General features: G+C 35.8%; 3 protein-coding genes and 1 non-coding gene across 5 annotated transcripts; 2 read left to right on the forward strand and 2 right to left on the reverse strand.

Moving 5' to 3' along the window:
* The first annotated feature begins 19,892 nt into the window (after window positions 1–19,892).
* LOC141669561 (small nucleolar RNA R71) lies at window positions 19,893–19,999 on the forward strand. The gene has a single exon (XR_012553835.1). It is a non-coding gene; the product is annotated as a small nucleolar RNA R71 (small nucleolar RNA).
* An 8,702-nt stretch (window positions 20,000–28,701) lies between these two features.
* LOC141664481 (uncharacterized) lies at window positions 28,702–34,756 on the forward strand. Its single transcript, XM_074470433.1, has 9 exons — window positions 28,702–29,200; window positions 30,065–30,198; window positions 30,480–30,641; window positions 30,747–30,852; window positions 31,172–31,357; window positions 32,440–32,599; window positions 33,391–33,716; window positions 34,093–34,182; window positions 34,416–34,756. The coding sequence occupies exons 2-9, from the start codon at window positions 30,190–30,192 to the stop codon at window positions 34,469–34,471; spliced, it is 1,095 nt and encodes a 364-aa protein (XP_074326534.1). The 5' UTR covers window positions 28,702–29,200; window positions 30,065–30,189; the 3' UTR covers window positions 34,472–34,756.
* A 217-nt stretch (window positions 34,757–34,973) lies between these two features.
* On the reverse strand, window positions 34,974–37,251 carry LOC141664480 (putative RING-H2 finger protein ATL21A). The gene is made up of 2 exons (XM_074470432.1): window positions 36,444–37,251; window positions 34,974–35,683 (listed from the first exon to the last, which is right to left on the reverse strand). The coding sequence occupies exons 1-2, from the start codon at window positions 37,114–37,116 to the stop codon at window positions 35,226–35,228; spliced, it is 1,131 nt and encodes a 376-aa protein (XP_074326533.1). The 5' UTR covers window positions 37,117–37,251; the 3' UTR covers window positions 34,974–35,225.
* Window positions 37,252–37,433: 182 nt separating this feature from the next.
* Window positions 37,434–41,112, reverse strand: LOC141664482 (putative F-box protein At3g61730). Of its 2 annotated transcripts, XM_074470434.1 has the most exons (8): window positions 40,994–41,112; window positions 39,831–40,030; window positions 39,687–39,731; window positions 39,189–39,353; window positions 39,001–39,048; window positions 38,502–38,672; window positions 37,883–37,990; window positions 37,435–37,782 (listed from the first exon to the last, which is right to left on the reverse strand). In XM_074470434.1, exons 1-8 carry the CDS (start codon window positions 41,080–41,082, stop codon window positions 37,700–37,702), a joined length of 909 nt encoding a protein of 302 aa, XP_074326535.1. In that variant the 5' UTR covers window positions 41,083–41,112; the 3' UTR covers window positions 37,435–37,699. The 2 variants fall into 2 exon arrangements, with proteins under 2 accessions (XP_074326536.1, XP_074326535.1); XM_074470435.1 differs by lacking the exon at window positions 39,001–39,048 and having other exon boundaries at window positions 37,434–37,782.
* Window positions 41,113–72,089: the final 30,977 nt, after the last annotated feature.

Here is a 72,089-nt window from a genome sequence, read left to right on the forward strand (position 1 = left end):
CCAGATAGTCTATACCAATTTCACAATAGCATCTTTATTCAAACTGAGGTCAACCCATATGGCCTTCAAAAGATAACAATGGTTACCCGCTTTTCTTTCCTAATTTGGTAATGACAACAGAGATGTTCTGGAAGATATTGGTCGTGTTCAACGTGAACTTCTTCTTAATAAATCCTCATTTACTTTTGTTGTTTATCTCAACAGTCATCTCAATGTTGGGATATCTTTCATACCTGGCGTCTCCCTTTCTGGGTAACATGCCACCGGTCTTACATATACTTCACATTCTTGAAGGTCACTTCCTTCATCCCATTTTCCTAATATCTTGTTATTCTGTCTCCTCAGTCCATCCGTGTTTTCTTATTAGCCCATCGATCTATCTCGAAGTGTCTTCCAATACTCCCAACTTAAAGGGAATACAATATACATATCACTTATGCCTTAAACCATCAACTTTAACTCATGGTGAATCACCCTCATCCCGATGATTACATACTTTTCTATTTCTATTTCTATGAGTCTTTAGAGTTTCCTCATACCCAACTCCCTTATCATTCCTCAAACTTTATTGCCTTTATATTCCTTTTCACTTCAGTTTCTTTTATTTTCATTTCTATTACAACCATTTCATGAACCAACACAACATAAGCATTGATTTCAAACATCACGTCGTTCTAGAATTCTTGTCCTCCAGACGAATCTTGACAACTTTTACAACTTAGATTCATAGCTCATCATACTCGTCCGCCTTTGTTCTGGCTCTAAAGCTTTTACACTATCTCTATAACCTTGGGAATTACTTTCCCGAAAACAATTGACTGAACTTTAATCAGTTTATTATAACCTCTGGCTCCATGCCTTTCTTGGTCTTTCACCAGCGGGTGGCCTCTCTTTTAGAAAGGTAAGTGACAAAAACAGTCTTTTTCGCTTCATAAATTATTTAGAATCTCAAATGGTTCCTATATTTCCTTTATCCAGGCTCTTGCCTCGACTGGGTCACCTTGTTCCTTGGAACTCTGAAAGCTTAGCGACTTAAAGGTCATGAAAGAACTTCCCACCGCATTGATTCCTCAGGGTGGTGGTTGGGGTAAAAGTATAAGTTTTGTTTAGGCAGGTCCATGAATTGCCCCATAGGAGTACCGTCCCGGTTCTCCCTATCTTGCTCGACTTCGGTTTTCTCAGTATAAAATGTTTTCTCATCCTCCCCATAATCGGGGTCATCCTACATATTTTAAATCCTCATTTTCCACTTCATTAAGTTATGGGTTCCTTCTATCTTGATGGCGTCCTCCCTGACTATCACATTCAGGGTTTGCCCTAAATCTTATTCCTCGAACTATGGCTTTCACCTAATATCTCATCCTTAAGCTATTGAACGTTTGGAACCCAAATTCTGTAGGAATACCTCATTATTCCCTTATCCTCTTTCTCGGTATTAATATCTTCTCTATTTGTTGGCTCTCTGCCTTCATTCATCACTTTTTCTTGGCACAATATGATCTTTCCAATAATTTGGGCTGTATTGCAATCTCAAACAGCTTTTCGGTACCGGCTCCGGTTACCTTCACTTCTATTTTCATTTTCTCAAAATCTCTTATCAACTCTCCCAAAGACATTTTCATCTTGAGTCTCTCCTTTATACTAAGGGCATTAGCCACCATTTCGGCTTTCCCTGGATGATAAAGAATCTCTTAATCATAATCCTTGATTAGCTCTAACCACCTCCTCTGGCGCATGTTGAGCTCTTTCTGCGTGAAAATGCACTAGAGCACTTATGGCTTGTGTAAATCTCGCACTTCTCTCCATACAAGTAGTGCCTCCAATCTTTATGGCAAAACTATTGCCACGAGCCCAAGCTCATGGGTGGGGATATCGAATTTTATATTCCCTTAATTATCTTGACGCGTACGCGATTACCTTGTTGTGCTGTATAAGAAGCACCCTAATTCCTTATACGAAGCGTCACTACACATCACAAAATCTCCTTTTTCCATCCGGCAACGCCAACATAGGGGCCGTCACCAACCTTTTCTTTAGTTCTTAAAAGTTGTTCTCGCATTTCTCTGTCCATTCTGAAAGAGATATGTCCTAAGTCCAATCAGTATGAGGATTTAGGAATAACTTTTATGTAATCTGTTTTGATTTCATTGATAATTAATAAAAGACTTGTTTTGTTTTTTATTACGGGCTCTATCTATTTAAATGTTTAAATAAGATATACCATAGTTTAGAGTAAAGCTTTTTATGGATTATGATGAGATCATAATAGTGAGACCTAAAAGATGATAACTCTAAACTTAAATAGTTCCCGGTCATAGGATTACTAACTGGTAATTAATAATCCGGAAAGATTGGTACATACTATGCTTGCTCCCTTCAGGAGGATGTCTGTTCTCATAGGCATTTGTGTGGTGACACTATAGCTAGTATGTAGGTGCTTATTATAGAATAAGTTCACTGAACATGACTCGCACAGCTGAACAACTGATGGAGTTCACTCACGTGTCAGCAGTTGTTCACATAGTGATAGTTGTACAAGTATCCTTAGACTTGAGGTCATCGTAGTCATCTTGTGTACACTGAACTATGCTTTGGTTTAGTTCTTAGTCTCCAGGGAAAATTATTAGGGCTCTACTGGGTATAGGAATTTGTACACGAAGATAGTGTATGACCAATAAAGGATCTACCCCTTCCAGTGAAGGAAGAGAATGTTCTAAGCTGATCCACTTATGCTAGTTCAGGAATCTCTGGCCAGAGTGAATGAAATTAGAAAGGAGTTTCTAATTTACATAGAACTGAGCATAGTGAATGGAAAACAAATGATTAAATTAGATAGGCTTGACACAAGATCCATGCCTTGTATTTAATCAGGACATTGGTGGGTAGAAGGAGTTAATTGTACGGTAACTATTCACTGACAGGTTCTTGGTATTCTAAGCAGTGAATTCATATTATCCGGATAGTCGCGATATGTTGAGAAGCATCACTCACGATGTAGAATAAATATAACTAATCAGTTAATTATATTTAGTGAATTTTAATATTCATATAAATAATTAATAAAAGTTTATTATTATTTATTTCTACTACCGGCATAATATTGAACCTACAGGGTCACACCATAAAAGAATATTTTCTTTGATGAAAAATGAGAGAGATAATTATTTTCTAAATAGTTAAGAAAAAAAAAGGAATAATGATTAAAATAGTTTTAATTATTATTAAAGCATTTTATGAAGATAAAATGTGGGGGTTAAAATATATAAAGATATATTATAAAACCCTAGGAGAGTCCTATAAATAGAATCAGATGGATGGCTCATAAGACATAACACACACAATTTTGGTTTTGTGAAAACCCTAGCCTCCATCTTCTTCTTCTCTCTCTCTCTCCAAAAAACTCCATTTTATAAAAGCTTAGTTTTATAAAAAGGTTCATCGAAGCGGATTGTTCTTGGTGGATACCGGTAGAGTGCTTCACACACTGAGGAGCAACTGCTAGCACTCCAATTTTATAAAGCTTCAATTCACGAGATATGGTTTTGATTCCTCAGTTTTTCCCTTTTATACGTTTTTCTATATGTGCGGTATATGGTTTTTACGGAATAAATGTTATTTCGCGCTTCCGCTCATCCGTAAATTCCTTCATTGGCATCAGAGCTAGGTTCTGCATATAGAGATTCATATAAAAAAATTCAGATTTTTTAATGCATGTATGGATTTATTATGATTTTTGCAAGTTTATTTGGATTTAATTATGAATTAATTCGAAATAATTTTTGCATGAGATTTTGACTACTGATCTGGGTTCTACAAGTGTTGTAGATCATCTAGGTATTTTTTTCATAATTTTGTGATGTGTAGATTATTTGTTATGAATTTTTAAAAATTGTTTTAATTAAAATTCATAAAATAATTATGCATGTGAATAATTATGATTAAAATTTGCACAAGGACCCATGGCTGATTTGGTATTTTTCTGTTACTCCCTGATTTGAGAAATCATATTATTTTGATTTTTATTAATTTATTAATCAAATGTTAATTAATTTATTAATAATATAATTAAAATAATAAATTAATAAAGAGTTATTAATGAGGGAGTAAAGGGAAAGGGGGGTTACATCTCCTAAATTGTAACAGCAGCAGAAAGGCAACAGGCTTTAGCAGGGAAAAAGAAAGAAAAAGAAAAACCTGTTATCGGTTGGCTGCTGCACGCGCGTGCAGCGCACGCGGGGCGGGGGGGTGTGTTGCGCATTCCGTGAATGCGTTACACACTGTTGCGCATTTACGGAATGCGTTACACGCGTAAATGGCTCAACAGTGTTGTAACGCATTACGTACATGCGTTACAACCCGTATGTCCACATTAAATTTGATTTTTTGGGAGTTTCGTAACTCCGTTTTGGGCGTGCAATATATCGTTGGATTCGTTTTTCCAAGACGGATCTAATGGAGTGGTCAAATATTTTTTATATAAAAGTTTTGAACTGTTTATATTCCCGAAAGTGTTTTAAAGCATGTTTTAATTGTTTTAATTGCTTTTAAATGCTATAATAAATCCATACATCATTATATCAATGTGTGACATGATATTAATTGCATGCTTACTTGTTTATTTATTTTTATATATGAGATATATGCCTGTGTTTACCATGCGATGATAGATTTAGGTGAACTTAAATCAATATAAGGCGTGCTCTAGAAAATCTAGAATATGAATTGTTTCTTGCCTTGACAATAATATTATGAATACAATCATGAGATTCTTGTGTTTATGAAACACGTAATTAAATATGAATTTTCAATTTTGAGAGAAAGGATGATTCTGTCAACAACAGATTTCTATCTATAAGAAAGGGTTATTAAGTGACGCCTCTTGACAATGCTCCACCCAATCTGGGAATCATCTGATTATCGATTATTGATTTGAAATATTTAATTTAAAAGGAAGAATCTCTTTATAATATGATTATGATTGTAACGTAATATAATCCCTCTAAAATTAAATAATATCAAGTAATAATTGGCCATGACACAACGGGCTTGTGTCGGTCATAGCCTTCCAACATGATAGAAAGTGGTTCTTATATTTTAAATCATTGTCGTTTCGTGCTACAGCCGAGGGCTTTGATTTCGAAATAAGAAATACTTGTCTATTACATAGAGATGTGTACATTGAATTAGAATCTAAAGGTCGTTACGTGCCACAGCCGGGGGCCGTTGGAGACTGATTCAATTGTACGGAATGTTGGGTTAGACTTGACTTAGAATATTGAGTTTGTTGTGCCACAGCCGTGACTCAAGTATTCAAGAGGCTAAAGTTTGATTAGGGAATAACATAAGATGTAATTGACAAGAGGTGTCTGCCTATTGAACATCACATGACGTTTCGTGCCACAGCCGAGGTTGTGTGATGGAATGTAGGATCCCTATTCCCACTAGCATTATGAATGCTTAATTTTTCACGTAGGGGGTTGAATAAATTAGATAAACTAGTGGGAGCCACTTATGAATAAAGACCCGATTCATATAGTGTTTTGAAATGAAATTGAATATTTGCTAAGTGTTGTTATGTGTTTATCATTCACAGATTTACTATATTCGTTATGTCTTCTGCACTATCACTCCGGAGTATACTAGATGCTCACAAGTTTACTGGTCCTAATTTTGCTGACTGGCTTCGAAACTTGAGAATTGTTCTCAGGGTGGAGAAGCTGGAATATGTGCTTGACTCACCTAAGTCTACTGAACCTGCTAACGATGCACATAATGATGAACATGTTGTGTATCGTAAGTGGATAGATGATGCAAATATTGCTCAATGCATCATGCTAGCTTCCATGAACATTGAGCTACAGAAGCAACATGAGCATATGGATGCTCACACTATCCTTATGCATCTACAAGAGTTGTATGATGTGGCAGGGAGGACAGCTCGATATGAGATATCGAAGGAGCTGTTCGGTTGTAGGATGTCTGAGGGATCATCCGTGAATGACCATGTACTTAAGATGATCAATTTGATTGAACGTCTTGGACAACTTGGTTTTGCCATGGATGGGGAGCTGAGCCAAGACTTGGTCTTGCAATCACTTCCGGGTTCGTTTTCGCAGTTTGTTGTGAACTTTCATATGAATAAGTTGGATGTCAGCCTGGCTGAACTCCACAACATGTTAAAGACTGCGGAATCGAATTTTCCCCCTAAGAAGAGTTATGTTCTTCTAATTGGTGAAGGTTCCAATCCTAAGATAAGGAAGAGGAACCCTTCCAAGAAGAAGAAAGTAGGTGAAGAAAAGTCGGTTCCACCAAAAGCTGAAGACCCCAAGAGCAAAGTTGTTTGCTTTCACTGTAACAAGGTGGGGCACTGGAAGAGGAACTGCAAGGTTTACCTTACAGAGTTGAAGAAGAAGAAGGGGAGTGAGACTACCGCTTCTGATTCAGGTATGTTCATGATAGAAATGAATATGTCATTAAGTCAAATTTCTACTTGGGTATTAGATACCGCTTGTGGTTCTTACATCTGCAATTCGTTGCAGGGACTAAGGAGAAGTAGGACTCTTGAGGAAGAGGAGGTGATTCTACTGATGGGAAATGGAGCAAGAGTTGCTGCTGAAGATGTAGGATCATTTCATTTACATATGCCTATGGGCAAGACTATTGTTTGAAATAATTGTTATTTTGTTTTCTCAATTGTAAGGAATATAGTTTCTATTCCTATATTGGATTTGGATGGTTTTTCATTTTATTATTAAGAATAATGAATGTTCTATCCTTAGAGATAATATTCTTTATTGACGTGGTATTTTAAATAATGGTCTGTATGTATGTGACATAATTTACTTCAGATTGAACAAACTAATAAAAGAAAAGGGATGATGAAAATCTCACTTCATTGTGGCACTGCAGTCTCCATTTAGTAGACATGGAGAGAGGGATGCAAATTTTCTGGGATTGGTACACACAGATGTATATGGACCAATGTCTACGCAAGCCATGGGTGGATTTTCATACTTCATTACTTTCATAGATGATAGATCTAGATTCGGATATGTGTTTGATGAAACACAAGTCTGATGCCTTTGAAAAATTCAAAGAGTATAAGTATGAAGTGGAGAAACAAACCAAAAATGGTATTATAACTCTTCGATCAGATCGAGGTGGTGAATACTTGAATGGAGAGTTTCTGGATTATCTCAAAGAAAAGGGTATAGTCTCCCAGTGGACTCCTCCAGATTGGTATCTGAAAGGAGAAATTGAACTTTGTTAGACATGGTTCGGTCCATGATGAGCTATGCGAATCTTCCAGTATTCTTATGGGGTTATGTATTGGAAACCTCAGCATATTTACTGAATAAGGTACCTTCCAAATCTGTTCCTCAAACTCTATATGAGATATGGAAAGAAAGGAAACTGAGTCTTAAACACGTTAAGATTTGGGGATGTCCAACTTATGTCAAGAAGGTTGACCCAGATAAGCTGGAATCTCGATCCGTAAAATGTAGTTTTGTGGGATATCCTAAAGAGACTTTAGGGTATTACTTTTACACCGATCATCGGGTGTTTGTCTCCAGACATGCTACCTTCTTGGAAAAGGAGTTTATCCCTGAAGGAAACAGTGGGAGCAAAATTGAACTTGATGAAGTTCAAGAAGCACAAACTACTACGGTTCAAGTGGAAACACCTGTTCAGACTGAACAACCTTCTGTGGAACAGCCCATTCGTAGGTCAGAGAGAGTGTCTCGCCAACCTGAGAGGTATTATGGCCTTGTCATTGAGAATGACAATGAGTTGTCAATCATTGATGATGATGACCCTATGACCTATAATGAGGCTATGAGTAGTGTTGACTCAGAGAAATGGCATAGTGCCATGAAATCCGGAATGGAATCTATGTATACGGTATACAAAAGAAAGATTAGAGCAGATGGCCAGGTGGAGACCTTTAAAGCCAGGCTTGTGGCAAAAGGATTCAAACAAAGGCAATGGATTGACTTTGATGAAACCTTTTACCTGTAGCCCTGTTATAATCAGTTCGGATTTTGCTTGCGAATGCTGCTTACTACGACTATGAGATCTGGCAAATAGCCAGATGGTTTTCTTTCCAAGGGAAATGAAAACCTAGTGTGTAAGCTGCTGCGAACCATATGTGGTTTAAAGCAAGCTTCTCGTAGATGGAACATCCGTTTTGATGAGACAATCAAAGAGTTTGGTTTTATCAAAAACGTAGATGAACCATGTGTCTACAAAAGGGTTAGTGGGAGCGCGGTAACATTTCTTGTATTGTATTGAAAGAGAGTTGACACACATAATAACATAGCAGACCCACTCACAAAGCCACTTTCTGAAAGTCACTTTGATCGTCATAAAGACAGGATGGGTATTAGATACCAAAGTGATTGGCTTTAGTACAAGTGGGAGATTGAAAGAGATATGTCCTAAGTCCAATCAGTATGAGGATTTAGGAATAACTTTTATGTAATCTGTTTTGATTTCATTGATAATTAATAAAAGACTTGTTTTGTTTTTTATTACGGGCTCTATCTATTTAAATGTTTAAATAAGATATACCATAGTTTAGAGTAAAGCTTTTTATGGATTATGATGAGATCATAATAGTGAGACCTAAAAGATGATAACTCTAAACTTAAATAGTTCCCGGTCATAGGATTACTAACTGGTAATTAATAATCCGGAAAGATTCGTACATACTATGCTTGCTCCCTTCAGGAGGATGTCTGTTCTCATAGGCATTTGTGTGGTGACACTATAGCTAGTATGTAGGTGCTTATTATAGAATAAGTTCACTGAACATGACTCGCACAGCTGAACAACTGATGGAGTTCACTCACGTGTCAGCAGTTGTTCACATAGTGATAGTTGTACAAGTATCCTTAGACTTGAGGTCATCATAGTCATCTTGTGTACACTGAACTATGCTTTGGTTTAGTTCTTAGTCTCCAGGGACAATTATTAGGGCTCTACTGGGTATAGGAATTTGTACACGAAGATAGTGTATGATCAATAAAGGATCTACCCCTTCCAGTGAAGGAAGAGAATGTTCTAAGCTGATCCACTTATGCTAGTTCAGGAATCTCTGGCCAGAGTGAATGAAATTAGAAAGGAGTTTCTAATTTACATAGAACTGAGCATAGTGAATGGAAAAGCAAATGATTAAATTAGATAGGCTTGACACAAGATCCATGCCTTGTATTTAATCAGGACATTGGTGGGTAGAAGGAGTTAATTGTACGGTAACTATTCACTGACAGGTTCTTGGTATTCTAAGCAGTGAATTCATATTATCCGGATAGTCGCGATATGTTGAGAAGCATCACTCACGATGTAGAATAAATATAATTAATCAGTTAATTATATTTAGTGAATTTTAATATTCATATAAATAATTAATAAAAAGTTTATTATTATTTATTTCTACTACCGGCATAATATTGAACCTACAGGGTCACACCATAAAAGAATATTTTCTTTGATGAAAAATGAGAGAGAGAATTATTTTCTAAATAGTTAAGAAAAAAAAGGAATAATGATTAAAATAGTTTTATTTATTATTAAAGCATTTTATGAAGATAAAATGTGGGGGTTAAAATATATAAAGATATATTATAAAACCCTAGGAGAGTCCTATAAATAGAATCAGATGGATGGCTCATAAGACATAACACACACAATTTTGGTTTTGTGAAAACCCTAGCCTCCATCTTCTTCTTCTCTCTCTCTCTCCAAAAAACTCCATTTTATAAAAGCTTAGTTTTATAAAAAGGTTCATCGAAGCGGATTGTTCTTGGTGGATACCGGTAGAGTGCTTCACACACTGAGGAGCAACTGCTAGCACTCCAATTTTATAAAGCTTCAATTCATGAGGTATGGTTTTGATTCCTCAGTTTTTCCCTTTTATACGTTTTTCTATATGTGCGGTATATGGTTTTTACGGAATAAATGTTATTTCGCGCTTCCGCTCATCCGTAAATTCCTTCACATTCGAACTTCTCAGTCTTACGAGTAAGCCGCGTTAAAGGGGCTACTATCTTTATAAACTTGAACGAACCTCCGGTAGTGACCGGCCAATCCTACCTCTGGTAGTCGCCCTAACCATGGTCATCAATTCCTCAGTGGTCCTTTATTCATTCTGGTTAGGATCCTCCACGGGATCCTCCTCAACAACAATCCCTTCTAGGACAAAGTCCTCAACCGCTACGTCCTCAATATGAACATCATCCGATCCTGTGTTAGGACGCTCTATCAGATCCACAATCCGATCTCCAATTAGTAATAAAACATCATCGCGCTGTTGCTCCTCAACCTCAGGGTTCGGAGTCCCGCTACCATATACGATAACGAACTACGCTTCTATCACGATATTTATAAGGGTTCTCATAAGGGTTTTAACTGTCAATACTACGTTAGGTAGCCCGACTATGAACTTGGCAAGAGTTCTTATTATCTTAGTGAACTTATAATCTTAACATCACATCATCTCTGAGGTTTATAACGCTTAACTCTGATACCAATTCTGTAACACCCCCAGATCCGGGGTCAGGGATCCGGGTTGTCACGAGTTCCATTTCCCTTAATAATACTTAACCTTAACAATTAACCAACTACTGCGTACTGTGACCCCACAATATACACACACACCCCAAGTTATAGTCTCAGAGATGAAAACCAAAAATAACACAAGTCATTTATTCCACAATTATAAACCATTTCACCTCAAAAGGGTTTCTGAATAATTTACATATTCTTTACCATTATTACAATTCATAATATACATAAGTCTGGTTTATCAATAGTTGAAGCCTAGCCTATTGGTAGTTCCTACCTCAGCTACGGCGGCATCAATGCTTCCAGAAAACTGCGGAACGTTTCCTAACCGCTTACGAATTGGAAGCTTGGTCCTGTTCATCTTTTCTATCTGATGTAGTGTGATGAGAGAAGAAAGCAAGGGTGAGCAACAAGCCCATCGAAATAATATGCATAATAATTAACAATATATGAGAATTCTCATAGTACTCATGAAAGTCTTGGTCAAGAAGAAATGAACCAAGTTTCACCTCTTAATGCGACGAAGTCACAAAATATTCAGTATATATACTTATATACTTTTCAAAATCTTTGAAATCCTCTGCCATGTATAATATACACCGAGTTCCAGTTTATAACTGTATAAAAATATCGTTGCAAGGTGATCTCATATATCTAACCTTGTCTCAACGTTTTTCTGAAAATCTTTGTCATGCATAAGATTATCATTTACTAGATATAAGTTGAAAAGATGAAGTTACAAGATACTCCAATATACTTATATCATTTCCGAATACTACTTGAACTACCACCGTTCAAGGTATAAATAGTTCATCACATATATGAAGCTACAAGGCATAACTTGTATAGAATCAATCTTTGAAATATCATTCAAAAGAAATGAAGTTACGAGATACTTCATTTGATGGAAACATCATTTTGAAAACTCGACCCTGCCAACACTCAACGATCGCCCAACCGTAGCCTTTCTATCGAAGTGCTCTGGGTAGTGTTGCAGAAATATCCAACTGGATGATGAACTCATTACGGGAGTTTGCCGCGCCAGGAAGACCACTTACGATGATCAGTCGTAGTAGTGCAACCCCACCATTTGCTACATGTAGAGGAGAACCTGTCGGATTTACTTGTCAACCGAACACTGGACTCCTAAGGAATGGACCGTCTTAGCGGAACTTCCGGGCCATTTGGGCCAATAAATAGGGCTGGGTCGGCGCCACTCGACCACTTACGCCACTCCTAGTTCAGATGAAATCCATGACTCTGAAACGTAAAGCTCGTCCCCCCTTTCCCCAAGTAGAAACTTGTTGATACGGCTCCACCAAGAAGTCGTATCTAGTTGGAAAGGAAAACTCACCGATATTTCCCAGGCGATGCCTGTTAATGGATTAACTTGTTCCAAGAATTTTACTTCCCGAGTGTTGGGTAAGTAATCAAAAACTCTTTCATCAAAATAGCAACCTTGTTGCGAATATAAAACACACCACAGAGCCGGATCCCTCAGGTTTTGAGCGAGTATTTAAATCCTCTTCCAAAGGAGGATCTTAAATATAAAAATGAGTTTTGGGATCCGCCCTAAGTTTTAAAATCATTTTGAAGACTCGAAAACATTTTAAAGAATGTTTAGAGTAATGCTGATTTAATAAAATAAATCAGTCCCGATATGTTAGAAAGTATCTGAATATTATTATTTAAATAATATTCCCATAAGGATGATCCTTATAAAAATAATCGAGGTAGGAGTTTTAAAACTCATACTTGAAATGAAAAATAAATAACCAAAGATATACTTATACGAAAGTATGATCTTTATTTGAATAATCGAAAATAAGTTTAATTATCAAAACATTATTCTTTAATAAAATAAAGAATATTATGTAATAAATAAGCGGAGTCATAAGTCCTCAAATGAATATTCAAAATAATATTCATTAAATAAAATAAACGGAGTCTTAAGTCCTCGAATGAATATTCAAAATAATATTCATTAATTAAACTAAACGGAGTAATAAGTCCTCGAATGAATATTCAAAATAATATTCATTAAATACAATAAAGCTATCGAATAAACCTTATTCGATTAATAGTTTTGAAAACTATATCTATATATATATATATATAACTATATATATAAATATATATATTATACTCGGGAACATCGACTCCCGATTTAGAAATATGTTCACCTTTGGGTCCCCTATACTAAGGGTATACGCAACTACTGCTTATCTCTAGCATAGGTATTATGCAACTTATAAGCAACTGAATCAACAATTAGATATCAATATTACGAAACAGACATGCATATATACCATATCAGCATGCTCCAATATATCGCAAGATTTGCTAATAACAATCATGCACTTATCACAAGATAATGCATTTACATATATTTACATCACAACAACAGTATAACGGGTAGAAAACTTGCCTGAGTGACTGGGGGTGATAAATGGCTTGGGAGGAGTCTGGTAACCTATAAACAACATATAAGTTGGAATTAAACCAAAGTCGTTTATGAATCTATACTTTAACCAATTAGACTCTAACACTCGCTTTGCGCTCAACGATTCTCTTAAGTCGCTCGAGTACCCTCGACTTCACCATTTTTAATAAATTAACCATTAAGGGTTTTAAGGCGATTCTTTCGCGAGTGCCTTACTAACTGCCTAATACACTTTACATAAATGATTCATACTCCAATTAGTCCTTTAAGGTCTTTAACCTATGTTTCAAAGTAAGGCGAGGGGTAATGGTTCTTTCGCGAAATGCCGTTACTTAAAACGGTCATTTCTCCTAAACCGTACATCAGATTCAAACGAACCACATATGAAAACGAAGCTCGTAACATGAACTATCTAATCATGACAATGGTCAAAACCTAACAGTGAGTCCTCAGGTCCTGATTGCTAAGAACAAAACAGTCTAAAGTAAATCGGACATTACGACGGCTATATTTACGCGATTACCAATTTTTTATCCTACTCTAAATCAACCACCAATCAACCACAATTCAACCATACTACCAAACTCCATACTTAAAATGCTACAAAAGCCCCAACAACTCAATATTTCCAAATTTATACTACTTCCCATCATGAACTAAAAGCTTTACTTAAGTTCTTTAACTAATCAACAAGATTTACAACTCCAAACACATCACAAAACCAACACATCTCTAAATACTCAATAATCAATCTTCTCATGAACCATACTAAACACAAAAGCTCTAAATATACAAAAGTAGGGCTAGGGTTTGAGATTATACCTTCCTTGGTGAGTAGGAGTAACTAATTAGCTTGGAATCACCCTTGAAAGTCCTTACCCAAGCTTAATCTAAACAAAAACTCAAGAACAAAATTTTAAGTTCTTGAAAAACACTTTTCACCCTCTTCTTCCATGAATTTTAGGAAGAGATTGTGAAGGAATTTGAAGCTTAAACTTATAGGATAGCTATATCTATGCATAAGGAGTCTTAGATAATTACCTCACTAATTAATGAAGCTTGGAACTTGGATTTTGGTTTTTTTCTTTTTGAAATGGAAAAGAGGCCGAGAGCTTTTCTTGAAGAAAAGTGAAGTCAACTTGTGTTTTGGTGAAATGATTTGTTGGTTGGTTTTTTTTGGCTTTTGTTTTAATTATTTACCTTTTAACCATGGTGATTTTTGTGTGGTTCTTAATCAACCAACAACACACTTCTCTTTTGTCATGCTTAGGTCATCAATCCTATGTCATCTTCCCATGCTTGTCCTCTTCTTATTGGTTTGATGACATCATCCTCACTAATCTCTTTGATTAGCTTCTAATTACTTGGCTAATGACCGCTGATCTGTTATATGGTTCGCTTAACTTTCATTTTCGTTTATCGTTTGAGGGATCATACTCGGGATCTTATTACTTGGGTTTCCTTAACCTTTCTCAATACATTATATTCCTTTTATGATCCTCTCTTACAATCCTTGAATTTAAATCATTTTTATCCTGTTACCTTATACTCAATTCTTTCGGTATCTGGTGGATTTTCAGGAAAAAATCAAAGTGTTTGAATTTGGATTCTGACGATCTTTACATACACTTATATATCATATAGAGTACTAATAAGATCTCAGAATAACAATAAAAGAAACCCTACATAGTGTGGCATGAAAAGTTTTCTTATTCAGCAATATCAGCAAAAACACTATTCATAAGGGTCACAAAAAGTTCAAAATTTTGGGGTTATTACAAGGATAGAGCTATTTCTCCCCTGTATTACCCTCAGGAAGAGTGTGTTCAACAGTAGTCTTCCTTGGTTCCGCCGCTTTCTCCATTTGTTTCTCTTCTTCGCCAACTTCAGTTTCTCCGTCTTTTGTTTTTTCAACATCAGCAACTTTTCCAAACCTTAAGGTAATAGCCTTGACTTACTCTTTAGCTTCCTTTCTGCCCGGCACTTCAGTATCACTAGGAAGTGTGCCAGGTTGACGATTGAGCACTGCATTGGCTATTTGACCGATTTGATTTTCCAAGGTCTTGATAGAAACAGTCTGACTTTTGCGCAACAGCTTGAGTTCCTCGAAATCACCACTATAAGGTGGAGCTGCACCTCCTTGTTGAGGATAGATTGCCTTTGAGCATAATGTTGTGGTTGCTGGAATCCAGGTGGATTAAACTGTTTACTTACGCCTTGCTGATATGGTGTTGAATAGCATTTTGATTATTGCTCCAGCTAAAATTGGGATGATTTCTGTTGTTAGGATGATAGGTAGCTGGCATAGGCTGCTGCGGTCGCTGATAATTTTTCACATACTGAACAGATTCATTGAAAAGAGAACACTGATCCGTAGCATGAGAACCTGCACAAAGTTCACAGACCATAGCTATCTGATTTACTCCATAGGTGGCTAGAGATCAACCTTCAAAGACAGCGCTTGGAGCTGCGTTGCAATAGTTGTAGGTGCATCAACTTCCAGAATACCTGCTACCTTCCCAGGCATCATCCTTTGAGTTGGGTTTTGATGCTCATTTGTAGCCATAGTCTCAATAAGATTATATGCCTCAGAATAGCTTTTGGCCCACAAGGCGCCTCCAGCTGCTGCATCGAGCATGGGCCGAGATTGGGCCCCCAAACCATTATAGAAACCAGTGATCACTGTAACACCCCCAGATCCGGGGTCGGGGATTCGGGTTGTCACGAGTTCCATTTCCCTTATCAATACTTAATCTTAACATTCAACCAACTACTGCGTACTGTGACCCCACAATATACACACACACACACCACAAGTTATAGTCTCAGAGATGAATACCAAAAATAACACAGTCATTTTATTCCACAATTATAAGTCATTACACCTCAAAAGGGTTTCTGAATAAATTTACATTTCCTTGCCATTAATACAATTCATAAATATACATAAGTCTGGTACAACAAATGTTGAAAGCCTAGCCTATTGGTAGTTCCTACCTCAGCTACAACGGCATCAACGGCTACAGGAAACAGCGGAACGTTTCCTATCCCCTCACGAATTGGGAGCTTGGTCATGTTCATCTTGTCTATCTGTTGTTGTGTGATGAAAGAAGAAAGCAAGGGTGAGCAACAAGCCCACCGAAATAATATGTATTATAATTAACAATATATGAGCATTCTCATAGTACTCATGAAAGTCTTGGTCAAGAAGAAATGAACCAAGTTGATATCTTAACGCGACCAAGTCACAAAATATTCAGTATATACATATATACTTTTCAAAATCTTTGAAATACTCTGCCAGGCATAATATACACAGAGTTCCAGTTTATAAATGTATAAAAATATTGTTGCAAGGTGATCTCATATATCTAACCTTGTCTCAACGTTTTTCTGAAAACCTTTGTCATTCATAAGATAATCATTAACTAGATATAAGTTGAAAAGATGAAGTTACAAGATACTCCAATATACTTATATCTTTTCCGAATACTACTTGAACTACCACCATTCAAGTTATAATTAGTTCATCCCATAGATGAAGCTACACGACAAAACTTGTATAGAATTAATCTTTGAAATATCATCAAAATGAAATGAAGTTACGAGATACTTCATTTGATGAAAACATCATTTTGAAAACTCGACCCTGCCAACACTTAACAATCGCCCAGCCGTAGCCTCTCTATCGAAGTTCTCTGGGTAGTGTTGCAGAAATATCCAATTGGATGATGAACTCATTACGGGAGTTTGTCGTGCCAGGAAGACCACTCACGATGATCAGTCGCCGTAGTGCAACCCCACCATTTTCTATATGTAGAGGAGAACAGTCGGATTTACTTGTCAACCGAATACTGGACTCCTAAGGAATGGACCGTCTTAGCGGAACTTCCGGGCCATTTGGGCCAATAAATAAGGCTGAGCCGGCGCCACTCGACCACTTACGTCACTCCTAGTTCAGATGAAATCTATGACTCTGAAACGTAAAGCTCGTCTCCCATTTCCCCAAGTAGGAACTTGTTGATACGACTCCACCAAGAAGTCGCATCTAGTTGGAAAGAAAAACTCACTGATATTTCCCAGGCGATGCCTGTTAATGGATTAACTTATTCCAAGAATTTTACTTCCCGAGTGTTGGGTAAGTAATCAAAAACTCTTTTATCAAAACAGCAACCTTGTTGCGAATATAAGAATACATCACGGAGCCGGATCCCTCAGATTTTTGAGCGAGTATTTAAATCCCCTTCGAAAGGAAGATCTTAAATTTGAAAACGAGTTTTGGGATCCGCTCTAACTTTTAAAATCATTTTGAAGACTCGAAAACATTTTTAAGAATGTTTGGAGTAATGCTGATTTAATAAAATAAATCAGTCCTGATATATTAGAAAATATCTGAATATTATTATTTAAATAATATTCCCATAAGGATAATCCTTATAAAAATAATCGAAGTAGAAGTTTTAAAACTCATACTTGAAATGAATAATAAATAACCAAAGATATACTTATACGAAAGTACGATCTTTATTTGAATAATCGAAAATAAGTTTGATTATCGAAATATTATTCTTTAATAAAATAAAGAATATTATTTAATAAATAAGCGGAGTCATAAGTCCTCGAATGAATATTCAAAATTATATTCATTAATATGAATAAACGGTGTCATAAGCCCTTGAATGAATATTCAAAATAATATTCATTAATAAAAATAAAGTTATCGAATAAACCTTATTCGATTCATAGTTTTGAAAACTATATCTATATATATATATATATAATATACTCGGGAACATCGACTTCCGGTTTTAGAAAATGTTCACATTTGGGTCCCCTATACTAAGGGTATACGCAATTACTGCTTATCTCTAGCATAGGTATTATGCAACTATAAGCATTGGAATCAACAGATAGATATCAAGATTACGAAACAGACATGCATATATCCCATATCAGCATGCTCCAATATATCGCAAGATTTGCTAATTAACATCATGCATCTATCACAAGATAATGCATATACATATATACATCACAACAACAGTATAACGGGTAGAAAACTTGCCTGAGCGACTGGGGGTGGTAAAAGGCCTGGTACGAGTCTGGTAACCTATAAACAACATATAAGTTGGAATTAAACCAAATTCGCTTAAGAATCTATACTTTAACCAATTAGCCCCTAACGTTCGCTTTTGCGCTTAACGATTCACTCAAGTCACCCGAGTACCCTCGGCTCCACCATTTTTAATAAATTAACCATTAAGAATTTTAAGGCAATTCTTTCGCGAGTACTCTTCTAACTGCCTAATACACTTTACATAATTGTTTCATACTCCAATTAGTCATTTAAGGACCTTAACCAAGGTTTCAAAGTAAGGCGAGGGGTAATGGTTCGTTCGCGAAACGCCGTTACTTAAAACGGTCGTTTCTCCTAAACCGTAGATCGGATTCAAGCGAACCACATATCAAAACGAAGCTCATAACATGAACTATATAAACATGGCAATGGTCAGAATCTAACAGTGAGTGCACGGGTCCTAAATTTAAGAACAAAAACAGTCTAAGGAAAATTGGGCATTACGACGGCTATAACTTAGCAATTCCCAAATTTTTACCCAATCAATTCAATATTAAACCACCACCAATCAACACCATTCCACCATAATTCAACCATAAATCAACCATACAACCAAACTTCATCCAAATCCTATTAAATCAGTCCATCACTTCATGTTTTATCCATCTTATTCAATAACAACAAGTGCTACTAACTATACTTAAGGTTCATTAAACACTAACCAAGATTTACAACCCAAACTCATTACAAATCCAACCAAACTCTAAATATACATGAATCATGCTCTCATGAACTATAATTAACAAAAACAAACCTAATACTCAAAGTAAAGCTAGGGTTTGGAGGGGTTATACCTTCCTTGGAGTGATTAGAGTAGCTAGGAAGCCTTGAGATAGCTTAGGAATGCTTGGATCTTAAAGGAAATCAAAGAAAATAAAGTTAGTAATCTTGAAAACACATTCATCATCTTCTTCCTTGATTTATTGGAAGAGTTTCATGAAGAATTGGAGGCTTAAACTTCTAGGATAGCCATAACTAATCATAAGGAACCTTGGATAATTACCTTGTAATTTAACAAAGCTTGAATCTTGATTTTTGGAAATTTTCTCTTCTTTAGGATGAAGAAGCCGAGAGCACTTGTTCTTGGGAGGGTTTTTACTTTGCTAAATGAGTTTGTGGTGGAAAATGGAAGTGAATGGAATATTTGGGTGATTAATTGGTTGAATAAAGTGAGTGGAGTGTGACTAAGCATGACATCACCTTGGTGACTTCATCAATTACCATTTGTCGTCACTTGGTGGTGGAAGCATCTTTCATGCTAATCCTTGCTTAGTTGCTTGATTATCATCCTTAATCCATGCACTAATCTCTCTTGCACTACCTGTCGTTTAATTGTTTTACGACTCGTTTATCGTTCGTTCTTACTAATCATTTGAGGGATCATATCCGGGATCTTATTACTTGGGTTCCCTAAACCTTTCTCAATATATTATATTCCTTTTATGATCCTCTCTTATAATCCTTGAATTAAAATCCTTTTAATCATGTTACCTTATACTCAATTCTTTCGGTATCTGGTGGATTTTCGGGAAAAATCAAAGTGTTCGAATTTGGATTCTGACGATCTTTACATACACTTATTTACTTTATGGAATACTAATACGATCTTAGAATTTCCATAACAGTACTCCTATATATCGTGGTCTAATAATTTTCCTTAATCAGCATCATCAGCAAAAGTTATTATTAATCAGGGTTTCAAAAATTCCAAAAATTGGGGTTATTACAATCACCATCCAATCAGGCATACCATGATATGGACACTTTCTCAACATCTCCTTGTAGCGCTCCCAAGCTTCGCACATAGATTCTATAGGCTGCTGCGCAAACTGAGTAAGAGCACTCCTCATAGTTGCAGTCTTCGCCATTTGATAGAACTTTACTAGAAACTTTTGCGCAAGATCTTGCCAAGTAGTGATGGACCCAGCTGGTTCAGAATGTAACCAGTCCTTAGCTTTATCCCTCAGAGAGAATGGGAAAAGCCTCATCTTGATAGCCTCATCAGTCACACCATTATATTTGAAGGTACTACAGATCTCGACAAAATTCCTGATATGCATGTTGGGGTCTTCAGTAGCAGCACCTCCGAAAGAAACAGAATTCTGCACCATCTGAATAGGGCCCGGCTTGATTTCAAAAGTGTTAGCCTGAATAGTCGGATGAAGGATGCTTGACTGAATGTCATCAATTTTAGGCCGAGAAAAGTCCATAAGAGATGGATCTGCCGGAACTATACGATCACCCATAATTACTAGTTCTTTCTGCTCGCTCTCGTTATCCAAATCTTAAAAAAGAATCTTCTTCGGAATATCAAGAACTTTGTCCGTCTCCTCAGCCGTATCTAAAGTCCTCTTGCGAGTACGAGAACGTGTTTGCATAAACGCTCGCTAAAGTACCTGAAACACAACCGGAAACAATAAGTAACACGTCTTAATCAATGAGTCCTAATGACCACTGATGGTAAGTACATAAACTAAACAAATACGCCGAGTCCCCGGCAGCGGCGCCAAAAACTTGTTAGGGCGGAAAACACGCGCTAATAATACACGCAAGTATACGCGTTCGCAAGTAATATAGAATACTTTCTAGTTCGTTCCCATAGAGACTCAGACTAATTATGTTCAATTAACACTTACTCATCAATGTATAATTACTTCTCAATGTTAAGACAATAACACGTAGATTTTAATTAACTAATTATTAACTAGAATTAACTATGAGAAATAAACACTTAATTGACACTTGAATTAACAATATTAAACACACATGAGATCATAACTTCATTACTACTTCCTTCAATAGTTATTATTATTACCCTTAGCATGTAACAGTGATGAAATTAATCGAACAACACGAAACTGATAAAAGCCAACTTTCGTTGTACTAATACCATTCTACCAAACATCCACAATTAAGATAGAAGTTGAATAGTCATCAATTATGTTGAAACCCTATATGTCTACAGAATTTGACAACATAACGATTTAAGCACAAGTTATTCCTTTTGATTACACAGGGCAAGTAAAACGGTTAGGGTTACCCACTAATCATGCATATACATACATGAACCTATGCTAGCATGGCAAGTTCTAAATCTCAAGATCCACCGTCGCTTCACAAGAGATTAACACCCTATCTTATACGTTCGCGACGCACATAAGACGAATAAGCACAACCAATACTAGATATCATACAATCATCACACACTAAGGTATTAAACAACTAACTAAAGAATTCCATAGTAAACCCGTTACGACCCCATGATCACGATTAGCCCATGATTGAACTCATCGTCACCATGGATTCATATGAAAACATGATAATAACACACGAGAATAATTAATAAAACTACTTATATTAAACCAGAGTACGTCACAAGAGTAAATAGGTTCAAAGCAAAGAAAACTAGCATCCACTGTTACAACGAATAAAAGAATCATAAGAAAATATGTTTCCTCTTCGTTGCGATGTGCTAAAACGGTCTTCTTCCTTATCTCCTTGCTCCTTGATTAATACCACGATTCAACACACGTGAAACATCTCTGAAAACTACTTATATAGAAGCCCTACAAAACCCAGCTATCTCAGAAGTTGGAAGTCCAGCCGAACCAGGAGTCTAAAAATCCGAATTAAAATTTACGCCCCTGAGCGGCCGCTCAGCAATCCTGAGTGGGCACCCAGCTTCCTGAGCGGCCGCTCAGCTAGGCTGAGCGGGCGCCCAACACCTTTCTGGAAAATTCATTTTTCTGCTCCCGTTCTTTGCTGCATTCTGCTCCTAACTTCCCACTTGCAATGCCAAGCATATACTAAGGGTTATTCTTGATGAAATCTCCCCACAAATTCAAGTAATACCCTGAAATGCACAAACACTAGAAAAACGTATCAAATACACAAAATACTTGATTTCAAAACATCAATTCAAGCCATTATAAGACGTTCTAAGTGGTATAAAATGCCACTTATCAGTGCACTTATGGGGTAGTACTTGTTCAATGAATTTTGAGCAAGCAATGGTATAGTTCACGAGGTTCCTCTACCAAAACCTAAGTCTAACAGGGTGGCAGAACGAAAGAACAGAACCTTTAATGATATGATTAATAATATGTTGATTAATTATGGGTTGCCTAAGTACATATGGCGAGAGGCTCTGAATGCTGCTTACCATAAGCTGAATAAAGTCCCTCTGAAATATATGGACAAGACATCATATAAATTATGGAGAAGGCGTAAGACAAGTTCGAGTTATCTTCGTGTATGGGGGAGCCATGACAAGGTTCTTGTCCCTGAACACAAGAGATAGAAATTAGGTCCGAAAACTATTGATTGTATCTTTCTAGCCTTTCTTGAAACAACACCTGCTATGAGATTTTTTATATTAAAATCTGGCATAGAGGGTATATGGAGAATACGGTAGTTGAGTTTCGTGATACAACTTTCCTCGAGGAAGTGTTCCCTAGGAATACTGGTATACTTTTGGGTAGTTCTGAGGATGATCCCACTCGTACATCGATTTCTATTCCTAATCATGTGGAAAAGATGACAAATATGGGTCGAATCCTAGAAATAGCTATACTCTTAATGAAGTAGAGGAACCTGGAAGGAGTAAGCGTGCAAAGGTCTTCAAGGACTTTGGAAGTGATTCTATCACTTACAATGTCGATGATGAACCTTTAAATTTTTATCAAGCCATGGATTCTTTGGATTCAAGGCATTGGAAATGTGCTATGAAGAGTAAAATTGACTCAATTATTTCTAACGGAACATGTGAGTTAGTTGATCTCCCTCCCGGGTGTTCAACTATAGGATGTAAGTATATCTTCAAAAGGAAGCTAAACCATGATGTCTCAATTGATAGGTACAAGGCTAGGCTAGCGGAATAGGGACAACACACCCCCCACTTCAAGCGCTAAGGGCTTTAGGCAAATTGAAGACATTGACTATTTTGATACATACTCTCTTATTTCCTGAATGACAATAATCATAATATTTATTGTATTGGCTTCCATACATGATCTTATCATCTATCAAATGGATATAAAGACAGTTTTTCTTCATGGTGACCTTGAACAAGAGATTTATATGGAACAACCATAGGGATTTTTTGCTTCTGGTAACGAGAGAAATGTATGTAGGCTAGTCAAGTCCATATATGGCCTTAAACAAGATCCTATATACTAGCATAAAGAGTTTGATGAAACTGTTTTAGACTTCAAGTTTTTAGTTAATGAAAGTGACAAGTGCGTCTACTATAAGCTTAGAGGAAATGAATGTGTGATTGCGTTCCTGTATGTAGATGATATTTTGTTATTTGGAACCAATATTGAGATTATTAACAAGACAAAGAGTTTCTTGAAGAGGCATTTTAAAATGAAGGATATGGATGAAGCTAGTGTGATTCTTGGGATCAAGTTGACTCAGTCAACTGATGGAATAAAATTGTCATAGCCTCATTATATAGAGAAATCTATACTTGAGAAGTATGGTTAATGAAGTTGTAGAATCGGTAGTAAACCATATGATCTTGCTAATGTGACTAGACCAAATATTTCTTATTATATGTCTAAGTTAGCTAGATATACAAGTTGTCCAAAAAAGACTCATTGGGAGACACTAGATAGAGTTCTTAGTTATCTCAAGGGAAATATTTCCCTTGGTTTGTATTATCGGAGATTTTCGGGGGTACTCAAGGGGTACAGTGATGCAAGTTGGATAGATAAGAAATTCGATTTCAATGAAGTGACTGGATATATGTTTATCCTTGCGGGTGGAGCAATTTCCTGGCAGTCAGACTTTGATTACTAGGTCTACTTTAGAGGCTGAGTTGTGTGCATTAGATGCCACGGGGACGGAGGCTGAATGGTTACATGGACTGATGTCAGTGTTACCTGTAGTAAGCAAACCGCTTTCTGCCATTTCTGTTCATTGTGATAGTCGTTTAACTATCGATAATATCATAAATGTGAAGTATAATGCTCAAATAAAAAGACACATCAAAATTTGATTGAAGTTTATAAGGGGTCTTGTGTCTGATAGGATTATTGTTATAGAGTTCATAGGAACTCAGGATAATATAACTGATCTTTTGACTAAAAGACTTGAGCATGTTGTAGTCCTTAAGTCAAGGTTGGGGATATGACTGATAACCAATCATGATTTATCAACAGCGGGAACCCAATACACATGAGAAGATATCCCTCGAAGTGTATTTGATGCGGTAATAACAAGTTATAAGAATGACTTGGTAGTGCCTCTACCATATACTTTTTGATACTTATGTATCTAAGTTTATCCCCTATAAGCCTTAGAGGTACTAGAAGAGTTTGAATAAACTCCGATGGAAACAGTTTTGGATCAGAATTTGCTAAGCCCTGATACCAAACACTATGTCAAGATTTATAAACTCTGACTGGGTCAAGTCGTAAGACGAGATGTTGGCAGTACATCTTTGGAGATGCCCAGCTAAGTGAATGTAATTGTGAGGTCGAAATTAGAGGAAAAAGGTTATTATCTGAAGCATTCGACGAACGACATTGAGACACGACCATAACGTCTCAAATACGTAAATCTGCACCATAGCCTTTTGAGTTGTCATAGTTTATGGAGTGTGGTTACATTAAACGGATATAGATTCAAGGTGAAATATTCCATCTATATCTGATAGCCATCAAAGTAGGGGACTTAGGAGGGTTCAAACCCGGGAGGGTAACGACTCTAAAAAGCAAGTCATGATAAAACCTGATATGAATTTCTGTATGAATTTGTGGGGGATTGTTAGAAAATGGCAAAGTTCACGTCATTTTTTAGATGTGTTAATTGTTGGAGGTTGTTCCTTGTAATTAGGACTTAAACTTTCATGTTTGGATCCAAGTCATTTTCTTAGTGTAATCCATAAAAAAAAATTAGATGAAGTTAGTAGTTTGAAAAGGGTTGTGTGGGTTAATCCCCCATTGATATAGTAAATAGAAGTTGTGCACTTCATATAGTACCATGTGCAAGTGTAGTGTAAAACTACTAAGACACGTGGGTGTGCATGGTGATAGTATAGGCCTCGCGCACACACACACGCCCCGCCGCCTCGCCTCGTCATGACACGACATGACTCGGGTCGGGTCGGGTCGAGTCGAGTCGGAGGGGGCGAATGTCTTGGCGTCTTGCGTACGCAAGGTGACCTGGGCAATGAATTTTACTGTTGGTTTAATTGAAATATTCTTTGACTTGTTATATTACTCCATTTATTTTTTTATATATGACGTTTGACTTTTGTGCACACACCTCTGAGTACTTTGACCACGTAGTTAAAATAATTAATTTCAAAATATATTTTTTTGTGAATAAAAATATATAACTAAAACTTTAATTTACAAAAAAATTATTATTTTAACTATGTGGTCAATGTACTTAGAGATGTGTGCACAAAAGTCAAACGACATATAAAAAAATAGAGGGAGTATTTTAATGTGAATATTTGAGTCAGTTTTTAAATGTAGCAGGGGATGGAATCAGTATTTGTTGAATCAGAGTTAAACTCTGACATGCATGCTTAAATACTGATATGTTATATCAACATTTGCTGATCAGAGCTTATACACCGATTTGACTGAATAAATGCTGATATAGATATCAGGATTTGTTGATGGCTGAGCTGAATAAGTACTGATATATTGATCAAAGTCTAAACTCTGATATTTGATATAACATTACAGATTCTGATAAATATTCCATTAAATGCACTTAAGTCATAATATTTATTTTAATTAATGGATTATTTTCAGTTACGTTTTAGTTTTGTTTATATACAGAACTTAAAGTTTTGGAAAAAATACACAACTCACAGACATACTTGTGAAAACCATAACTGATATTTCTCTCTGTTATTTCCTGCATACATACGGATTATTTGCAAAGATTTTTCTGGGCGAACTGAGGTACATGCCGCTGTTGAGTGTTACGTATCTCTGGACGAATTACCCCTGAAAGTAATATCGCGGCAACCCAATACAGTGTAAGTGAGGTAATAATCTCTTCAAAACAGTTTAGGCTTCTCGAATGTTAGACGACTCGGTTTTTTTTGTTTTATCAAAATTTGTTAAAACTTATATTAGAGTTAATTGAGTCTCTCCTTTATTTGTCAATTCAGAATTTGATTATATACTGTTTTGTCTTTATATTTTATTTCTTTTATTGATTATTGCCTTGATAATATAATTGTCCCATTATTATAGATAGTGCAATTATACCCAACATCTGTTTGCATAAATTATGAGTTTTCAATCTAAGATTAAAATTATAATTAACAATTATTTATATGATTGCTTGGCTGAAATGCAAAATATGGTTGTAGAACCTGTTCTGATCGCAGACCCAGAAGAACAACAATTATTTTTTGCAAAATGCTATATTCAAATACTGATTCGTGCACATTGCTGCATGTCAGTATTAAAATTATTTAAACAAACATGCATGTATATTTTTATAATATAAATTATAAGGGATTAACTGAATTGCATGTGGAGACCACGGGCGGGAGTAAAAAACAATTTGTGGCTCCTTCTCTTTTTAATACGGAGTAACTACTAGTAGTAATTTATAGAGAATTTTAGTCTATACTAGTCTGTTGACATATCACTAAAATAAACTGCTTTTACACCAGTATGCATGTAATGGTGAAACGATACTTTAATTATTTAGAAAAAAAGAAGGGAGTCACTGTAATTTTTTAATACAAGAGTATTAGTTCAAACTTTTAAACTTTGTTTATATAAGTGAAAGTATTGGTAGAAAGACAGATTCAGAAACATTTTATTAAGATAAAGTAAATTAAGTAGGTATTTTATTTCTCTTTGAAGGAACTTTTGATATTTTAATTCAAATATAAATGAAAAAAACATTAAAAAATTTCTTTAAAGAAGAGTGAACCGTTGAAGACTATACACGGCATAAAATATATTGCCCAAACCCGTCCCATTTTCCGGAGGGTATTTATAACGTAACCTCGCCATACCTCATTTTTTTTGTTTAATAATTAATTTTATTAAGAAGACTAATAAAAATTATTTTTTATAATATATTATATAACATTAAAATAAATATAATGATAATTTAAAACACATTATGCATTATTTTTTATATTATATATATAACTGATATAAATAAATTACAGTTTATTTATTATTATAAATATATTTGATCATATAATATAAAATATTATATTATATTTATATAAAAGTGTATATTATACTATATTATATTCATATACATGACTGTGCCGATTTTTACTATATGAGTTATGTAAATATCATATGCTACCCATATTAAAAGTTGAGAAGCGTGGGTAGATAGCTTGGCCCATTCATAAGTTAAATTTGTTTAAAGAAGTTATATATTCGGAAAGAATGTCTTTTTAAATTATTGGATACAAAAAATATGTATGTAATCATACAGTGATTAGGACTAGGGCTGTCAATGAATCGGAAATCCGGTCCGATCCGGTCCGATCCGAAGGTTAATGGAGCGGATATGGATCAATTAAAAAAAATCCGATCCGAAAAAAATCCGATCCGGTAACGATCCGATCCGATAAGAACCGGATATGGATTTAGGCCGATCCGATCCGTTAATGATCCGATCCGGATAATTTATTATTTATTAAATATATATATATATATTATAATAAATTATATAAAAAAAATATTATAAATTGATCACTGTCTGAAAGTAAGACAAGAAGGCGAAGTAAGAAATTTTATTTGAGTGTGTAATCCTTTTCTGAATAAGAAATTGATATCTGGATAACGAGAAATATAAAAGTTATCTACTTTCTCATCATCTTTTTTGCAGGAAGCATATTCATGGATTTATATAAGAAATTATGTTTGTATTTTATTTTTTTAAATATAAACGGATCGGAGCTCCGATCCGTGATCCGGTGATCCTAATGGATCCGGATATGGATCTGGTTATAAAAAATCCGACAAAAATCCGATCCGGATCCGAATCCGGTAAAATTAAATGGATCAGGATATGGATCAAGACCGATCCGATCCAGATCCGATCCATTGACAGCCCTAATTAGGACAACTTATAAAGTCAACAATGAAATATTATGAAAAATGAGGCACTTATCAATTTTTTTTACCTCCTACACGTGTTAGAAATGAGGCACATATTAACTCTTAAATGAGATGATATGTTAATTTACGATTATAATGGAAAAAAACATACATGTGTTGATCTAATATGAGCATTTTTTTTGAGGAGATTGATAAATAAATGATTTGTAGTTGGTCTGAAAGAAAGGTTTGTAAATATAATTAAATTGTGCAAAAATAATTAACACTGTTTTTAATATATTTGAATTCCTCACTTATGAGTTCTGATATTTTTGATATTTGTAGGAGAGTGCAAAAAATCGGCTGAATATATATCTTTAGATTAAAATTTGCTACGCTACGAGATGATGCTTATCTCAAACACTTGTATAAATTTTATTTAAATAACACTTTTCCCAAAAACATGAAAAATATAAAAAGTGAATAAAAAATGCAAATGCCGTGTTTGATGAGATTTTTTTGTTTGGGTTTCCCAAATTTGAGTCTCACTTGGCACTTTCTCTCTCTATTACACCACTCTCTTCTCTTATTCTTACATGTATGTATGTCCCCAAACCCCAATTCTCAATCTACAGTGTAATCCGAGCATGCTTCCATTTATTCAAAAAATGAGTAACCCTCTTCTTCTTCTTCTTGCAAGCTTTTCAACTCATTTCACTCTCGAAAACCCTTAAATCTTTTCAAAGTTGTCATCTTTTTAATAATACTATTATTATCTGTTTCTCATTTTATCCAAGTACCACACTTATTTCAACCCAAATTTAATTCCATTAAAAACCCATAATTAGAAAATTCAAGAACCACCAGCTTCTTGTTTATTTGTAGCTCAATTCTAGTAAAGGGTAGCTTAGTTTGTTTTTATTGTTCTATTTCTTGGAGCTCCTCACTACTAGGCCTCTAAATTCGTCGAAAAATTGAATCTTGGACTTTTTTGAAGTTCTTGAGGTACCCTCTAATTATATCTGTATGTATATGTGGGTGGGTGTTTTGAGTTGAATCTTGTTTCTTGTTAGAATTTTTTAGATGGGTTATTCACAGTTTTGTATCAGATCTTGTAATTTATTTAGCAGATTTACATGCTTGTAGCTTATTTTTTAAGCTAGTCATTTTGGAATTGTAGAAGTAGAACGCATTAGATTTGTAAGTCACTAAATTATAGGCATATGCATACTTGATATCTCGTTTATTTTGGATGGAGAATTGTTATATTTGTGTTTTCGAAATAGATGGGTAGATTTCTTGTGCTATGGTGTTAATTTTGTATTTTATCTTGTACTGTAATCTTGGTTAGTTACACCCAAAGATAACACCTCATTACAAATGTTGAGATGCCAAAGAGCGACTTCTAGAAAATAATTTAAGATGTAATCTAATTATCATTTTTTACAAATAATTTAACTTGTAAAAATAATTATCATTTTTTACAAGTTAAGATGTAATCTAATTCGGGTTTAGAAATGTAAAATTGTAGTTGGGGATATATGGTTACAGACCTCAATTATTTTGTTGGGTTCGGAAGAACTTCCTGGGTTAGTAATTTTATTTTGTTAGGGTGGTCCGGTGGACATGTGGGATAGAAAGTGGGAACTGAAGGTATGTTTTATACTCGTATATCTTCCAGCTGTTTGAGATTTTTTTTTTATCCTTGCGGATATAATCTGCCAATAAATGTATCAGCGTAACAGATATTCAAACTTGTTAAGTTCGTCCTGCATTCTTTTTGTTATAATTCTATTATCTCTTTTAGTCTAATGATGTAGGCTTTTCACAGTAACACTTTTGAGTTCTGATGTAATCTTCTTTTTGCAGGTAAAGTACCTTTAGTCTAGGCAATAAACACGAACGAATATTTCAGCTACACGGAAACAACACTTTTTATCGTAGCTGTAATATATCAGGGTCGAGGGAGATATGTCTGCTTGCATTTAGCTAAAATGAAGAACGTATGTGTTCTTATAGCTTGATGTCCTTTCTGTTTATAATTTTCAATTGGTGTTTATGCATCTAAAGTCTGTATAGAATACCTGTGTATCTCAGCCAGAAGAGAGAACTATATATGTATTACACAAATTTTAATCTTATCCATTAATTGCCCGGAAAATGAAAATTAATTCTGGACTTTTAGAATGAATAATTATAGATGAATGAGTTGCTAATGAGTTCCGAATACTGTTGTCCAAAGCTTTTCCTGTCTGAAAATGCTGACTGCATGAAAGTTATGCAGGATTCACATAACACATCAGAGATACAACATTCGACACATGTTTCACATGATTCTCAAAGTGACCAACAGAATAATGCAGTGGAGGCTCCTGTAGCAGATTCTGGCTCAGTATCCATATCAAGTAATGACAACAGAAGAGTTTCTCGCGAGGATATCGAACTTGTAAGACTATTTGTTGTTCACTTACAGTGCACTCTTTTTATTCCATGCAATCAGATGGCCTAGGTCAGTAGATCTTATCTAACTGTTTATTGTACTTGGTTGTAGGTTCAAAATTTGATCGAACGTTGTCTGCAGTTATATATGAACCGAGAAGAGGTGGTAAAGACACTACTGAATCGCGCAAGGATAGATCCTGGATTTACAACTCTGGGTATGAATTTTACAATATAAAGAAGTTGTTTTTAATGCTCATTAATATCATTCTATTGTTCAGTGTTTGCAATCTTGTATTTTATTATGGTTAGTTCCCCCTTTCACTGGTTAAATAAATCAATTTCTCACCAGTATTTATCTTGTTTATAATGTAGAATCTACATTGTAGATATATGGTATTTTTTCTATTTACATACTTTGATAAGTAAAGTCAGAATAAGATTTTACTTGCTTTATTGTTGGTCAATTTCATAAGCCTTTAGTATCATATTACCTGATCAGCGTTTTTTGGCTAATTATTTTGTTTTGCAACAAAGTATGGCAGAAGTTGGAAGAAGAAAATGCCGACTTTTTCAGGGCTTATTATATAAGGCTTAAACTAAAGAAACAGATTATATTGTTCAACCATTTACTGGAGCATCAATATCATCTAATGAAGTACAATCCTGTTCCACCACAAGTTCCATTGGCTCCGATTCAGAATGGTATTCATCCCATGCCAGGTAAAAGCTTACTCCATGTCATAATTGGTCGTGGGACCTCCTGCTTTAATTTGAACTGCTCTTTCGTGGCTAAGGCTAGGAGACAAACACGGATATGATTTTCCTGTCAATGTATATTTGTAGTTCTATTGTTTTAACATTATTGGCTGCAAGTGCCTTTTGTGAGATTGCTCCTCTACTCTGTTTGACTCTTAGTCTCGTTTTTATTTGATTGTTGTTAGGTCAAACTTGCGTACACTTACTTTTATCCTACTATTGCGTCAGTTTAAACTTCATTATAGGTTTTTGACTGAGAATATTACGTGGAGTCTTTGGTTTTGCATCATGCCTGTGTCAGCCATGACATGACATAGGTGTGAATGTAGGATCTGAATTGGATCCTTTTTGCTGAACCAGGACACTTGACCCTATGTCCAAAATGTATTTTAAGGCTTCAAGAGAACTTAGATATGTATATTATACTTTAATTATTTCAACATTATTCATAAATAGTAAAGTTCATATGGTTTATTGGTACAGTAACCGACAATAATCTGAGTATGTACAGAAATCTTAGGAATATATAAAATTCGATATGCTACACTTGCAATTTGCAATGCAATTTGCAAGTGGAGTCCCTTGCAGGCTTGTTTCCAATATTCGGGTCCCATTTTAGATCCATATCCAAGAATCCTAGTATTTTGAAATTAAGAATAGGATGTCGGGTTGTACTCGTGTCCAACTCTCTGCCCCACTCTGTGTTACATACAGTAATATTCCTTTCTAAGCAAAGCGCAAATACGGAGTTATACTATTGATTACTGAAGCTGCTTTCTTTAAACTGGACTCCTAGTGTAAACCTTGGTAGTGCATCCAGTTCCTTTTTTGAGAAGTTGATAAGATTGGGAGGAAAGGAAAAATTCAAATCATATTATATTCTCTCCGTTCCGTAAACTGGGGGGTTTGGCGCATGTGGGGGTTGGGGGGGGGGTTTGCATCTGTCTCCAAGTAAATATTTTTTGCCTGTGGTTAGGTGATTAGATGACCTCTTGTCATGAGAATACCATTATTTTTTACTCATTTCGTCATTGTTTTCAGTACAGTTAACAATTTACCCATGGGATACCCCGTTCTACAGCAACATGCAGTTCCTGCTACAGGTCAGCCTCATCTTGACTCTATGGGAATGTCTACCTGTCATGTGGTTAATGGGGTACCCGCACCTGGAAACTTCCATCCGATGCGGATGAATTCTGGTAACGAGTGAGTGTCCTTTTTCCATCATTTTCTTTGGTTCTCTAGTTTTCTCTTCAGTTTTACTAATGGAATATTGATGCATTTATACTTGAATATCATATCAATCTCATATGACTAATAATATTTTAGGTAGTTTATATGAAACCACATATATCAATTAACTTGGTGTAATATATACTTCTTGGCTATTGAAGCGTGTAAGATATTTATGTCAGTCTTAAAACACAAATGAAATAATAATTTACTCTAGTCATAAGAGTTCGGTTTCTTAGCAAAAACCTCCTGAAACTTACCTTTATGTAATCTACACCTTCTCTACAGACATTAGAAACAGACTAACATGAAGTTCTAAAGACACATAGGCGGGATTCCTAAGTAGACAGAGTACTGTCCTGATACTACTATTTGTTGTAGCTTTATCCCAAGGATCCTTCTAAAGAAATTCGTGAAGTTATTGTTACTGAAAAATTATTAGTCAGTGTTTTTGTGTTACTGAAATCATGAAAAGTTATTAATTAGTGCTTTCGTTTTATGAATATCTCTGAATATCCATAAAGTCAATACCATTCTCTAGTATGTGTGTGTCAAGATTAGCAGAAGTAGAATTCTAAAATGACAATTTACATCGAGGAAAGTTATGATCTAGCAGGTGATGGAGTTGATCCTAGTATCACATAATTGATATGTTGTCACTTCTCCGTGACCGATGTAACTGACTAACAGAAAAAGGACATTATATTGTTTAACATGCCGTACAAGAACATCTGCTAATTGTTGTTTTTTTCTATATCTTGAAGCATGGTGTTGGACAACAGTGCAGCTGATTTGACACCAGGTATTCCACCTGGAAGTGCCATGTCATCCATGTCGGAAATGCCTGTAAGTCCGACTTCAGTAGCATCCAGTGGGCATTTTCCATTCACAGCCTCTGAAATACCAGGAATGGGAGTAGATACATCAGTACTTGATAGCGCATTTACGTCGGACGTGGCAAGTTCAGTAGGATTGCAACTTGCACAAGATAATGGGGCAGGAAATTCCAGAGACTCGCTAAGATCTTTGGCTCAGATTCCTTGGAGTTTTAGCCTTTCGGACCTAACAGCAGATTTGTCAAACTTAGGAGGTAATTTGTGAATCAGCTATTTCCTCACAGAACTTATATGCTTCCAGGAGATTGATTATCATTTTGGTTGGCCCTTTCCTTGCTATATTACTTTGAGAGTTGGAGGCATTCCAAATTCCGCCTTTTCTTAGGAGAAATCAGCATGAAATTCTAAATTAAGCATGTGTCTGCATGCAAGTATAGTTGGTCCAAGTTCTATCTATATACCCTGTAGCATGCTCTTTGAGACAGGCGTATAATTGGGTCAGCACTAAGTCTTTGGATAATTCTTACAAGCTCTTTTGCATCACAAAAACACCAACATTTGTTTTTTTGCCAAGTTTATTTTACTTAAAATCGATTAAATGCCTTAATTTGTGGGTATTACATGTGGCAGATCTAGGAGCACTTGGGAATTATCCGGGTTCCCCTTTCTTGCCATCTGATTCAGATATTTTGCTTGATTCTCCTGAGCAAGATGACATAGGTAAACCTAAATTGCCTTTTCCTTTGCTTTGAATACTTATTCTAGTACGACAAAGTAGTGCTATCTTGAATACTTGTTGGAATTCCTACTGGTACCACTCATGTAGACACTCTTTAGCGTCCTCCTGACAAATGATGCAATTATTAATTATAATTTTTATATTTATTCTATGCCTTTACGATTATATATGCAACTGTTTAAACTGACATCATAGCTTGAATTTTAATCTGTAGAGGAGTTCTTCGTGGACCCTGGCCCACCAGCACAATCTGATGAAGAGAAGTCTTAGTTAGTTTGGATGAGTTCTATCCATTTCTTCGAAGCAGATAGAATAGGGTAAACCTCGATGTACAATAAAAGGTAAAAGAAGGAACTCAAGTGTTTAGTTCTTTTACTATTTATCTCTTATACAATTAGAGATGATGTGAACTATTGCGCTATGAGGTAGTGTAGTTTGATATTTGTTCTAAGATTATCCCTCACATGACATCGCAGTAAATTTGTTTTTGAGGATTTTTTCACGCATTGGACATTGTAGAACCTTGCCAAATCAAAAGTTGAAGATTGATATTAACTTCTCTTGATATACATACATATGTGACATCAGTTTGTATATTTTGATGTATGTTATGTGTTTTCGAAAACAATGGCAGACAATTAGTCAATTCAAACTTTTGTGATGCCATTGAGTATGCCATACAAATGTCTGGTACATAAGGAGAACTAATAATATGCATTCACAGTGTATCACTGAATCATAAATACTTTCATGGTTAGACAAGCTCTCGCAAATTTATGTAGCACATATATTGATAAGGCTTCTTCCAAATGTATTCAGTTATATATTCAATATATTTTGCACGTATGTACACATCATCAATGGCATACTGCAGAGAGTAACCTAAAACAAGCATGTATGTACGTATATGCTAATAGACATATCTATAAATGTGAGCTTCTGGAACTTTGGGATATTAATCTTGGGACAAAATAGTAGATACGCCTGCATCTCTAATCATAGTCCTCCTCCCAGCTGATGCAACCTATGTATTGCTTCTACCATTCACCTCCAGTTCCGTTCCTTCCCACGCAGCTGACGAAGAATTAACATGAGCAGGTGAAGGTGAATTCCTGCAAACTGGACAAGTACCTTTCCTTCTAAGCCATTCATCGATGCACTCTGAATGGAAGCAATGTTGGCACTCCGGAATGCACTTTAATGTTTCATTGGCATGGTAATCTGACAAACATATAGGACAGGTTATATCGTTAGGCCCTGCTGGAAGTCTCCTGCTCTCACCGATGATTACTTTAGTGTATGATTCAATTGTGGTTTCATCGAGGCCTTGTGAGTCATTCACAGATTGCAATGCTAATTCAGCATCTTGATTATTACCATTGGGACTCTTTGTGAAGCATATGAAGAAGCCTATGACGATGGAGGTTACAATTGCAGGCACCGTAATACACAACGCTATGATCCTGAAAACATGGAGTGCACCTGAAAAATGAGACCAGTATGATGAATTGCGGCTCCAACTAATGACATTTGTTTCCTAGGTCATTTTAGCATTCTGCGTACTTGGAAAAATCTGATATCAGCGTACTTCAAGTTCGATGTCTAACGACACCCTGCTATTAGTTCTTGTAACTGTGAGTTTATAACATACCAGCATATTTCAAGTAATAGACATGCGTAGACGAAGACGCCAAGTACGAAACAAGAAAGTACTCGGTTCATTTGTATAGTGCAGAATGATGTATTTTTTTAGCCGGAACGAATTAATTTATTTAAAGGGGGTTACGATATGAAATACCACTAATTGGTAATATATCCCATTTCAGTACTTCTCAAGGAGGAATGAAGTTTCTTGGTGATTTAACGATGTAAGAACAAATTACAGTACATCACTTTCATGATGTTTAGCGCCTCTTGGTCAAGTTGAGATTGTTAATGTTTAATCAAATTCGTAAAGCTGGTTATGCTGTACATGAACTCTAAACAATATAAAGTCAATTATCATTTAATCATTAATCTAATACAAATGTTCATGTCGCTTGTGCTGAGTAGCTTTGACATTTACAAACCTAACCATCAACAATAATATCTTGACTTGAACAATCATGACAGGAATTATTCTTCAAGTAAATTTACTAGTTTGCAAAATACTTTTAGATAAACATAATACAGGGATTCAGGGAATGATGTATCACTCGAAAGCGCAGATAAACATTTTAGAGATTAGAAAGATGATGAATACCTGTTTTAGGTTCATGGGAACAAGCAGGCTGTCCGCTTGTAGTATTTCTAATTTTACACAAACCTCCATTTTCTTCACAACCATCACAATTAGGCACACTCCATTTCAACTCCAGATTATCGCTGAGATCAGATGAAAGACCATCACCATCTTGTGGTGGTCGAGAAACTGGAATAAGAGAACTAAGAAATATCTTGCATGTGGTCAGCGAGTTGACAAGAATCATTGAAGAAGTTGCCACAACTGTACTTGTGGAATTGCTTAGGCAAGTTATGGTAGTGAAACGAGACGTGTCCAACTCTGGCGGGCAACTGAGGAGGGTATAGTTTTGATAGTAAGCAGCCTTGAAAGGTGAATCTGTGAGATTGAGTTCCAGAAGCCTTTTTGGAAGGCATTTGTATGGATCATAGAGTTTAATAACTTGTCTGCGGTAGTTTATACTTTTGACGAGAAAATCCCCAGAATAAGGAAGATTTAGAACAGTTGTACGCTCACTGTTACAAACAACATTATAACCGGGGTAACCACAGCTTTGAGGTTGCAGAGGTGATAACTGGAAGGGAAATCGAATCGGAACTCCATAGTAGTCACACGCAGAAGCTTGGCAATTATATGCAGAATAAGTACCAGGAATTAAGAGCAAAAGAATAAGGAACAATATTACGATATCCATATGTTCATATGTTCAAATGGGTTCTCTACTTAAGGTATAAATCATATTACGACTTTAAATTAAACAAATGCAGATTCCTAAAGTCAAAGGTTCATAAAAGAAGGTTCGCTATTATCTTATATATAAAAGCCATAGTGTTTAAATACAAACCATCAATAGACGACCAGGATGTGTAGTTGAAAACTGTGGAGAAACTAAAAAATATACCACCCCCAACACAGCAAAACCAAATTGCACATATCACTTCAATTCTGGATTGTGCTGTGCACTAGTAATATTATATACTCCATTTAGAAGAGTATATCAGGAAAGATATGACGTGCGCTAGTAATATAAGTTTCATGCCTGGTAACATAGACCGGAACACACACATACTATCTGTTTAACCAAAGAAAATTGCTTTCTCTTGTAGCAAGTATTGCTAATTCAAAACTATATTTAGCCTAAAGTTGACCTTTTCTGTTTATAAACAAACTGATATACTTGTAAACGAAAAATCTAGAGTGTATAAAACAAAAAACAAAGAAGAGTTTTCTATCTGATTCCCAACATGGGGATTTGCTTTTGTGGAATTTGAGTCTAGTTAGATTAGCTGCTGTGAGATTCGAATTGAAACTACTTCCCCGTCAGCTCCAGCTCTCATCGCATGGTACTTTATGTGGAGCCCTGTTATTAAGAAGAAAATTCGAGTAGGCATTGTAGATTATATAGGCACTATGAGAAAAGGCAGTTTACATAAGACATATTAAAGGCAAGATCAGTGTACCTTCATTATCTTGTAAATTAGTGTTCACTGCAACTGCATGAAGAGTGATCATAGCTTTTGGCTGCCAGTCATTTGGTTTCCCAACCCAGGATTTGAGATTGAAGAGCTCTGTAGTATTAGGTTAGTATGGACATTAGGAAGTGATTACCTATTTCACCGATGTTACAATGCAGATATTAAGATCTCTGTTTCACCATGTTTCATACAGCAGACAAAACAAGTTTTAAACAGATTATAAATGTTTGTTTAAGTTTTATCCTTTTAGTTGACGTACAAGTTCATGCTAGGATATCAAATTTTGATGGGATTGTTCCGGCCACATTTACTTCACAGAAAGGATACATTGACCACTACCATTTACCTAATTGAATCCAGTTGTAGATGTTTTCAGGAAAATTTATAGATTTGCTCTAAGTCAGATTCTCACAGAAACAAAATCTGCTCAGAAGCTAACACCATTAACCTAATCAAATCAAAATAGAGTGCTAAAAATCATGCTAAGAGTCTCTGTGTCTTAATAACTCGTGTCTTTCTCTAAAGAGTTGCAGCTAAATTAACAAAGTTAAAGTATCGGTCTGAATGCTTTTATAGGTCAGACATGCATGCATCAGAAAGTTACCAGAAGTTGTGGCATCCTTCAGATGCTTAATGTCAAAAATGCCACCTGAAGCTCCTTCTGCATGCTTTATGATGTCATGGTGACCTATCTGCTCATAATCCCAACTACCATCTTGGTATCCCTCACTGAGGAACAGTTCTATATGCCTCACATCCACAATTTGCATCGTTCCTGAAGATGTGATATGTAAATCAAAATCAGGACCATAGTAAGTCTTGTGTTTTGGCATGTGACCATAAATAATCACAATGATAGAAATACATAGCCACTAAAATCATACTCAATCAACATACATCATAAAGTAAGCAAACGATTAGTTATGTCATATGAAGAATTCTAAGTGATTGCAATTGATATTGACCTCTTCACTACTTTGTTCCAGATATCAAGCACATGATATCCAAGCGCATGTTTCTAATCTTACACCGGGTCATCAGCCTTACCAATTCTAAGTAGTTCATTTCTTATAATATTTATGCACACATATATACTTTCTTACCATCACACGTATTCTGGTCGCAGACAGGACATCGAACAAGCTGCAAATCTGAGAACGATTTACAGACTTTAAGTTACATATGCCATCATTAGAGTAACATATGGTGTGTGTGCACATGTGTCTGTGACTACACAACAACAGAAATATTTCAAACTACCAAAAAAGGGGATAGTTCAGTTAAAGCGTACCGGCTATCCAGATTCCATTCTTAATATTGCTCAATACACAAGAACCTAGTGACTGCAACATTTTCTCTAGTTTCTCATTTCTTGCAAGTCTTGAGGGACAGATCAGTTTCTCAGTCAGAAATGCTTCTGACGAGTCAAAGAAGAATGCTCCAATTCTCATCCAGTCTAAGTTGTTCATTGAGACAAAACAAGGCAAATAGAATGTCAGGATGTGCACTAACAAAACAAGCTGTATAAAATCAATCAGCCATATAACAAAGGATACACGGTGCATGTATATACTTTTATTGATCTTGTAAAAAATGTGGTACTTCAACTTTTAGAAAACCTTACTCTGATATTTGCTTTTTACTCTATCATGGAAGCATAAAAGGGAAGATCTGATGTTCTTTTAAAAGATACGAAACTTTCAGGTTTCTCAAGTGCTCAACACAAAATTTCAAAGTAGAACAACCAGAAAAAAAAATAGTAAAGGTTAAAATATATTAGGAAATTCACCAATATGTTTTTCCTGCTGGCGGAACATGAAACTGTGACTTCCATCTGCAAAAAAGTATTCAGTTCATAAACTCACGTACATAATCACTTCAGTATCAAACAATGCCGCATTACAGATATAGGAAGTTATCTATGAAATCTTACCAAAAGCTGCAGCATAAAGTTTAAGCCATTTAAAAGCTACATTCCTAGGGTCAGGAACTTGAAGATCACGTAAACATGCATACTTCCATACGCATTCCTCTGTCATAATGCGCTTGAACCAATGACATGTTGCTGCCAGCATGACCAGAGACTTTCCATCCAAGTACTTAGCAATCTCTATCCACAAATCTTCTTCATAGCTTTTTTTGGATGACATAAGTTATATACATCAGTCAAAATGTAAGAGATACTTTTGTCGAAATATATGAAGTGAATTAGTAAACTGAAACTATTTCCATATATTTCACATTATGCTAAACAGTCAGTAAATGCCCAACGAGATAGACTATATATCGGTTTTAAAAAATAAATAAATGAGAGCATACTATATCTACAGAGGGGATAAATTCATTCCTATCTGTATTCCATATTTTCCGAGCTTCATAAAAGGTCCTAAACTCGGAATGAGCTAACAAAGCTACACTAACAAAACAAAAATTCATACAAGTCCTCCAAACAACAAAACTGAAGATCATATACTACTATACTTGAAGCATTTAAATTCTTCTAAAACATGACCAAACCAGGGCTTTCAAATATCAAAACATCAAATTATATATACTCTTTCGATGTATCTACATATCAAAATCACGCTTGTTGAAACAGTGACAGCAACAGAGTATGATTACTCGCACATCTTCACCGATTATCCAAATTTCAAAAACAGAACAAAACAGAGATTATGATACAAATTAATTACTAAAATCAGGAAATCAGTTACAGAGTGAACTTCAAATAGTCACTCAGCTATTTCACATAGAAATTCAACTTGTATTTTAAATTAAACAGCTAAAATACAGTCAGTTTAACATTAATTATCAGTTACTGTATGATGATTTGCGTACCGATCCGTGGATCTGAATTCAAATAACTAATTAACGTCATAAATTGAGCTCTAGCAAGCTAAAACAGAAGTTAAATAGATTAATTATGCTGAAATTTACACGGAAAATCAACATCTACACACAAACACACACAATGAAGTTATAGTCTATATTTCGAATTGAGATTACGTAGATCGAGGAAGTTAAATTAAGCTTCGTAATCGAGCATCAATGTCAAAATAGAGAGAGAGAGAGAGAGAGAGAGAGAGATGTATATACCAAGGGAGAAAGGAGCGAGAAGAGCGAGAGGAGGAACGAGGAGAGACGCAGCAACAGATTGATCTTCCTCTGCGAAGTCGTTTCCCCATTTTCTAAGCTCCTTCTTTTGTAACTATATTTCAATTTTTCAAAATGATTTCTGTGTGTCAACTTTCGTTATTTATAGGCGCGGGAGCGCCATCTTCATTTTTTAATTTTTGTTTGAAATTTGAATTGGGTTAAATATCAAGTGGGTCACTTACTGCGTCCAAATATATCAAGTGAGTCACTGGTTACAAAAATGACTCAAATGAGTCACTCATTTAAAAATTTATATCAAAAATATCACTCTATCGTTAGTCGAAATTTTTAAAAATATTATATATTGAGTTTCCCACATTTTTTGTAAATCATATTACATCCAAATGAAAGGTTACGAGTTTTAGTATTTTAGATAATATTGTTAGATTTTTAAAATTTTATCAACTATTTATTTTTTATTTTTTAATTGTATTATTTGATTTAAATAAAAATAAATAGTAAATAAATTTTAAAAAAAAATTAAAAATATTTTCTAAAATACTAGAGCTCAGAATCTTTCATTTGGATGTAATATCATTCATAAAAAATGTGTCAAACTCAATAAATAATATTTTTAAGAATTTGGACTAACGATAGAGTGATATTTTTGATACAAATTTTCAAATGAATGATTCATTTGAGTCAGTTTTGTAACAAATGACTCACTTGATATATTTGGACGCACTAAGTGACCTACTTGATATTTAACCCAATTTGAATTTCTTCACTGGTACAGTATAAGTGTCCGTTTGGGAAATCTTAAAATAAGTAACTTATGACTTAAAGTGAATAAGTGAGTAATAAGTGATAAGTTAATAAATACTTATAAGTTATATAAGTTGTTAGATATATTTGATAATGTCATGACTAATATGATTTATGTTTAGATTTCAGATCTTACTTAACAGGACAAGTCAGTACTTAACCATTATTAATCAGTACTTATACTGAAAGTCAGGACTTAAGGATATCGGTATTTATATTATCAGGAGATAATCATCAGAAGTTAGATATCAGAACTTAAGTGCTGAAGGATGTTCAGATAAGGACAGTAGCTGATTAAAGGAAAGAAGATCGAGATAAACATAAGAAGAGATATTCATGAAGAAGGAGTTCCATGAATAATGGAATACTTGGAAGAAAAGATATCTGATTGATATATTTTAGGAAGCAGAATTATATTCCATATCAATTAGTGATTATCTTGTAACTGTGTAGTATATAAACACAGACATAGGGTTTACACTATAAGTGTTATCATATTCGAGAACATTATTTAATTGTAACCCTAGCAGCTCTCGTGATATTTGTTCATCACTGAGAGGTAACAGTTCCATACTGTAACAGAGTTTATTGTTTCAATAAAGTTTGTTTTCTGTTACTTAATATATTAAAGTTCGATTTGATTGTATTATACACTGTATTCACCCCCCTCTACAGTATGTGTGACCTAACAAGTGGTATCAGAGCAAATCTGTTAACACACATACAGTTAAAGATCCAAACAAAATCATGTCTGACACAGAAACTCCAACTAAGCCTACCAAAACTGAAGAACCTCCAAAGACACAAATTCAAAGTCGGTATGAGACTATCAGAGTTCCCATACTGAGATCATCTGAATATCCCATATGGAAGGTAAGGATGACCATGTTCCTGGAAGCAACAGATCCAGAATACCTTGATAGAATCAAGGAAGGTCCTCACAAACCAACCAAGCTCGCAGTTGCAGTTGCAGGTGAAGCAGCAAAGACCGTACCAAAGGAGAAGAGTGATTATACTGCTGAAGATATAGCATCAATTGCTAAGGATGCTAAGGTACGACACTTACTGCATAGTGCCGTTGATAATGTAATGTCAAACAGGGTAATCAACTGCAAGACTGCTAAGGAGATATGGGATGCTCTGGAAACAAGGTGTCAGGGAACTAACACAATTAAGAAGAACAAGAAGACAATACTCACTCAAGAGTATGAACATTTTGACTCAAAGACTAATGAGTCATTGAATGATTTATATGATAGATTTGTCAAACTTTTGAATGATTTGTCATTGGTTGATAAAGAGTATGATCTTGAAGATTCAAACCTTAAATTCCTGTTAGCTCTTCCTGAATGTTGGGATTTGAAGGCAACGACAATAAGAGACAACTACAATCTTGATGAAACAACTCTTGATGAAATCTATGGAATGCTCAAGACTCATGAACTTGAGATGAAACAAAGAAGCAAGAGGAAAGGAGGAAAGTCAATGACAGTTGCTCTTAAGGCTGAAAAAGAATTCCCCAAAGCAGCTTCCTCAAGGAAAGACAAGGGTAAAGCTCTTTTCATAAAGTCTGAAACTGAGTCATCAAGTTCTGAAAGTGATGATGACTCAGATTCTGAAAGATTGCCTGAGACTGATGCTGATGCTGATGAGGAGATGATGAAGCTGTGTGCTCTTATGGTGAAAGGAATCACAAAGATTGCATACAGGAAGTTCAGGAAGGGAAAGAAGTTTTCCAGGAAAGGCATAAGTTCTGATAAGAAGAATTTCAGAAGATCTGAAGGCAGAGGAGGAAAGTCTGACAGAGGAGATTATACCAATGTTAAATGCTATAACTGTGGTGAGAAATGCCACATATCTCCTGATTGCAAGAAGGCAAAGGGTGACAGAGGCAAGGCTCTTGTCACAAAGCAGAAAAGCTGGACAGACACCTCAGACTCTGAAAGTGAGGAGAACTATGCATTGATGGCAAATGCTGATAAAGAAAGTGCTGAGAGCAGTTCTGAAGCTGCTGAAACAAAGGTACCTCAGACTACTTATGCTTTTCATACTGATGATTTTAATAAGTTGAGAAGATATCTTAAAACCATGTTTGTTAGTTATAGAGATCAAACTTTAACATATGAAAGATTAACTTCTGAAAATCTTGCTTTTAAGAAAAGAAATGATTTCTTAGAAAAAGAGTTAGTCATGTTCCATCAAACTCAGAAGGATAGAGATGATGCTTTTTATGTTAGGGATGAAGTGCTAAAAATGAATGAATCTCTAAAAACTGAGTTAGAAAAGGAAAGAGAGATTATGAGGACCTGGACTAACTCTGGCAAAACAACTCAAAATTTGCTAAGTAGTGGAAACTGGAAAGAGGGCTTAGGTTATGGAGAAGATAAGAATGATAAAGGAACTGAAGAAATTAAGCCTGTTGTTAAGCAAAAGCCAAAGTTAAAACCTGTTAAGTTTGTAATTGTAAAGTCTGAAAATGAGAAATCAGAAGTTAAAGAGGAATTAACTTCTGACAAACTAAAACAGGAAAAGACAGCTGAAGTGAACATAGGCTTAATGAAAAAGAAGCAGCTTAAGCATAAGCTGAAAGGTGTTAAGAATGCAAACAAGGTAAAATCACCTAGGAAAAATAGGAATGGAAAGGAAGGTGTGAATAAAAGCAATGATTATAAACCTGTTCCTGATGCTTCTAGGAAAACATGTCATAACTGTGGAATATCTAACCATCTGGCTTCTTTTTGCAGGAAGAATAAGAATATTAACTCCTTACCTTCAAAATCAGGAGTTAAGAGTCAGTCTGTTAGATACAAACCACAAAATCCTTGTTTTCATTGTGGTAGTTTATGGCATTCCATTTATACTTGTAAGGAATATCATAGTTTGTACTATGATTATTATCAAATAAAACCTTCTTTGAAGAAAGTTTCCATTGTTCCTTCTAGTGTAAATTCTGATTCAAAGTCTGATAGTTTAAGTTCTGATAAGAAAAATGTTAACATAAACTCTGATGCTAAATCCGCTGCAAATGTTAACAAACTTAATAAGGCCAAAGGATCTAAGAAAGTCTGGGTCCTTAAAACTAATAATTAGTGGTATTTGTGATTGCAGGGCAACAAGAAAAATATTCTAGTTCTGGACAGTGGATGTTCAGGACATATGACTGGAAATAAGGCCCTGCTATCAGACTTTGTGGAGAAAGCTGGCCCAAGTGTTTCTTATGGAGATGGCAACATTGGAAAAACATTGGGATATGGCAATATCAATCTTGGAAATGTCATAATTAAAGAAGTAACTCTGGTTTCTGGACTTAAACACAATCTGCTGAGTATAAGTCAAATCTGTGACAGAGGTTATCATGTTGATTTCTTTGAAGAACACTGTGAAATTGTGAGTAAATCTAAAGGCAAAGTTGTTCTGAAAGGATACAGGCGTGGTAACATTTATGAAGCTAAGCTTTCAACAAGTACTGATGGTTCTGCAATTTGTCTGATGAGTAGAGCATCAATTGAAGAAAGCTGGAATTGGCACAAGAAACTCTCTCATTTAAATTTCAACAATATAAATGAACTGGTCAAGAAAAATCTTGTGAGAGGACTGCCAAAGTCAGTATTTGCTCCTGATGGCCTTTGTAATTCCTGTCAGAAAGCCAAACAAAGAAAATCTTCTTTTAAGAGCAAGACTGAATCATCAATTCTTGATCCTTATCATCTACTACATGTTGATCTATTTGGTTCAGTGAATGTCATGTCTATTGCAAAGAAGAAATATGCGTTGGTCATAGTGGATGAGTTCACCAGATACACATGGGTGTATTTCTTGCACATAAAAAGTGAAACTGCATCTATCTTGATTGATCATGTCAAACATCTGGATAAATTGGTCAAAGATTCTGTGAAAATTTTAAGGAGTGATAATGGCACTGAGTTCAAGAATTTGATAATGGAAGAGTTCTGCAAAAATCATGGAATAAAGCAGGAATTTTCTGCTCCTGGAACTCCACAGCAAAATGGAGTTGTAGAAAGGAAGAATAGAACTCTCATTGAAGCTGCACGTACAATGCTTGAAGAAGCAAAGCTTCCAACCTATTTTTGGGCTGAAGCTGTGCAGACTGCTTGTTTTACTCAAAATGCAACACTCATTAACAAGCATGGAAAAACACCATATGAGATGGTGAAGAAAAAGAAGCCAAATCTGAAATACTTTCATGTATTTGGATGCAAGTGTTTTGTTCTCAAGACTCATCCTGAACAGCTATCCAAGTTTGATCTAAAAGCTGATGAAGGAATCTTTGTTGGATATCCACTTTCCAAAAAAGCCTTCAGAGTCTATGATTTGAGAACAAAAGTGGTTATGGAATCTATCAATGTCTTTTTTGATGACAAGAAGATTACTGGTCTTGAAGATTTCATTGATCATGATCAGCTGAGATTTGAAAATGAAGACTCAAATTCTGATACTGAAAATCCTGACAGTCTAAGTCCTAATACTGTAAACTCTGATGGATTAAACTCTGATGTTATTGAAACTGTGGTGACTACGCCAAAGGAAGATGCACCTATGCACGGGGAGCATACTCAAGATCTTATCACATCTCAAGAAACATCAGAACATACATCTGGCTCTTCAAGTTCTGATTCGTCAAGTTCTGATAAGCCAAGTTCTGCCAGTGCTGAAAATCTAAATTCTGAAGAATCCAACTCAGAGAGCATAGTTTCAGGGGGAGCATCAGAAAATGAAAATGAAGACAACATGGATCATGGGGGAGCATCCAGTTCTAGAGAAAACCTTCCATCTGCAAGGAAGTGGACAAAATCACATACTCCTGATTTGATAATTGGAAATCCTGATGCAGGTGTCAGAACTAGAACAAGTACTTCAAATGAATGTCTTTACAATTCTTTTCTCTCTCAGACTGAGCCAAAGAAAGTGGAAGAAGCTCTTCAAGATGCTGATTGGGTGCAAGCAATGCAGGAAGAGTTGAATGAATTTGAAAGAAATAAAGTCTGGACCCTAGTGCCAAGACCAAAGAATAGATCTGTTGTTGGTACAAAGTGGGTATTCAGAAACAAAACTGACAGTGATGGCATAATTACAAGGAATAAGGCAAGGCTGGTTGCAAAAGGATATTCTCAACAGGAGGGAATTGATTATGATGAAACATTTGCACCAGTTGCTAGGTTAGAAGCCATAAGGATATTTTTGGCTTATGCTGCTCACAAAAAGTTTGCTGTCTTTCAAATGGATGTGAAAAGTGCTTTTCTCAATGGAGAATTGGAGGAGGAAGTATATGTTGAACAACCTCCAGGCTTTGTAGATTCCAAACATCCAGATTATGTCTACAGGCTTGATAAAGCACTTTATGGACTTAAGCAAGCTCCTAGGGCATGGTATGAGACTTTAGCTCAGTTTCTTCTGGAAAGTGGATTTGTTAGGTCCCAATTTGTTTGTAGAAGGGGGGTTGAATGCAAACAATACCGTTTAATCGAATAAAATGCGGAATAAAAAGGTGAAACAAAATTCAAGTTAAATAAAACTTTTATTAAACTTGAAAGGTGTTACAACAACGGTATCTGTTACAAGGGATTAATCTCAAATCAATTATTACAAATCTAGAATAAATTCGACATGAACTTTTTCTATTTTTGCAATGAAAAGATCAAATGCTAAATGCGATTTGAGATTAAGTTCTAGGGATTTTAATCCGCTAGATTGTTACACAAGAACAAGATAAATAATTCTAGTGGTTTGGATTTAACTTAACAATCTAGAATTTTGATCTTGAATAAAGCAGATGAAAAATGAAATAATTTGCTTTTGTTTCTGCTGTGTTCTTGACTTGTGTGTTCTGTTTGATTGATTATATTGTCTTCTGCTTTCTGTTGTTTAAGTAAACAAAACAATCCAGTTGAATCAGCAAGACTTTCGGCAAGACAATCAAATGAACTGGCATGACAATTCATTTGAACTGGTAGGACTTTCGGTGAGACTATCCTTTTGAACTAGCAAGACAATCCCAATAGCTAGCAAGACAATCAGAATGAACTAGCAAGACTTTCGGTATGACTATCAATTGTCATATCGATTGTCATAGTAGTTCAAATCATATTGTCTTACTGAATTATTAATAGATTTTAATCTAATAATAATTCTGAAAATCCTTAATATTAATTCTGAATTAATTAATCAATTAATTCAATTAATCAATAAATTAATCTTTGCAGATATAATTTATTTTCTTAATTAAATTATTTGACTTAATTAATTAATAGAGAATTAATACTAATCTTGAGCAGCAACCATTCTTCTGAAAATCTTATGAAATTTACTGTCAATTATGAATCAATTCTACCACTTCAATGTTGACACTCGATGTACTGTCTGGTTCATGAGTGACTAACTTCCGTGACGTTTCTTCAAGCCTTGACCTTGATACTCTTGATTTTCTTCAGACTAAATCCTTGTAATTAATTGATACCCTGACGAGATCTCTGTCACTTGATTAAATCCACAATCTTGATTTATATCACTGAGGCTTGATCAATTTCTTGAGCTTCTTCCAGTGAATTAAGTCTTCAAGTCTGTAGATGAATAATGTTTCTTAACCCTTTGACGGATGTTACTCTGTGAGATCTCTCTGACGATAGATCCACTATTTACTTATTACATTCTTATTTGAGTTGAGTTAAATCCTCGAATAAACAAATAGGCTATGACATATGCCTTTCAATCTCCCCCTATTTGCTTGTTAGACAATAACAACAAATACCTAGAGGATAACTCAACTAACAAATAAGAAAAAGATATAAACAGTAATGCAAAGTAAATAGCAGAAAAGTTCTGGATTATATTTAACATTTTCCAGATTCCAAAAGAAATTTACAAGTGAATACAAGATAGATGTTCCTTTAGCCTGAACATATAACAACATTAGTCTATCTTGATTCATAAAGCTCTAATCATATTACATTGAGTTTTGAGCTAATTGACTTCAGTTGTCTTCTCTTCTGACTTCACCTTCTTCTAAATCTTGAAGCAACTCCTTGTCAAAGACACGATCCTTTTCTGAAGTGAAGCTTGCTGGTCTGACTGGTTGAACTCCAACTGACTTCAGCTTATTCTTGAACTGATTGTACCTTTTAATATTCTTTTCACAATAAGCTTGAATCAAATCAGCAGCTTGAGTCTTCAACATGGATGAGTATCCAGCAGTTCTTAAATGATGTTCCATCTAAACCACATGCTTAGCTGAGTAGTCTTTAAGAGATTGTACATCTAGTTGACGGATTTGAAGACAATCAGAGTTAAAGAATCTCACCTGATGAGGATTGTTGACCACTTGAGAACTAGCCCTGCTGGCAAACTCTTTAAGTCTTTCTCGAAGAACTTCATTCAATTCTGAGCTTCTTTTTACTTTGTTGAGAAGAACCCAAATCTCTGACAAAGAATGATTCTCAAACAGATGAAGTGACACCTTGAAAGATCCTTCACTCTGACAATATACAAAAATGCTCATCTCATTTAGGGATCTGTCAAAAGCAGCTGTGATCCTTGAGACTTCAGTCTTGATAGCATTCATGTACATGTCATTGTTAGGATTTGAGATTTCCAGTTTGTCAAGAAGATGTAGGAACTGCATATCATTGTTAGTGCTCAGCTGAGGCATATCAAGTACTCTCCTAGCTTCATCCCATTTTTCACCAATCTTCAGTCTGACATCTCTTCTCCTTTCTTGAGCCTTAATGTCATGAAGACGTTGCTTTTGAAGAGTTTTTGTTCTTTGTATGTCTTTCCTCATGTCAATGATCTGGGAGACCTTTTTGAGTTCAGCTTCTTTTCTTTTCATCTCTGACTGCTGCTGCTGAAACTCTTTCTCAAAGATAGGATCCACTGTAGCTTCCTCTTCCCATTCTCCAAAATCACTTTCCTCTTCAGCTTCAAATAAACCATCTTTATCTTCTAAGACTGGTTCAGTGGGAATGTCAAAAATATCAAAGTCATCCTGTTCTCCACTGTAGTAGACATCATCAGCCTTTCCTTTGTCTCCAGCAGAGGTATCTTTTTCTTTTCCCTTTCCACTACTCCCTTTCTTCTCCCCCTTAGTTGAGGGATCCTCTACTGACTTTCCTTTAGAACCTCCATGACCTCCATGACCTCCAGAGCCTGAGCCTCCACCAGACGGCCCTTCAAAGTAAGTTCTTTGTTCTTCATTAGGGCAGTGAGAATTCTTGATCATGAAATACAAGTGTTTCATTCCTTCATTAAGATGTTCCATGCCCGTTTCTATCTTTAGAAATCTGGAGGAGTCCAGTGCATGATTCATTTCAACCAGGTCTTCAAGAGAAGTCATTCTTGTATGTAGAGAGCAGAAGTTAGAAATGTCATCAGCTGATAAAGTTGGAGTTTCCTGAATGGAATTGAGCTTTGGTATGACAGTGGTCTTGAGATCTGAGATATCATTCCTAATGAGTGCCAGCTGATTGTTGACAGAGGTGGAAGAAGAAGACCGTTCAACCACTTGTGCTTTGAATGATTTAGCTTCAGCTTGGCTTTTAGCAAGTTCTTCTTTTAAAGCAGCAATTTGAGCTAACAGGTTTTTAGTGTCTGTGTCTGTGTGTGCTCTCACCTGAATTTCACTCGTGTTTGGTTCACTCACCTCACGTGCTTGTGTTTCTCTCAATATAATTGCTCGTGAGGAGTCTTCCTGTTGCTGTTCTTCTGTACCTGCAATTAAAATCACCCTAGCCTCTTCAAGAGAGGTCAGTGGTGGTGCAATGGGAATTCGCGAGTCCCTATCCTCAGTCAATACTATCAGTTCATTTGAAATAGATGTCTGAATTGCTTCAGGGATAGATTGACCGAGTTGCCCTCCACTTTCTCCAGATAAATCTGCGAGTGGAGAATCCCGTGAGGGAGCTAGAGGTGTTGGATCTGGGAGGGGAGAAAATGACTCTATTAAAGGTGGCTGAGAGTCAGATTTTCCCTCAGAAGCATGTGACTGCTCTTCTGCCGTAACTATGGCAGGCACTGTAACAGACTCTATGTGCACTCCTCGCTCCGTGTCCTGAGTATCATCTACTGGTATGTATGGTTCCATTGTGAGTAATGGAATTGTGCTTGACTCAGTACAGGATGCCATGGCCCTATGACGAATTTCAATAGATTCATCCTGTTGAGAGAATGTCTCTAGTAACTGTTCATTGACCATTTCAAAGTCCATGTCCTGTTGGGAGGACAAGGATGGGCTTTCAGATGCCTCAGTATATGTTCTTCTTTTCTTGGGAGGAGGCAGAGCTGAGGGTTCACTCACATTTAACAATACACTACCTCCTATTAATCTTCTGGGTAACATTTTAGACAGTGGGGGAGAGGTTGAGATAGGTTGTGACTCTGTGTTTGGCTCTATGACCTGGGATTGAAGATGTGGTTCTACAACTTCATGGTCAGCCCTATCAACCACTGGGGGTCTTTCAACAGAAGTAGGAATGGAGTGAGAGTGAGGAATTACTACCTGTAATGGAAGAGCATCTGATGTTGGAGGAGCCTGGGTGGCTTGAACCACTGGAGGTTGAGCTTGCTGTTCATGACCGGGAAGATTGAAAATAGGTAAGGGAATATAAGTGGCCATGAAAGCAGATACAAGTACTGGAACTTGCATGAATTTGAAAGTTGTGTCTTGGCGGGTGTAAATCTTTTTGCTTACAGGAGGGGCTTCGGTTACTGCGGAGTTAGCAAAAAGGGCTTTGTGCTCAGGTGTGAGAAGATGATCTGCTATAAGCATGAGAAAACGAGCATAGTAACACGAGACCCTACGATTTGTAGAATGATCACGTAAAGCAGTAGTGAGACGTCTCAAGAGAATGGGTAAAAGTAGTTTGCCAAAATTGATCCTTTGATTGAAAACAACCGCAAGACCAATATACTGCAGAGTGGAAGTGATGTTGTGAAAGTTGGATTTAGTGCAGTTGGCAAACACTTTAGAAAGTGTATCGAAGAAAATGTCCCATTCAGACACCAAATTGGATTTTGAAAGTTTGGTTAAATTGATCACTCCCTGATAGTGAATAGCATGGAAAAAGTTTGTGATATCATTTTCAGAGGGTAAATTACAGAAATTGTCCAATGGAAAATTTAACGCTCGATTGATGACTGTTTCATCAACTACATACTGTGTGATTGCCACGGTGAATGAAAAAGATTTTGAATCATCGGCCACAGTAGAGGTTGTGCAAATCAGTCTAAGCAGATCGACATTTAAAATCACATTTGATTTAATAGCAGAGCTAACAATCGAATGGTCATTTAAAAATCTAATCCATGGCTTAAATCTTTCCACATCACATTTTTCTGGATTAAAATAACCAACAAGATTATGCGAAACAATTTAGAAATTGAGAGCCATTTAAAAATAATAATAAGACACACACTTTCAGAATTTTAAGAATAATATTAAGAAAATTCGAATTAATTAAATTAATTTAATAATTCGAATTAAATTAATTATAATCGAAAAATTTAGACAGAAATGTATCTCGTTAAAATTCTTAACTCACACACACAGATTTGAAAAGCCAAAAGACACAAAACAGGAATTAAAATTAAAATTAAAAATACCCAAAATCAACAAACACAAACTGAATTTGAAGGAAAAAAAATGATTCGAAAAAAGTTTTGAAAAAAATTTTGGCAGCACTCCTGTATGTATATATATATGTAAGTATATATAACAGGAGTAAGATTGCTGAGTAAGAACTCGAGCAAAGGAGATAATGGCGATGGAATTGGTGTTTGCTGTTCGAAGAGAGAGAGAGAGGAAGAGAGACTGTTGAAATTTTGAAAAACAAAAAAACTGAACTGATGAAAATTAAAACACACACAAAAACGATTAAGTAGTATAACTGGTATGACAATCGGATTGTCATACCGATTGTCACACCAGCTTAAAGACAAAAAAAAACAACAAAAAAACAAAACAAATAATAATATATAACTGGTATGACAATCTGATAGTCATACCGATTGTCATACCAGTACAAAATAAAACATAAAAAGTCTGATATTAATTTTCTTACTGGCATGACAATCAATAGTCATACCGATTGTCTTGCCAGTTATAAAATTAATCTGATTTAAAAATAAACAAGTATTAGTACTGGAATGACTTTCAGCAAGACAATTTCAATTGTCTTGCCGATTGTCATTCTAGTATAACATAAATTAAGTATTTAAATATACTGAATAATTAACATAAAAACTGTTAAAAACACATAAAAAACAGAATATATAAAATATTTCAATTTCAGAAAACTGAAATGAATATTGCAGAAAATATTTACATAATTAAAATAATTAAAATATTTCAGAGATAATGATATTTTCAGTCCAAAAATAGATTTCTTTTGAATTTTAACAAATTAAATTCATAGAAAAATATTTTTAGAGAAAATAAAATATTCTGAGACATTAAAATTAACAAGTTGAGTAAATAAATAAGATAAGATAATAGAAATTACATAGAAATAAGCAAGAAATATGATAAAATGATAAAATAAATTTGCAAATGAATTTTTTATTTATGAAAAATTCATTTGTAAATTCATTCAAGAACAGATCTCAGATATTAACTAGATTAATCACTAAAACTATTCAACATACCCAATTTACCAACTAATCTGGTAAATGTGAATTCATCAAGTGGTTTAGTGAAAATATCTGCTATTTGTTCTTCCGTTGGAACAAAAAATAGTTCAACAGTACCATTCATGACGTGCTCTCTAATAAAATGATACCTGATGTCAATGTGCTTTGTCCTCGAGTGCCGCACAGGGTTGTTGGTGATGGCTATTGCACTTGTATTGTCACATAAAATAGGAATTTTGTTCAATACAGAGCCATAGTCTCGTAGTTGGTTCCTAATCCACAAGATCTGAGCACAGCAGCTTCCAGCAGCAATATATTCAGCCTCGGCCGTTGAGTTGGAAACTGTTTACTGTTTCTTGCTGTACCACGAGACTAGTCTGCTACCTAGGAATTGACAACTCCCTGAGGTGCTTTTCCTATCAACAACACTTCCTGCATAATCTGAATCTGTATATCCAACAAGGTTAAAACCAGATTCTTTAGGGTACCAAATACCTAGATTTGGTGTTCCCTTAAGATATCTTAAGATTCGTTTAACAGCAACGAGATGAATATCTCTAGGATCCGCTTGGAACCTTGCACATAAGCATGTAGCATACATAATATCTGGTCTACTTGCAGTAAGATAGAGTAACGAGCCAATTATACCTCTGTAGCTTGTGACATCTACCTTAATGGAGTTTTCACATGGTCCAAGCTTGACAGCTGTAGTTGATGGAGTCCTTGCTGATGCAGAATCCTCTAGATTGTACTTTTTGAGGAGTTCCTTGAGATACTTGGATTGACAAATAAATGTTCCATCTAACCTTTGATTTACTTGTAATCCAAGAAAGAACTTCAGCTCTCCCATCATGCTCATTTCAAACTTGCTGTGCATTAATTTAGCAAATCTCTTACAGAGATTATCATTAGTAAACCCAAATATTATATCATCCACATAGACTTGGACTAATATAGTATCATTCTTATGTTTTTTAGAAAAGAGAGTTTTGTCTATGACACCTCTAATAAAGCTATTTTCAATAAGAAATTGAGAGAGAGTGTCATACCATTTTCTCGGAGACTGTTTGAGCCCATAGATAGCCTTGAAAAGAAAGAAGACAAAATCCAAATGATCTGGATCTTCAAAACCAGGAGGTTGCTCTACATATACCTCTTCATCCAGCTTTCCATTCAGAAAGGCGCTCTTGACATCCATTTGATAAACTTTAAAGTTAGAGAATGCTGCGAATGCCAGAAATATCCTGATGGCCTCAAGTCTAGCCACTGGAGCATAGGTTTCATCATAATCAATGCCTTCAGCTTGAGAATACCCTTTTGCTACCAGTCTTGCCTTGTTTCTTGTAACCACACCATCTTCATCTAGTTTATTCCTGAATACCCACCTAGTACCAACAGCTTTCTTGTGTGTAGGTCTGGGTACCAGTTTCCAGACTTGTTGACTTTCAAACTGATTGAGCTCATCTTGCATAGCAATCACCCAATCTGGATCAGTCAGTGCTTCCTCAATCTTCTTAGGTTCCATCTCAGAAAGAAATCCTGAGAACAGACACTCATTTTGAGTAGCACGTCTAGTTCTGACTCCAACATCTGGATCACCAATAATCAACTCAAAAGGATGAGCTTTATTCCAGACAGTCTATCTTGGAAGATTTGATCTTGATGATTCGCCTTGAAATTTATTGGGATGTTGTGTCCTATTAGATGATCCTTCAGCATCTCCCCCTGAGTTGTTGCCATGTTGACTTGAAGATTCTCCGTCAATAGCAGTGGTATCTCCATTGTTGCCAAAGTTTCCATCACTATTACCTTGAGTATCATCATGATTAACAGGTTCTTCACCAGCAACAACCTCAGGTTCTTGACCATGTTCTGATTCGGAATCTAACATATCATCAAACTTCAGTTTCTCAGAAGGATCTTCAGTTTGGATACTAGGGAGTTTAGTGTCATCAAATGTAACATCGACACTTTCAGTTACTTTGTGTTGATCAATGATATACACTCTGTATGATCTTCTTCCATATCCAACAAAAATACCCTCATATGCCTTTGCCTCGAATTTACCACGACGATCATCTCCATCCTTGAGCACGAAGCATCTGGCACCAAATACATGAAAGTATTTGATAGAAGGTTTCTGTTCATTCAAAATCTCATAAGGAGTTTTCATGAAGTCTTTGTTGATTAGAGTTCGATTCTGAGTATAACATGCAGTATTGACAGCTTCAGCCCAAAAGTACATTGGAAGACCTGATTCACTTAACATCGTTCTTGCAGCTTCAATCAATGTACGATTCTTCCTTTCTACCACTCCATTTTGCTGAGGGGTTCTAGGAGCTGAAAATTGTCTGGGAATCCCTTTGTCTGTACAGAATCCATTGAGAAGTGAATTCTTGAATTCTATTCCATTATCTGACCTTATTGCTCTAACAGGGACATTAGAATCTAACTCAATCATCTTGATATGATCAATCACAACTTGTGGTGTTTCATCCTTAGAGTGAAGAAATAAAACCCACGTATACTTGGAATAGTTATCAACTATCACAAGACAGTAACACTTCTTTGACATCGAAAGGACATTAACTGGTCCATATAAATCCATGTGCAATAATTGCAGAACACCAGTTATGGAAGATGTGTCAGTGCCTCTGTGACTTGCTTTCTTTGACTTTCCTTTCTGGCAAGCCTCACATAGTTCTTCTGGGGAGAATTCCAGCTGAGGCAGACCTCTGACCAATTCTCTTTTGACAAGAGAATTCATTGTTTTGAAATTGAGATGAGAAAGTCTCTTGTGCCATAGCCAACTCTCATCTGACGATGCCTTTGCATAGAAATAATTGACTTCAGGATTGCTTCCAGAGTTCATGTCAGCTACGAACAGATTTCCTTTCCGGATTCTCATCAAGGAGGGTTTTTCACTTTTCTTGTGCAGAATCTGACACTTCAGCTTGTCGAATAAAACATTGTAGCCGTTGTCACAGAACTGACTAATGCTAAGCAGATTGTGTTCAAGTCCTTGCACAACATACACATTTTCAATGATAACATTTCCAGCTAGCAAACAGCCATATCCCTCCATTAAACCTTTGCTGTTATCTCCAAAGGTAACCACTGGGCCAGCTTTCTCAACCACATTTGATAGTAGGGCTCTATCTCCGGTCATATGTCTTGATGATCCGCTGTCAAGAATCCACACTACCGGTTGTACCTGTTCAATGCCCTGCAATACAAATGGATTAGACCTTCTTCGGAACCCAAGCTTGGCTGGGTCCGGCATATTTGTAAAATTGGCCTTTATCAGGCAAAACAACATTCTTAATTTTAATATTCTCAACTTTCTCAATGACTGGACATTTGACCTTGTGAACAGCCTTGACAAATTTCTGTTTAGGCTTAGGCACAAATGTCTCATTTCTAGCTTTAGGAGGACTAGCAGTCTTAGACCTATCATGCTTTCTATTATTCACATGCTGACGAGGAGTAGTCTTATCATTAGAAACATGCTTACCATTAAAATAAGCATACATCAGATTAAAAGCACAAGACATACAATCAGGAACACCACATGCTTTATGAGAGGGATTAATAATAGGCAACTTATGCATGGTAGACATGGCATTTGTGTTATCCAACTCATGTGTGTATGAGTTAGTCTCAGTTGCTTTCACAACCTTGACTGGAACTTTTGACATACTTGACTTGGAGACAGCTTTCTCATTAGCATTATCTTCAGCACAGATTTCTTCTTGAATAATAAATGAGGTCTCATCAAATGGTTCAGCAATTGATTCTTTATAGGGGGTTCATCAACACCCTTAAGCACATGTGGTACTTCCCTGCCTTTAGCACAAACATGAGGAGGGGAGTTTATGCCTAATTTTCCAATAGCAGCATTGTAATCATAACCTATTCCAGATGTTTGATTAACAGCTTGCTTATTGTAAAACTCTTTGGACTTCGAACAAGAATTAAAGTAAGCTTTAACCTTAGCCTCAAGATCGGTGATCTTGTCTTTGAGAATAGTTTCAAGTTGTCTATAACAGTCAACTCTATTCTCTAGAAAAGATACTTGTTCTTTTAATTTATCTTGATTAATGTGCACAAGTCTTAATTCATTGACCTCTTTCTCAAGGTCTTTGATTTGTTGATTTAACAATTCATTATCACGACGAGCACAATCTAAGGAACCTCCTAGATGATAAACTAATTCAGCATCAGTAAATTTTACCTCTTTTCTTGACGATGAGGTGTTTACATCACTAGCCATGAGAGCAAGATTCCCAACTTCTTCATCTTCACTGTCAGTATCATCCCAGCTTCTTCCCTTTGCCAGGTAAGCCCTTTCAGATTTACTCTTCTGATTAGAATCGTAAGAGTTCTTCCTACCTTGTTTTGGCTTCCTGCATTATGTGGCAAAGTGTCCCAACTCATTGCAGTTGAAGCATCGAATGGTGCTTCGATCAACCATCCCTGTTTTATACCCACCACTGCTGGTGTTAGAGGATGAAGATCCACCTTTCTGGAATCTGTTGTAGTTGGACTTGTACTTGAACTTGGGATTCCTTTTGAATCTGACATTTGAGAATCTCTTGACAATCAGGGCCATTGACTCATCCTCCAATTGCTCCAGTTCTTCCAAGGAATAAAAATCATCTCCTGATTGATTTGTAGTAGGAGGATCAAATTCTGCTACTATCACATTTTCTTCAACCTTCGAAGACTGTACCATTCTTTCTGACTGTTGAGATTGTTGTTGATATTGTGGTTGTTGTTGTTGTTCATCAGCTACTAGAGCAGTAGACGTGCTGACCACTCTTCCTTTCCCGTAAACTTCCTTCTGCTGAATCTGCTCCAACTCATAAGTCTTTAACACACCATAGAGCCTATCCAAATAAATCTCACTCAGATCTCTTGCTTCTCTTATGGCAGTGATTCTATGTTCGAGATGAGTTGGCAGTGTTAAAAGGAACTTTTTGTTGACCTCCCTGATGGAATAGTATTTACCATTAATGTTCAGGTTGTTAATCAATGCATTGTACCTCTCAAACACTTCAGTGATTCCTTCTCCGGGATTGGATTTAAAGTATTCATACTCAGAGGTTAGGATTTCTAACTTGTTCTCCCTAACTTCCTCTGTGCCTTCATTAATAACCTCAATAGTTTCCCAGATATGTTTGGAATCTTTACAATTCATCACATGTCTATTCATCAAGGGATCAAGGGAATCTACTAAAATTAATTGAAGGCTAGCATCCAGGGAGGCTTCTTCTATTTCAGCAGGAGAGAAATCCTCAGGATCTTTCACATAAGTTCTAGCTTTGGTGATCACCACATCATTTTCTATTACCTCTGGTTCAATAACCATTGGAATTTTTGGACCCTTCTTTAACACTTGCAGATATTTAGGATTAGCAACTTGTAAAAACAATAGCATCTTCTTCTTCCACATAACATAATTTTCTTTATCGAATAGTGGAATTTTAACGGTTCCAACTTTTTGTGTAGTCATTATGAATTTTTTGAGTGAATAAAAAATTCAAGGAGTGAAAGAAACACAAAAGTCTAGGATCTTGATTTGTACGTTAATCAGAATGCTCTGATACCAATTGTTAGGTCCCAATTTGTTTGTAGAAGGGGGGTTGAATGCAAACAATACCGTTTAATCAAATAAAATGCGGAATAAAAAGGTGAAGCAAAATTCAAGTTAAATAAAACTTTTATTAAACTTGAAATATGTTACAACAACGGTATCTGTTACAAGGGATTAATCTCAAATCAATTATTACAAATCTAGAATAAATTCGACATGAACTTTTTCTATTTTTGCAATGAAAATATCAAATGCTAAATGCGATTTGAGATTAAGTTCTAGGGATTTTAATCCGCTAGATTGTTACACAAGAACAAGATAAATAATTCTAGTGGTTTGGATTTAACTTAACAATCTAGAATTTTGATCTTGAATAAAGCAGATGAAAAATGAAATAATTTGCTTTTGTTTCTGCTGTGTTCTTGACTTGTGTGTTCTGTTTGATTGATTATATTGTCTTCTGCTTTCTGTTGTTTAAGTAAACAAAATAATCCAGTTGAATCAGCAAGACTTTCGGCAAGACAATCAAATGAACTGGCATGACAATCCATTTGAACTGGTAGGACTTTCAGTGAGACTATCCTTTTGAACTAGCAAGACAATCCCAATAGCTAGCAAGACAATCAGAATGAACTAGCAAGACTTTCGGTATGACTATCAATTGTCATACCGATTGTCATAGTAGTTCAAATCATATTGTCTTACTGAATTATTAATAGATTTTAATCTAATAACAATTCTGAAAATCCTTAATATTAATTCTGAATTAATTAATCAATTAATTCAATTAATCGATAAATTAATCTTTGCAGATATAATTTATTTTCTTAATTAAATTATTTGACTTAATTAATTAATAGAGAATTAATACTAATCTTGAGCAGCAACCATTCTTCTGAAAATCTTCTGAAAATTACTGTCAATTATGAATCAATTCCACCACTTCAATGTTGACACTCGATGTACTGTCTGGTTCATGAGTGACTAACTTCCGTGACGTTTCTTCAAGCCTTGACCTTGATACTCTTGATTTTCTTCAGACTAAATCCTTGTAATTAATTGATACCCTGACGAGATCTTTGTCACTTGATTAAATCCACAATCTTGATTTATATCACTGAGGCTTGATCAATTTCTTGAGCTTCTTCCAGTGAATTAAGTCTTCAAGTCTGTAGATGAATAATGTTTCTTAACCCTTTGACAGATGTTACTCTGTGAGATCTCTCTGACGATAGATCCACTATTTACTTATTACATTCTTATTTGAGTTGAGTTAAATCCTCGAATAAACAAATAGGCTATGACATATGCCTTTCAGGATTCAACAGAGGAACAATAGACAAAACACTGTTCTACCTCAACCATGGAAAGGACTTACTTCTGGTCCAGATTTATGTTGATGATATCATTTTTGGGTCTACAAATGACAGACTTTGCAAGAAGTTTGCCAAACTGATGCAGTCAAAATATCAGATGAGTATGATGGGGGAACTTAGCTATTTTCTGGGCCTTCAAGTCAAGCAGAATGAAGAAGGCACTTTTATTTGTCAAACTAAGTACACCAGAAACTTGCTGAAGAAATTTGGAATGCAAGATTGTTCAAGTGCATCCACTCCCATGGCCACTGCAACAAAACTGGATAAGAATACTGGTAAATCAGTAGATATTGCTGATTACAGAGGTATGATTGGCTCTCTACTCTATCTAACTGCCAGTAGACCTGATATTATGTATGCTACCTGTCTTTGTTCAAGATTTCAAGCAGATCCAAGAGAACCTCACTTAACAGCTGTGAAAAGAATTTTTAAGTATCTTAAAGGAACAGCTGATTTGGGATTGTGGTATCCTAGAGAATCTGATTTTAAACTAATAGGTTACTCAGATGCAGATTTTGCAGGTTGCAAAATTGACAGGAAAAGCACAAGTGGAAGCTGCCAATTCCTTGGAGGCAGATTGGTTTCTTGGTTCAGCAAGAAACAAAAGTCAATTTCCACATCAACTGCAGAAGCAGAGTATATTGCTGCAGGAAGCTGTTGTGCACAGATTCTTTGGATAAAGAATCAGTTACTGGATTATGGGTTAACATATTTCAAAATCCCTATTTACTGTGATAATCAAAGTGCTATTGCTATGACATGTAATCCAGTTCAACACTCTATGACAAAGCACATCAGCATCATGTATCACTTCATAAGGGAACATGTGGATGAAGGTACAGGGGAACTGCACTTTGTTCCAACAGATCAACAACTAGCAGATATCTTCACAAAACCACTGTGTGAAGCCACTTTTACAAGATTGGTAAATGAACTTGGAATGATTTCAGGTTCTTTCTCTAAAACTGCTTAGTCTCGTTCTGTATTATCAGACTTTATGATCAGTATTTATAGAATTTAATCTCTTTGTGTATTCTGTGATTAATTGATAAATGTTTTTAAGTACTAACTGTTGTCTGATATATGTTTCTAAACTCTGATAAGTGATATGTCTGTCTAAGTAACCATTCAATCCTATGAGGATAATTGTGTTAGATACTGACCTAGTAGTCTTCAATAAACAAATGATCCCATGTAAGAAGTAATTATTTCTGTGGAAATTTTATGACACAGGCAAATTCTGATAATTGAGCTTAGTTGAGTTTACTTTGTTTATCTTATTACTAAGTCACAAATTAGAATAATGCTACTCATCTGTTAAGTTCTGATACTAGTAAAACTGTTGAATGTACTAAGTGCTGATAAACCTCACTTATAAAAAGAAAAATCAAAAGGATCAAAGAATAAAATCAGGTACTCCTTTGAGATCTAGAGTAAAAATGTGGAAGGGAAGACCCAAGGGCATTGCTGGTATTAAGTAAATATGCATTAGAAAAGCAAACTATTTCCTTGGTGACTTTTCACACTCTATGATTACTGGAGAAATACTCTGATAATAGCATAAATTCTGATAAGCAGTCGTGACTCACTTACACTGAGGAGCCACTGTAAAATAGAATTTAAAAAGATGCATAAAATTAGCACAAATCAGTTGAGGTGGACTCAAGCATGAACTCATTCATCAGTAGGTTTCAAGATAATGACAGCTCTTTAGCAAAATTTTAGTTATGCTTTATTTCTAAGATGTACTGAAGTGAATCAGACTTTACTCTTTATCTGCTATTTAGCTTGATGCACACACTAATCACTCCATCTGAATGATGAAAATTACTGTGGTGGTCTATGTTGTTTTAGATAAATAGTCATTGTGTCACCTTGCACTAATTCTGAGGACAAGTTCTGGTTGCATATTCTAAAGATTAAGTTCTGAAGAGTATAACTCAGAACTTGTATGAGGATTTACTCAGATAAGCATTTTTTTCGAGTTAAGAAATTATGTTCTGATGACTGTTAAGTTCTGAAATAAGTCTAAGTTCTGATATTACAGTCTAAATTCTTTACTTGACTTATCTGTGGATAAAATTTGATAACAGTCTCGGTTCAAACTAGAATATGTTGAAGTGGAAGATTAATAGTCACTATGGTTAGGGTTAATGGTATTCGTACTTGAACAGTCTACTTTTACTTGTTACTTGTGCGCATTAAACCATGTTTTCTCTTTCCAATGAATGTTATTCTTTTTCAAAGTCTGGGGAGACGAAGTAGAATTAATTCTACCTGTCAGCATTGAATTCTTTTGCGTCTCCTGGCATTCACTTACCTATATAAGCAACCACTTCACATCAGCCTTCTCATCAAATTCTTTCTCACAAACTTACCTTCATACTTTTTCAAAAACACAATGGTCAGATACAACATGTTTTTGAATTACCAAACATTTAATATAGAGCTAAGCTGTGCTGATTGGCAGCAGGAATGGCACGTCACGGCCATTCCTGAGGAGATATGGGACTCTGTCCCACAGAAGGTACTGACCCACCTTCTGTTCTTCTATATGGATTACCATCGCCATCTGGAGCGATTGGAGGGGGAAAGGCTGGAAGCTCTCCGCCGGCAAGAGCGAATCATCCGACTCGCCATTCTGTTTGTCGAGAGTAGGAAGAAGAAATGATTTATTTTCTTCTTCCTATTTTTCTTCATCATCAGCCTTGCCCTGCTTCTTGAGCTAGGACTAAGGCTGTTGATGTTAGGTTTAGTGGCTTAGGGAAATCTTGTATAAGTACTAATGTAATTTCAATTTCATGAATGTATTCTCTTGATATATTAATGAAATTTGTTTTTGTTTCAAGATTTTGTCTCTAAATTATTTTGTAATGCATTGATAAATCCTGATAATTATTCATATTCTGAAGACCATATAAATTCTGTTTTAATTTAAGTTCTGATTTTCCTTTATCAGTACTTACTCATATAATTTATCTTGGTCACTTTAACTTGATTTCTTTTCAGAATATTAATGTTGCAGTGAAAATTAATTAAATCATTGGGAACGGTTTCAATTTTGAATTAAAACTGTTTCACCTTGATTAATGGAATATTGGGTAAGTGGAACGGTTTTTCCTTGAAAATAGGCAAGTGGGCAAGTAATGATTACTGTTTTCTCGCGTCCAGTAACTATCCGTTATTACTGCATGTCTGACAGGTGTCCAACGGTAACATTTTTTTTCAGAGTATGAGTACGACAGAGAGAGGATTTCTTTAATCTTTTATTTCCTTCATACTTTTTCTCTCTACTTGCTTTTACTCTCTTTCTCTCTTCTTCTCACGTTGGTTTTTCATACAGACATTTTATCAAACACCTAACAGGCACTTTTAAATCTCAATTTTTCACATGGCACCTAAGGATTTAATCATTGATGGAGCTAAGTTTGTTCCAAACAACTATGCTGCAATTCTTGATCATGCTGAAACTCCATCTGAATTGCATTTTGTGCAAGATCTTCTTGCACACAGTGAGATTGGGTATGCATTAACTCAGCCTTCAGTCTTTTCGAGCCAACAAGTTCTGACGTTTTGGCGGACTGGGCACTTTGATGATGGTGGTAGACATGGCACTCCTAGTATTGTTTTCGAAGTGGGTGATTCTTCTTATGCAGTTACTCCTGGTACAATACGCAAGGCTCTACATCTCCCAGAAGGTTGCACCTTTTCAATTCCAGAAGAATCAGCTCTTCAGGAGTTGATGGCAAATTTGGGGTATGAAAAGAGTTTGGCAAAACTTGGGCAGTTGAAACGGGCTCATATCAGACGAGAATGAAGCTTCTTCTTCGACTGCATCACTAAAACTTTTGGGAACAAATGTTCGAATTTTGATGTTATCCCAATTCTGAGTCAGCACATCGAGTATGCTATTATACATCAAACTCATTTTGATTTTGCAACTGGTATAATTGGTTTTATTGGGGATAGGATGATAGAGGATAGGAATGTTGTCTATTTTGCTAGATTCTGTCAACTTATTTATACTTTTTGTACTGATGAACCTCAATTAGTCAGTTCCTCAACCCCACCTTTTAAAGTTGCAAAACGCTACTTTAATGACCTGGTAAATGCTGACACTAAGAAATCAGTGGTTAGACCATTACAGATTCCTCAGTCTGTAAAACAAATCCTAGTAAATGTTGATCCTGATACTTATAGATCTGTTTACTCTGATGTCCAACCAACAACAAACACTCAAAAACCATCATCCTCAGCACCTACCACTCATTCTACTCAACCTACCCTCAGGAAATATCTCAAATCCTATCTCTCCACTTCACAGACTGATCAACCCTCATCCTCAGCACCTACTGTGAAGCCTTCATCCTCCAAGCCAAAGAGGACAAAGACTGTTCCTCAAACACCTCAAAAGAGAAGGAGGATTGCCTTGAGAGATGAATCTAATATTGAGGACCAGGTTCCTTCTTCAGAACCTGTTGTAAATGAAGCTGAGAAAGAGACTTCTCAGAAGGATTCTGGAATTGGGGGATCTAGGCTTCTCAAAAGGCTTAGAAGAATGACAGTTCCTGAAACTCCCAAGGAATCCAAATCAACAACGAGATACAAGAAACATAGGGCAAAAAGGCCAGTTTCAGATGATGAAGAGGAAGCAGCTAAGGAAAGGGATCAGGAATCTCTGATCTCACAAGACAAGGAATTTGCTACAGTCACTTCTTCTCCATCAACTACATCTAAGGAAGCTGTTTCTGAAAAGGCTAACACACCATCTGTGTCTCCTGTTGATCTAGGCACAAATGCTGATATTGATGTTCAAACCTTGGTTGTGCCTGAAGTAATTCTCTTAGAAGCTCCAACAGCAACTAATCCTTCCACAACACCTGTTACTGATGCTGTTCAAACTCCAGAGTTATCAACAACACCTTCTCTGCATCATGATGCTGCTGATCAGACTTTAGGTGAGCATCAGGATTTGGCTGTTGATCAGAACTTAGAACCAGATCAGCAACTAGAGGATGTTGAAGCCTCCATTGCTACTCACACTGTTGTTTTATCAGAAGATACTGATTCTGTAAGTTCTGATGCTGCAAATGCTGGAGATACTGGTGATGCTGCTCCAACTGCAGATGCTGATGCAGCAGGTCCTTCAGGACATGTTCCTCAACAAACAATTCTTAAGTCTGAACTTATTAAGAAGTTTGTTACCAGAGAAGCACCAGTGCCTTGGAGTGAAACTCCTGCAGGACAGGAGTGGACTAAGGAATGGAATTCAGTTTCTTGTGTTCCAACTGAAAAGCATCTTGCTGAGCACTTGACTAAAGCTGATGAAATGTTAAATTCTGATGATTTCAAAACCCAGCTTAGAGTCACTGCATTGAGTACTAAACATCTACAAGGTCTTCATTCAACTACTCATGCAGCGCTACACAAGATTCAGGAAGAATTCATCAAACAGGAACAAGTTCAAAAGATTGATAAGAAAAAGTTCTTCCAACCTACCTTTGACAGGATTGCTGATATTGAGAAGACTCAAGAGAAACAACAAGCTCAGATTAATGATATTCTGCAAAATCAAGCTTCTCAGCAATCACAACTTAATGAAATCCAGACCTCAGTGGAATTGCTTATCTCTCTTCTACTACCTGCTGATGCCAAAAAGGGGGAGAAAGTAATTAAGTCCAAATGCAAGACTGACAAGACACTGAAAGGGAAGGATGATGGAAGCGATGATCAAGGAAACCCTGGAATGGGTAGAGGTCATAGTCAAGGTAGAGGATTCACATCAAGACAAGCTAGTCACAGGACAAGTTCTGATACTGGGAGAAGAATAGGTCACACACACACTGTAGAGGGGGTGAATACAGTGTATAATACAATCAAATCGAACTTTAATATATTAAGTAACAGAAAACAAACTTTATTAAAACAATAAACTCTGTTACAGTATGGAACTGTTACCTCTCAGTGATGAACAAATATCACGAGAGCTGCTAGGGTTACAATGAATAATCTTCTCGAATATATGATAACACTTGTAGTGTAAACCCTATGTCTGTGTTTATATACTACACAGTTACAAGATAATCGCTAATGGATATGGAATATAATTCTGCTTCCTAAAATATATCAATCAGATATCTTTTCTTCCAAGTATTCCATTCTTCACGGAATTCCTTCTTCATGCATATCTCTTCTTATGTTTATCTCGATCTTCTTTCCTTTAATCAGCTACTGTCCTTCTCTGATCATCCTTCAGCACTTAAGTTCGGATATCTAACTTCTGATGATTATCTCCTGATAATATAAGTACTGATATCCTTAAGTCCTGACTTTCAGTATAAGTACTGATCAACAGTTAAGTACTGATTTGTCCTATTAAGTAAGATCTGAAATCTAAACATAAATTATATTAGCCATGACATTATCAAATATATCTAACAATCTCCCCCAACTTGTAAATTAGCATAATATACAAGTTTAACAGATATTTGATGATGTCAAAAACATTAAGTACAAATGCATGAGAATTAGACTAGATAACTATAACTTACAGTCCTTAAAGCTTTACCAATATTCAACTTCTGATAACAACTTCAGTCTGTACAAATATCAGAATTTAAGCAGTTGTAGATCTTCGACTTGGCTTCATCATCTGATCTCTCTGATGTCAGGAGTTGTTCTGAGATAGTTCTTCAGCAAACATTTCTCAGCATATCTGAGTTCATCATAATCAATTCCCTCCTGTTGAGAATATCCTTTTACAACCAGCCTTGCCTTATTCCTTGTAATTATGCCATCATTGTCAGTTTTGTTTCTGAATACCCACTTTGTACCAACAACAGATCCATTCTTTGGTCTTGGCACTAGGGTCTAGACTTTGTTTCTTTCAAATTCATTTAACTCTTCCTGCATTGCTTACACCCAATCAGCATCTTGAAGAGCTTCTTCAACTTTCTTTGGCTCAGTCTGAGAGAGAAAAGAATTGTAGAGACATTCATTTGAAGTACATGTTCTAGTTCTGACACCTGCATCAGGATTTCCAATTATCAAATCAGGTGTATGTGATTTATCCACTTCCTTGCAGATGGAAGGTTTCCTCTAGAACTGGATGCTCCCCCATGATCCATGCTATCTTCATTTTCATTTTCTGATGCTCCCCCTGAAACTGTGCTCTCTGAGTTGGATTCTTCAGTATTTAGATTTTCAGCACTATCAGAACTTGGCTTATCAGAACTTGACGAATCAGAACTTGAAGAGCCAGATGTATGTTCTGATGTTTCTTGAGCTGTGGTAGGATCTTGAGTATGCTCCCCATGCATAGGTGCATCTTCCTTTGACGTAGTCACCACAGTTTCAATAACATCAGAGTTTAATCCATCAGAGTTTACAGTATCAGGACTTAGACTGTTAGGATTTTCAGTATCAGAATTTGAGTCTTCATTTTCAAATCTCAGCTGATCATGGTCAATGAAATCTTCAAGACCAGTAATCTTCTTGTCATCAAAAGAGACACTGATAGATTCCATGACCACTTTTGTTCTCAAATTATAGACTCTGAAGGCTTTTGTGGAAAGTGGATATCCAACAAAGATTCCTTCATCAGCTTTTAGATCAAACTTTGATAGTTGTTCAGGATGAGTCTTGAGAACAAAACACTTGCATCCAAATACATGAAAGTATTTCAGATTTGGCTTCTTTTTCTTCACCATCTCATATGGTGTTTTTCCATGCTTGTTAATGAGTGTTGCATTTTGAGTAAAACAAGCAGTCTGCACAGCTTCAGCCCAGAAATAGGTTGGAAGCTTTGCTTCTTCAAGCATTGTACGTGCAGCTTCAATGAGAGTTCTATTCTTCCTTTCAACAACTCCATTTTGATGTGGAGTTCCAGGAGCAGAAAATTCCTGCTTTATTCCATGGTTTTTGCAGAACTCTTCCATTATCAAATTCTTGAACTCAGTGTCATTATCACTCCTTAAAATTTTCACAGAATCTTTGACCATTTTATCCAGCTGTTTGACATGATCAATCAAGATAGATGCAGTTTCACTTTTTGTGTGCAAGAAATACACCCATGTGTATCTGGTGAACTCATCCACTATGACCAACGCATACTTCTTCTTTGTAATAGACATGACATTTACTGGACCAAATAGATCAACATGTAGTAGATGATAAGGCTCAAGAATTAATGATTCAGTCTTGCTCTTGAATGAAGATTTTCTTTGTTTGGCTTTCTGAAAGGAATCAAAAAGACCATCAGGAGCAAATACTGACTTTGGCAGTCCTCTCACCAGATTTTTCTTGACCAGTTCATTTATATTGTTGAAATTTAAATGAGAGAGTTTCTTATGCCAATTCCAGCTTTCTTCAATTGATGCTCTACTCATCAGACAGATTGCAGAACCATCAGTACTTTTTAAAAGCTTAGCTTCATAAATGTTACCACGCATGTATCCTTTTAGAACAACTTTGCCTTTAGATTTACTCACAATTTCACAGTGTTCTTCAAAGAAATCAACATGATAACCTCTGTCACAGATTTGACTTATACTCAGTAGGTTGTGTTTAAGTCCTGAGACCAGAGCTACTTCTTTAATTATGATATTTCCAAGATTGATATTGCCATATCCCAATGTTTTTCCAATATTGCCATCTCCATAAGAAACACTTGGGCCAGCTTTCTCCACAAAGTCTGATAGCAGGGCCTTTTTTCCAATCATATGTCCTGAACATCCACTGTCCAGAACTAGAATATTTTTCCTGTTGCCCTGCAATCATAAAGACCACTAATTATTAGTTTTAAGGACCCAGACTTGCTTGGATCCTTTGGCCTTATTAAGTTTGTTAACATTTGCAGCGGATTTAGCATCAGAGTTTATGTTAACATTTTTCTTATCAGAACTTACACTATCAGACTTTAAATCAGAATTTACACTAGAAGGAACAATGGAAACTTTCTTCAAAGAAGGTTTTATTTGATAATAATCATAGTACAAACTATGATATTCCTTACAAGTATAAATGGAATGCCATAAACTACCATAATGAAAACAAGGATTTTGTGGTTTGTATCTAACAGACTGACTCTTAACTACTGATTTTGAAGGTAAGGAGTTAATATTCTTATTCTTTCTGCAAAAAGAAGCCAGATGGTTAGAACTTCCACAGTTATGACATGTTTTCCTAGGAGCATCAGGAACATGTTTATAATTATTGCTTTTATTCACACCTTCCTTTCCATTCCTATTTTTCCTAGGTGATTTTACCTTGTTTGCATTCTTAACATCTTTCAGCTTATGCTTAAGCTGCTTCTTTGTCATTAAGTCTATGTTCACTTCAGCTGTCTTTTCCTGTTTTAGTTTGTCAGAAGTTAATTCCTTTGTAACTTCTGATTTCTCATTTTCAGACTTTACAGTTACAAACTTAACAGGTTTTAACTTTGGCTTTTGCTTATCAACAGGCTTAATTTCTTCAGTTCCTTTATCATTCTTATCTTCTCCATAACCTAAGCCCTCTTTCCAGTTTCCACTACTTAGCAAATTTTGAGTTGTTTTGCCAGAGTTAGTCCAAGTCCTGATAATCTCTCTTTCCTTTTCTAACTCAGTTTTTAGAGATTCATTCATTTTTAGCACTTCATCCCTAACATAAAAAGCATCATCTCTATCCTTCTGAGTTTGATGGAACATGACTAACTCTTTTTCTAAGAAATCATTTCTTTTCTTAAATGCAAGATTTTCAGAAGTTAATCTTTCACATGTTAAAGTTTGATCTCTATAACTAACAAACATGGTTTTAAGATATCTTCTCAACTCATTAATATCATCAGTATGAAAAGCATAAGTAGTCTGAGGTACCTTTATTTCAGCAGCTTCAGAACTGCTCTCAGCACTTTCTTTATCAGCATTTGCCATCAATGCATAGTTTTCCTCACTTTCAGAGTCTGAGGTGTCTGTCCAACTTTTCTGCTTTATGACAAGAGCCTTGCCTTTGTCACCCTTTACCTTCTTACAATCAGGAGATATGTGGCCTTTCTCATCACAGTTATAGCATTTAACATTGGTGTAATCTCCTCTGTCAGACTTTCCTCCTCTGCCTTCAGATCTTCTGACATTTTTCTTATCAGAACTTATGCCTTTCCTGGAAAACTTTTTTCCCTTCCTGAACTTCCTGTATGCAATCTTTGTGATTCCTTTCACCATAAGAGCACACAGCTTCATCATCTCCTCATCAGCATCAGTCTCAGGCAAGCTTTCAGAATCTAAGTCATCATCACTTTCAGAACTTGATGACTCAGTTTTAGACTTTATGACAAGAGCTTTACCCTTGTCTTTCCTTGAGGAAGTTGCTTTGGGGAATTCTTCTTCAGCCTTAAGAGCAACTGTCCTTGACTTTCCTCCTTTCCTCTTGCTTCTTTGTTCCATCTCAAGCTCATGAGTCTTGAGCATACCATAGATTTCGTCAAGAGTTGTTTCATCAAGATTGTAGTTGTCTCTTATTGTCGTTGCCTTCAAATCCCAGCATTCAGGAAGAGCTAAAAGGAACTTAAGGTTTGAATCTTCAAGATCATACTCTTTATTAATCAATGACAAATCATTCAAAAGTTTGACAAATCTATCATATAAATCATTCAATGACTCATTAGTCTTTGAGTCAAAGTGTTCATACTCTTGAGTGAGTATTGTCTTCCTGTTCTTCTTAATTGTCTCCGTTCCCTGACACCTTGTTTCCAGAGCATCCTATATCTCCTTAGCAGTCTTGCAGTTGATTACCCTGTTTGACATTACATTATCAATGGCACTATGCAGTAAGTGTCGTACCTTGACATCCTTAGCAATTGATGCTATATCTTCAGCAGTATAATCACTCTTCTCCTTTGGTACGATCTTTGCTGCTTCACCTGCAACTGCAACAGCGAGCTTGGTTGGTTTGTGAGGCCCTTCCTTGATTCTATCAAAGTATTCCGGATCTGTTGCTTCCAGGAACATGGTCATCCTTACCTTCCATATGGGATATTCAGATGGTCTCAGTATGGGAACCCTGATAGTCTCATACCGACTTTGAATTTGTGGCTTTGGAGGTTCTTCAGTTTTGGTAGGCTTAGTTGGAGTTTCTGTGTCAGACATGATTGTGTTTGGATCTTTAGCTGTATGTGTGTTAACAGATAAGCTCTGATACCACTTGTTAGGTCACACACACACTGTAGAGGGGTGAATACAGTGTATAATACAATCAAATCGAACTTTAATATATTAAGTAACAGAAAACAAACTTTATTAAAACAATAAACTCTGTTACAGTATGGAACTGTTACCTCTCAGTGATGAATAAATATCACGAGAGCTGCTAGGGTTACAATGAATAATCTTCTCGAATATATGATAACACTTATAGTGTAAACCCTATGTCTGTGTTTATATACTACACAGTTACAAGATAATCGCTAATTGATATGGAATATAATTCTGCTTCCTAAAATATATCAATCGGATATCTTTTCTTCCAAGTATTCCATTCTTTACGGAATTCCTTCTTCATGCATATCTCTTCTTATGTTTATCTCGATCTTCTTTCCTTTAATCAGCTACTGTCCTTCTCTGATCATCCTTCAGCACTTAAGTTCTGATATCTAACTTCTGATGATTATCTCCTGATAATATTAGTA

This window comes from Apium graveolens, chromosome 6, assembly GCF_009905375.1.
Source record: "Apium graveolens cultivar Ventura chromosome 6, ASM990537v1, whole genome shotgun sequence".
NCBI classification, from domain to species: domain Eukaryota; kingdom Viridiplantae; phylum Streptophyta; class Magnoliopsida; order Apiales; family Apiaceae; genus Apium; species Apium graveolens.

Coding starts and splice junctions, on each gene's coding strand:
- LOC141664481 (XM_074470433.1), top strand. Junction 30,642..30,746: donor CTCGCGAGGATATCGAACTT/GTAAGACTATTT, acceptor ACTTGGTTGTAG/GTTCAAAATTTGATCGAACG. Junction 32,600..33,390: donor CGGATGAATTCTGGTAACGA/GTGAGTGTCCTT, acceptor TATATCTTGAAG/CATGGTGTTGGACAACAGTG.
- LOC141664480 (XM_074470432.1), bottom strand. CDS start 37,116: ATGGATATCGTAATATTGTTCCTTATTCTTTTGCTCTTAATTCCTGGT. Junction 35,684..36,443: donor TTCCCATGAACCTAAAACAG/GTATTCATCATC, acceptor CTCATTTTTCAG/GTGCACTCCATGTTTTCAGG.
- LOC141664482 (XM_074470434.1), bottom strand. CDS start 41,082: ATGGGGAAACGACTTCGCAGAGGAAGATCAATCTGTTGCTGCGTCTCT. Junction 39,049..39,188: donor GAATGGAATCTGGATAGCCG/GTACGCTTTAAC, acceptor AATCGTTCTCAG/ATTTGCAGCTTGTTCGATGT. Junction 38,673..39,000: donor CGACCAGAATACGTGTGATG/GTAAGAAAGTAT, acceptor TCACATCTTCAG/GAACGATGCAAATTGTGGAT.